Raw genomic sequence first — 59,729 nt, forward strand, 5'->3', positions numbered from 1 at the left:
AAATTGTGTGGGAGTAGTGTGTGTACGCTCTTGGTAGGGCACTCTTGGCACACGCCGCTCCGCCCTGTTTCCACGGCAAATACGGGAAGCGACGGCAAGAGATGATCCGCGAGCGCCTCGCTGGGTGTGTATCGTGAGACAATGCATTAATCAAACTACAAACCTACCAACACTGTGCGTGTGTGTTTGTGTGTGGTCAGTTAGAAGGAGAAAAGTTGTAAATGGCGCAGTGTTTTGCAATTTGTTTTTGGGCAGATTCAGGCTGAAGATTGGTAGAAAAGGGAGAAGAATCGTAGAGTGATGATGGTTATTAAAATTTCAAAGATAAAAGCTAGTTTTCAGGGTGAGAACGAAATGTGGAGATGAGATGCGAATGATTTCCTGGAGTTATTACTAAACGTCGTATAAACCGGTATAGAGTGAGTTAGAATTTAGGAAGGATCAACAAGAAGAACCAAGTAGAGATCCTGGAAATAATTCGTTCATTGGACTATTCAACGTCCTCTTTCGATTGTTCAACCATCCAATGTACTTTGATGATTCCTTTCGCTCAGTTATCAGTAATGCGTTTTGGCATCATTTTTGAAATTGTGAGTGTTGAGATCAAGTATAGTATACATAGGGAATCAAAAAATGTTATGATCTTTTTCAGGTTTAGATTTGCAAAGAATACGGTTAATGTCCTTCATGACTAATTCACACGCCGTCTATTTTCTCAGAATTTGTTATTTGAAGTGTCTAATCGATCCTTGGGCAGGCTTCAGATATATCCAGGATTACTTCAGACTGCCAATGATAACTCCATAATCAACGCATTCCAAGAACCGAGATGATCATATTGGGTCCTGAGGTGTCACATAGAAGAAAGAGAAACCTGCTCCATTGTTGGAGATCCTTACTGTTTGGCATCTTCAGATACATTATTGATGGAATCTAGACAAATTCTGATTTAATCTCCAAAACCTTGGGTGGTTTGTTTGAGGCATTCCAAAGTCATATTATTTTGACTTATTGAACATGTAGAATTGCTGGAATAGTTACATCACAACTCGATCAATTCATTCACATAAGATCTCTTCAAGGCTCCAATTCATTCTTCACCACCTCTACCACGAATACCAGGCGAAATTAAAGCAATGTATCCTAGAAAGTATTAACTTCCTATTAGAACTGTCACTCAAACGTCCCGCGAGCTTTCTCCAGCCACACCCAGCATGTCGTCGTCGGCGTCTTCCTCCCCATCCTCCTTACGGTGGCGTTTAGACGGGTGTTATTTTTAGCTGCAACGCTTTTTTCCTTCCCGCTCCGCTCTGCTGCCGCCCATTCTTCCTGACAGTCAATTTATTACGCCGAGCTGTTGTGCGTCTCTTGCAGAACAGATCCGGGAACGATTTGCGTGTGCGATTAAATCGGCCGTCTTCCTGCGAAGCGGAACTTTCCTCGCTGGTTTGGTTGTGCCCGATTTGATTTCCTTTGCCCGCGCCGGTGAACGATATGGTCCTCCGCTGGGCACTGCTGGGCACACGGCGGCGTCAGTCGCCGGACAGATAAATTATGCCATCTCCGGTTGCCGGGCGGGACGCTCTTTGGCCTTAGAAAGAGGTTTACAAGGCGGTTCTTTGCGCCCTCGGAAAGTGACCCCCCTCCGGTGTGGGTTAGGCGTTCGGTTGCGGGGGCAAAGTGCGTATGCCGGTGCGGGCGGGGTTATCATGATTGGAAAAGAGAGAAAATTAGTTGCATTTCACTGCGCTGTGCACCCAGCGGGGGAGGGCGCAATTCGTCCAGGGAAACACATTTGCAGCTTGGCTGCGCAATAAATTACTGCGTGTGTGTGCGCTAATCGTTGCATATGACCCTATGCGTGTGCGTGCGTGTGTGCGTGTGTTGAACGGCTAATCGTAACTACATCTGTCCATTAGCTGATCAAGTTCACCACAGGGAACTTCCCGACGCTTCCGAAGGAGATTATCCTCCCGCGAGCAGTGCAGTAGTGTGTGGTCAGCAGCATTTAATCGTGTTCGCTTCAAGGGTGGTTTGCGTAGATCCCTCGTGGCGACGACATACGATACGGTACTGGACCGGGAGGAAGGACCAATTGGCAAACGTGCCCACGTAATGCGCATTAGTGTAGAGAAGGGGGTGGGCTAAAAACATGTGTCCCTGCTACCGTTTACCATCCCCGCGCCGGAAGGCAGTCTAATCGATGCTAAAACGGTGCAATAATGTCGCATCAACCTTCCATCCTTCTGCCCTCCAAGGTGGGTTGTGCCTGTTCGATAACAGCTGCGTTCGTTTGCATTTAATCTTTCGCTTTTCACTTTCCATTGCGTATTGCGTGTTTTAGTTTTTCGATAGAATGAAATGTTTGGAGAAATTGCCAGAAGGCTGTACACCCCCTGCTGAGTGCGCTTATATGAGAGGGTGAGAGGGTGACACTTTTATTGCACACACACACACACGCCGGTAAATGCGATTATCCGAACCTCTATCTCATTCATGGTTCAGTTGCAAAAGCCAAATTGAACTTGTAAGGTTTACGCGCGATAGAGCAAAGGCGCACGTGACGAAGGCGAATATGGCCCGATTAGATTAGGTAGGCGGAGAAGGGAGAGAGAGGTCTGTGCGTATTACTTTTGGATTTATTATTTAGTTGTAAATCATTTGCCTCTGTCTAGTTGTAAGCCTAGCTAATGAAGAGGAGAGTGTTTCTGCTGTGTGACCCTGGGATGAGTTTTATGGGGCCTCCGTTTTTTTCCTTTTTCCCTGCAACAAATGACCGTCCAAAACAAACGACCGTCACACGCCGTGTCGGGGTTTTGTAACGGAGAAAGACACGTCCGACGATGTGTTGTTGTGTGCTATCGGTTCTGAAAGGTAGAGACAAAAACGATTGCCTTCAAAGACAAAAAAAAGAGATGCCTCCAAAAAGGCTCATCGTAAGCTTTATTATTGAAATGCGCACAAGAAAGCCATCATTGTAAACGCATTTGTGTGCATTTTCTTATGTTACATTCTCTCTTTACGGCCTCAGCTTACAACGGCTGGGAGTTCTCAAGTGGATGATCCTGTTGAAGAATATCCTTGCAGGCAATATTTTAGCGTAGGAAATGTCTTAAGCCAGCCTGCGTTTGTTTATTACACTTGAAAAGACCAAACAAAAAACAAAGTCATCAAAAACGATCTTTGAATATTCAGAAGACTGACGATCTCTGTCCGTTTTATTTTGACGTTGACTTCCCTTCCCCAAAAACGTTAAAGCGCATTGGCTGCATTCGCATCCAGAGTAGCAGCAGCGGCGGCGGCGCATTTAACATAGCACGATCGTTCATTCTCCCCCTGTTGTGTGGGTACGTGCAGCGCGTACATAAATCGACGCTGCTGTTGCTGCTGCTGATGATGACGATAATGATGATGCCAGATGATGGTGGCAAAAAAGCGTCAGTAGTGTGTGTGTGTGTGTGGTGGATGGTGAGAGAGTGTGTAGCTTTGTCAGTGGTGCTGCGCATAGCTTTGTTGAGCATAAAACTATGTTGAATGGACAATGGAAATATCATACTCATTGAGAGCAAAGGGTGTTGTTAGAGGACCCCCGATTACCATTACAGTAGGTGACCGCTAACTGGATGTGTTTTAACTGGAGTGCTTTTTAACTGGAGGTTCGCTAACTGGAGTTACTCTCAGTTAACGAACACTTAAACGTCAAAACATGAAACATCCGGAATCTCATGAAGAGAAATTTGTCGCAAATGTGCATTTTTCAAACAAATTTAGGGTCTTTTGCCTACGTTTGCTATTATTTAATGTTATTACACGAATTACTATACTTTATATCAACATAAATGAAAAAAAAGTTTGGTATGTTTATTCCAGTCAACGCCAATCAAAACAATCAATCCATAGAAACGTCACTCCAGTTAGCGAACATTGTTCGTTAACTGGAGCTTGTTTACCTCTCAGTTAGCGGTCACCTACTGTATTTGTAAAGCGTTCCATGTGCGTCTTAATGATGGAAAAGTTTTTCCGTACGAGGCTCGATCTCATGTACATCGTTGTGCGAGTCCCTGTGTCTAGCGATAGCACTATCGAGCTGGTCACCGTTAACCAATTAAAACTGCTACAAAAAGTGTGCTTTTTGTTACGGAGAACTTTTCTCCGCGGAAAAGCAATTACATTGCCAGTTACTTTTATGCTGTTAAAACACATTTTCGTTTTTTAGATGTACGAAAGAAAAAAATGTATATTTTATAAACCACTTCAAGTGCTGTTAAGCTTCATGCTTGAACCTAAATAATTTCAAAGCAAAACAAATGCGTAAGGTTGCTCTCCACTGGAAACGCATCAGCATATTCCCTCCATTCCCATGTGTGTGTGTGTGTTGGTGTGAGATCGCGCTCCTAGCATAGCACACACCCACCAACACAACCTAGCCGAAGCATCGCCGCACACTGCGTTCGCCCAGGGTGCGCGTTCAATTCGCGCTTGACTTTGCTCGTGTACGGTACGGTTGGTCGTGTCTCGTGTGTTGTATTTTTTTACGCAGCAGGCATCGCGATAGAGCCGTGGTCGTCGTAGCCAACAACGTGGGGGGAAACAAACCAGCAAAACGGAGCCCCACGGGGTATAGGAGGTTCCCCCGGTTTGCGCTCTCTAGTGCATGTGTGTATATTGTTTCGTTCGGGTTAATTTATCTGTGTGTTGTTGTTTTTTTGGCAATCTTTCTGTGAAGTGTTAGTTTTTAAGAAATATTTATCCAAAAAACAACGAACCCGGCACGACAAAATAAAAATAGTTGTTTTAGGAAGGGTGTGGGTGGATGGAGTGCAGTGTAGTGTAGGGGAGGGCTACAAACGATAGGGAAGTTTGAAACCCACCCAACCCACCTCTCCCCCATTTTACCGGTCTTTAAGTTCGCACACGTATTTCAAAACCACCGCATACAATCACCGCGCGGCGTTGCCTTGGCGATAGAGGAGCCTGCCCTTTTCGGGGGACGCAGAGCGTTTGTGTGCCATTTTGTGTGCCAAGAACCCTTCCCCCCGGATAACCCGGCCACTTAATCGCGCTCGCGTGTGTTCTAGTAGACGATTTTTCGGAAACATGCCTGCCCAAAAACACAAACCCCGCTACGAATGATAATGTGTGCGCCAGAATCTGGCGCAAGGTGTTTTTCTTCCGTTTGCTTGGTTTTTTTTTTAAGGTTCCTCCTAAAGTGATTGGCCGCAAACCCTTAACGGCAGGTGTGTCTGTGCTTCCCCCGTCTTGTTGCAGTGAGAAGAAGTGCGCTTTCTCGTCGTCATTCGGAATAGTTGCGTCGGGCGCGCGCGCGCGGCACGTTTAAGTCCTTCCCTTTTCCGTGGTGGTTTTTGTCTTTCGGGTTCGCTCTTCTCTCTCTCCACTGGTTCGGTTCTCTCCCTTTACACGTTTCGGGAAAGTAGGCCGCCTTGGAGTGCAGTTTACAGCCGGTGTTTGTATGTGTGTGTGTGTGTTGCGTTGTGCAGAGGCTTGTATGTATGTCAAGCACACGGTGGCGATGGCCCCAAAAAAACACGGTCCGACTCCCTAGTCCCTTTTCCGGGCGTGAAGATGGACCACCACCAGGTCCGGAAGATGACCAGAGGGAAGGGTATGCGAGATTGAAAGTGAGCTTGAAAGTGCGATGATGTCTGAATGTGAAGGTTCTATTCCCCCTTCAAAAACCTGTCCTCGTATGGCAGGCAGACCAGGTTGATCAATGGTGGTGTGTACAGTGCGTCACGTTGAGCAGTCGTCTTTGTGTGAATTGATATTGATATACCACCACCAGTTCTAAAATCCCGCTAAAACGTGCCCCTTCGCTTAACGAGCTTAGTCAGCTGCCTGCCAACGGGTACAACACAGCAAGTAACGAAACACGTCAGCCCAGGAACGCGCGGTACACCGCGGTGGGAGTTGATTGGAGGTCGTTTAGCGGGTGTTGCTGTGGAGTTTGTTGTGCGCGCGTTGGTCTAGTGATATGATGGGCATTAATGGTTATCGAGGTGTGATGAATGCTAACGAGCGGTAATTCTCTTCTCCCTTTAGTGTAGAGTGTGTGCATCGCAGAGTAACTTGATCGTAACTCACGTACGTGTTCAGCTGTGTTAGCGGAGTGAATCATGTGATCTATCTACCAAGTTGTGCGCGATCGGGTATACACGTGTAAAGTGAAATAATTCATAGTTTGTGTGTGTGTGTGTTAAAGAATAGAGCAAATAGAGGCGAATATTGAATCAAAACAGGTCGTAAAAGTGTGTCCCTAAGCAAGTGGAGCATGTTGGGGATAAGCAAGAAGCCGGGTCCTCCGGTGCCGCCGCGCCCGAGTGCGGCGGCCGTTGCAACGGCCCTTGCAAAACAGCGCGAAAACTCGCCCTCTCCAAATGGGGCCCCAAGACCATGCAATCCGACCGGGATGATGACCGGCATGGCCACCTTAAAGCCGCCGCATCCGGGCCGCACCGTCGTGTACAAGTCGCCCGACTTTGATCCTCCCCCGCAGGCAAGAAATCGAACGCACCAGCTGCAGGAGTCGTTGCAAGGATCGCCCAACCTAAGCACGAAACGGAACGCGATCTATCACGAAAGTCCGGCCCAAAGCCCGAAAGCGGCCGAGCGACATCTACCGTCCGGCGGGGTGATGTATCGATCCACCTGCAGCATCGTGGAGATCAACACCAGCCCGAGCACGTCCGGGTCGAGTTCGGTGTCGACCTCGCCGGTTGCTACCCTTCAGAAGCCGCCCACCGATCCGCAGAAAGGCTCCACGGGCATTGCTCCGGTGGCGCGAAGGCGCATGCGAAATGGTGACTCCCACTCGAGCGAAGGATCGGCCGACACGACGAAGTCGTCGTCGTCGTCCGAGGTGATCATCATCAATGGTGGATCGCACGGGAGCAGCATCAGTCTGCGCAGCGGTGCACCACCACCATTGTCGTCCCACGAGGATGGCCACGGCAAGGCGTCACTGGGCGGCAGCGAGTGTGACAGTGGAACGGAGCGGGGCGATAGCTCCGGATCGTGTGCCTCGGCCGGCAGTACGCTTGAGCGCGAGAACAATATGAAGAATCTCGAGGGCGGCAAGAGCAGCAGTCACTTTACGGAAATCATTATCGGCTCGAACCAGAGCAGTACGGTGGTGCGCAGTGGCAGCAAGCCGAATATTGCGGGCCCCGCGACCAGCAGCAACAGTACTGTGATACGATCGAGCTCGATCCGTTTGCCAATCACGGCGTCGGCGGCCGTGCCACCGTACCATCGTCCCGAGCCGGAGGGCGGAGAGCATGTACAACCGTCGAGTGATAGCCGTGGAACTGGAGCCTCGAGTGCAGCAACGGCGGGTAACATTGCCAAGTCTCAATCAACCACAACGCTCGATCCGGCCACGCTCGACTCGAAGCTGAGCGAGAAGAAGTTTGCCTTCCACGAGCTGCTCATATCGGAGCTGACGGCGATGCGGCAGAAGCAGCAGGAACAGGAGCAGACAAAGCTGCAGTCCAAGACACAGGAGAAGAGCGTCGTGAAGGGTGCGGATGACGACTGCCCGACGGCGAACGGGGTCGATCTGGCGAAGATTAATCGCCGGCAGCGGTGTCCTTCCGAGCGCCGCTCGTCCGGCAGCGAGACGGAAACGACGACCCCGAACGGGACGACGGGCCGGCAGGCGAAGATACGCACCGCCGACTGGATCGAGGTGGGCGATAACGGCAAGCAGGTGGTGCTGTCCAGCTGCCAGATCAGCCTGGAAGACTCGGGCATGGAGGACGAGGAGAAGCTGGACGATGCGTCGTCCGGGGTGGGCGACTCGTGGGACAGCGTCAAGGAAGATGCAGAGGAACGGTGAGTCAAGGTTATATGTTGCTGCTGTTGCAGTGGTGTCGTTGTCGTTTGATAAGAGTACACCCGGGAACGTGACCCCCGGGACTCGGGGGAATGAGACGGTGGTGATTCAGAGGGTGTTTTGGAGTTCCACCCCTAAGGGGCTTATCGGGGGTTTTGTGTGTGTGTTTGGAAATGGTGATAGATGCCTTCGGGGGGAGGAGGGAGTTTGGAAAGGATGTTCCAACAGAGTGATGATATACCCCGGCCGTGGGTCGTGGGTATCATCTGTTTGTTTGCCGCTTATCTTTGCGTTTATGGCAGTGATAGGGAAGTTGTGATTTTTGTGAACGGTGGGCGATAGAATCGGCGGGAAAGGGTGCTTTATTAGCTACTTGAGATAAAGTTTTATGGACGCACGGGGGGCGCACACTTTTATGAGCTCTATGAGCTTTTCGGCGCTTGGTGCGATAGTAAATACAGCTCTATTAAAGTAAGTAGCAAAGTTGCTGTTTGTCACTGGGGCCTTCACTTGTTGAGGGTTTAGGTTGGAAGAGTGAGGAATTGGATTGTGTCCAATGTTACTCTCTAGAATTCAAGCCAATCTTCTGAACAGTCAATATTCAATGTCGTCCAATGTCTTCAGAATATTGCTTCAACAATCTTGGAGTATGGAATGGCATTGAATTCTTAAATTCTATACGACCCTCTAGAATTCAACAACTTCTGAACACCCAATGTCCAATGTCTCGAAAGTCATGTTCCAGCCATTTCAAGGTCCAATATCTTCCATTGGAGCACGAAATATGATAAAGAATGGAAAGTTTTATATCGCAAACCCGTCGTTGGAAACATCAATTCTGAAAAAAACTCGCCACAGAGTTGTTGTCCATCGTAAGTAGAGCATCGATTTCCCCGTTTTTTTTGCGTGATGTTGGCCTGTGGTGTCCTGACCCTTCGGAAAAGTAAAGTCGAACATGAGAGTCACTGGTTTTGCTGTTTATATGCCCACGTTGTCCATGTAGACTCCCAGAGCGGCTGTCAGCTCAGCGTTGGAGCGCTCGATCGGACAAAGTACGCACACCTTTTTTGGGCCCATAAATTACAACCTTGCTTGTAATAAGTTGGCGTCGATCGTCGTTTTGATCAGAACGAACATGTGGAGCAGCAGCAGCAGCACACACACACCTGAAGTGGCCGAACCGTTGGTGAATGTATTTATTTTATAGATTATCTGCATGCATGTTGTGGCGTGGTGTGCGTATGTGTGTTGGGGGAAGGGCCTAGATTACTTTGGTGACCTCCGAAAGCTCTGGGGCTTGGGCAAGAACGAGCGGAGCGTGAGTGAAATGCGTCGGATATGCACGAAAGACCCACACGGGACGGTGGTGGTGGTGACGGTTATTTCCGCCGCCATTAATTTCCCCCACTGTTTGTGCGGTCATTTGGTCGGTGTGTGTCTGTGTGTGTTAGTGTCTGTTTGATGGTAGATGCGGCATGATCATGCAAACCTACAATGGGCCACCACATACACACACTGGCTTGTGAGCGGTGGCTAATTGTGTGCGAGACTTGATCGATTGTGTTTTCTGCCATAGCAGCGTATGACATTGAACTGCGATCGTCGATTGTGCCTCTCTGGCTGCGGGCGGTGTATTGCAAGGTCTTGTCCAAATTGTTGGAACGCTTGTTAAGGCCCCCCTCCCTGGGATGCACAACGGAATGTAGAACGTGACAAAGCGACAATTCTACCCAACACAGACTCCTCGCCCAAAACGAGCGCCGAATAGTGTTTGGTTCGTTATGTTGTTTGTTGCTGGCGCATCTGACCGTTACATCGTGCTGCTGCATACTGCACCGGAAACAGATACACACACTCACGCGGTAATGATGTCGCGGCCTGATGCCGATGCTCATCTTGGAGGCGGGGCGCGCGCATTGTGTTTCGCTGTGCACGACCGTTCCGTTAGAAAGAACCCGGCAAAAGCATAACCGCGGCGTCTGCAGAAAGAAAGTCACGGCACGGCGTGAAGATGTAGTTACAGCGCTCGATCGGAGGGGAGGGGGGGCGGTGGTTGAGAGTGTTGTTGCTCTAGCGCAGCACCATTAGCAAACACCCCGGATGTACATGCGCGCGACGACCTGCTGTCATTCAACCCAGTTCTCAGGTACCTACCACCACCACCACCACCACCACGCCGCGATTATGTGCTGCAGCAAACCGTGGTTGCATAATGCACCACTGCGCCTTAATGCAAATGTAACTGTGAGTGCCATTTCTGTGCGGCGCACACTTGTTCAAATGGAACGCCAAACCCTTCCCCGTGTTCGCGGTACTTCTGGAGGTCCCGAAGGTTTTGTGTGTGTGTTTGCGACCAGAAAGATCTGGTTAGCGGTCGTGCAAAACCCGCTAACGAGCGCTTGTTTTCTGTGGTGTATCTGGAATGTGAACAGATGGGGGAGGAGAGGTTTATGTGTCGTCGTGTTGCCGGTTGACTGTCATGTGTCCGATGGTGGTTCCAATAATTCTACACACCGTGAAAGCCGCAATGGCATGGAATGTTAACAAATCCAGCAAGTTCTCAATGGTCGCAGCCGCGGCAGCATCTTCGCCCGGTGATAGATACACGTTCCAAATTGTCCAAAATGATGCCCACGGAAAGAGGTCGTCTCGGTTTTTATTTATCTCGTTCCACAATTTCTCGATTCCGCCTTCTTCCCAGGTGTTGTGTTGTGTGTGTTGGGTGGTTAAGGTTCTGTTGTAACTTTGGTGATTTATGGATAATCACCATCACCAAACGGCATTGCCATCTGGCAGCTGGGATTTCTCTTCTTGTCTGAGCTGCTCTGCTGCTTCTTGCCGGCGATGTTGTAATTCAGAGCAGTGCAGAGTCTGTGGTCCCAGTTTTCTTCATCGCTTCAAATCGCTTCCAGATATTAACATTCTGCAAAATACGACTCTACGTGGCTACTACATGATCTGCTGCTTGATGATCATACACCCAGTGGGTCCCAATTGGAAGACGAACGTGAGACAAACACACAACCGTGTCGAAAACGGCCGGACGTCACATCCGGTATGCTTCGAAACGTCGTCGATTCTGGAGATATGAACGCCATGAAAACTGGACGGTGTTAATTTACGCAAAAAAGCAGCTTCAAAAACACCTCTCAGGCCGTGTGCGCGTTACACAGGAAATCAAACAAGTTTTTCGACGAAGGGAGGAGAGATGCGTGTGAGAGATCGGAACATCTTTGACCTAGATTTGTTTGTGGACGACAAGCTAGTTAAAAGATTGGACTGTTTATTGAGGCATTCCGGTGAGGCCTAGCAGTTGATCGAACACGTTAAGATATTTGTCCGGACATCCGGCAGAGGCCTCTCCATTGCAGGTACGACACTTCAAACATCATCAGCTGTTCTTGATCGGTACAGATGACGCGCAAACAAACCTGTTGGCAAGTGTCCTTTCTGGTCCAGTTTTTGGGGGAAAACCGTTGGTCATTAGCAATGCATTAAGAGCACAACAAACACGCAAACCAACCAACTTCCCTGGGTGTCTGGGAATGCGAACGACCACAGTGCAGAGAAGCGGCGTGACGATCAAGATCGTTTGAACTTGAAGTGGAGTAGATTAGATCGGACATTAAGAGGACCACCGCGCGTACTGTCTCACAACCGGTGGTGCACTGGTTTGGGGTGTGGACCGTTACACCGTGGTGCTGTGAGCCGTTGTGCGAAAGCCTGCCATGGTGTCAGACCAGCCCAGACGAAGAACCGGAAGATGTATGGAAATTTGATCATCTTGAAGGTACGGGTTTCCGTTAAGCTATTTTTGCGCGTGCGTGTGACGCTTTTGGAGATAACGATCGCACGATGGGAAGAACGGGGGGAGGAACCTGCCATGCCGTGTACAGCGGAAGAAGCTGATGGGCTAATCTTGGACGTTTTTTAGTGCGGAATTGAGGTCAGCGAAAAAAGGGGAACAGAATATTCAGGAAAAAGAGTCGATTTGTGGTGAAGATGTTTCGATAATGAATATCTGGCTGTTCTTGTGTGTGTGTTCCATAATTTTCTCCATCGGCATATTCTCGGCCTTAATTACAGGTCTTCTTCAGAAATGGTAACTCCAAAGGAAGCATCTTGTGCGGGCAGCAGAGGGTGGTGCTCTCGCTATCTTTTGCATAATAGTGTCTGCTCCCTTTCTACATTTTTTCACTCTTCACAGTTCGCTTTTGCGTGCTGCTGCAAACGCTTTTCTCTGTAGGTCCTCCCTCGCACACACACACACACACGGTCTGTTTGTTAATCGTTTGCATAACGTACGTTTAGAGGGTGGAGGCGTCTTCTTAAAACTAAAGTCTAATTTAACTGCCGCTCCGCGGCGAGTTAAGCTACAAAATATGGTTTGCGTGAGCGTGTGCGGGCCCGCGCAAACGTGTAAAGCTCAGTGCGCGACGACCCTATTACCGCCGGTCTCCGTGCAGTGCGGCGCTTCAGCAATAATATTGCGCACGTTATATATCGGCCCGGACGGGGGTTAGTTGGGTGAAAATAATAAATTTCCTAAACTGTTCGGTGCGCTCTTGCGTCTTGTCTCGGGCTGGTTGCGTGCAGTGCCGACTTTTACTCTGCTTACGCTTTTGAGCTGGTGCCGGCGCAGCGCGCCACAGCTACCTCGGCGATTAGCGATAATGACCCGGAAATTGGTGCGTTTCGATTAGCAGCACAGAGCAGCACCGATCGCTTGCTTGGGCAGCTTCGTCCCGAAAAGTCTAGATAAGACCCTTTCTGCAGACGCAAGAGTAATCGATGGGGGGCCGGCCAAGCCGCCGTCGCCGCCGCCATAGTTGCGTGGCACGATTAGAGCAAACAGGATGAGAAATTGGCCAGCTTAACAGGCGATCAATCGATCGTGTGTGTGTGTGTGCGTGCACTGGGGTTCGGGTTTCACTTGCACCGCATGTTGCACGCATCCCTTGGAATGGTTTGTCGATGTCTGGAAGGAGGGCCCGTGAAGCACTACACACTGCACTGCACTTGGCGTTGGATCATAACGTGCTAATATCGGTCCCATTAGCGCACGAACGATTGGCCTAAAGAAGGGGGGAGGTGAACGAGAGACGAGTGCCTAGTTTGCATAAGACAATTTGTCCAGTGTCAACAGCGTAATCGTCGCCATCTCTCGCCCGACAGTTTCGATATGGAGGTCCGCTAGGTTGTCCACCATCCACACTGCCGTCGTCGTCGTCGTCGTCGCAATCGCGCGATGCTTGTCAGCTCAAGGCAACAAGAGACACAGACACTCCAGCCAGCAACCTGCATTGCATTCCCATTCATTGGGCGTTGGGGGCAGGGAAAGGGAAGTGGTAGAAGGTATCTGTATCTAATCCCGGTTGGTAGTTGGTAGCGCCTGCCAATTCACCGAAAATTCCGCCCGCAGGCAAAAGTGTGAAGTGTGTGTTGTGTTGGTGAAGCCACATAGCCGTAGTCACAACCGTGGCTAATCGTAGGCACGCTTTTAGGTTACGATGAGATTCGATCGCCATGTTAGTCTGTGCTTATTTTTGGCACCGATCTGTATCTGTATCGCCCGACACACTGCGTCCTCTCCCCAGCTCCATAGACGCACCCGGTGGAGCTAATTGATTTCGAGCGGTTTTTTCTTTCTCTCCTTCGGCTGCATTGGAATCTAGATTTGGTGATTGAGATCAGGAATCTAGGCAGGCTAGGACGTAAATGGTCCTAGTTTTTCGGAGCTGGCGCTCCGGCAGTAGCCCGTAACGGGCTCTCGGGAAGTTGTAAATCGTTTGGTAAGATTACTTCGGTAGAAGGGGGATGGGGGAAGGGTGTCCATAACGATGGAGCTTTCGGCACGCACGCTGCTCGGAGCAATGTTTCAACACCTCTGGAGGCTTGGGGACACAGCGCTGCCGCGCCCCGTCCGTCGTTATGGTTCGATGATCGCTCGTTAGGAGGTGCGCGATTGGGTACGCTTGAGACAGGAAAACAATCGTTGTTTGCTCCCTGGCGGTAAATGATGTAATAATATGTGCAGAACGGAGCTACCAGTGCCTGTCTGGACCCACTCCAACCACTCCAAAAAATGTAGGCCGGAATCGAAAGGCCGGAGGAGAAAGGTGACCTCAAGAAGTTGGTTTTGTGGGCGATAGGACGATCCCAGGCGGGAGGGCGGACTAGCTGATCGTCAGCGGAAAAGAAGGAGGATGAATGGATGATCTTCGGCACCATCTCTTTGGGATAAATTGCGGGGCAGAGACGACGACGACCCCAGGGCCTGAATGCTCCAATCGCGGTACTCTACACGCCAACAGACATTCACAAAGCTCTCTTCCCTCCGGAAACGATCGCGGGCTTTCTTCTGGTTTGCCTCCAACCCCCGAAGTCCCCCGCACGCGGGTGTACGGTGGCATTTCGATTGCTTTGTGTGGTCGTTTTGGGTGGATGAGCATAGCGGAGAGGGCGTCTATTACGCGGTTCAACGCCGAGGTCGCCGTGTGCGTTCCTGGTGCGCTCCGGGTGTCATCTGCTTTTTCTGGTCGGGAAAGGAGACATAGGCGGGAATGTGGAACGCACGGGCGGGTAATGAGCGTTCTTTTCTAGGTCGCCACCGAGTAATTGGGTACACGATGGGCTTTCCTTTGTTTGTTCGCATTGTTGGAATTCGAATTGCTGGAAAATTGAAGTGTCTGTCAGAGCAGAAGGAAGGATGAAAGGGCAGAAGCTTCGATGCTTCGAATATGGGGGGAAAAACTGGGATTGGAGGAGTAGTGACCTGGTCTGGCTAAATTGCGTGTTTTCTGTTGTAAGTGCAGATTTGTATCGCCACGATGAGAATTTCGGTTGTGACGAATTTTTTCGGGGTTAGCTCTGGGAGTTAGTGGAACGTCGAACTCTAGATCTGGCATGGGATTGTTTTCCGTCAACCGAAACCAAAGTGTGTGGGTGGTGGGGATAGTTGTCGAGGAGTTTGACACATTTAGTTGGGGGAGGTCGAACTGTTAATTTTGGCATGTTTGATGAACTTGGAAGTGGGAGAGAAGCTACTTGACCTACCGAACAAGACTTGAGGGGAGGTTTCTAATTGTTTCGGTCGTTTCCTTTGTTGGGAATGTGGCGAGAAATGTTAAACTAAATGGAAGAGGAATGGAAACATTAATGAAGTAAATTAGATCATTCCGATGAGAATGGTGATGGATCGCGAGATAAAGCATTGATGAGTTCTGGAATCGTTGTGTCTGCAAATGGTTCAATTATTGGAGACATTTTCATATTTTTTCCACCTTAAGTGAGACATTTCTCAGACAAAATTCCTTCGTACTGTTATCTATATTGTCTTCTTCTTCCTTTCCTCTTTGCAGCATCATAATGTCGCTACCCGGACTGCCGCCGCTGCCCAAGAGCCTCAGCGGCTTCGATCTCGCCGGCATGCAGTTCCAGTCCCAGCACCACCACCACCAACACCATCACCAGCAGCAGCACCATCACCAACATCAGCAACATCCAGCCCAGCATAATCCACACTATCCTCCAACGCACCACCAGTCCGCCCATCACGCGCATCCGATGCAGCAGCCGTCCTACCACGGGACGTCACCGCACCCGTCCAGCAATCTGCCACCGTCCTCCCAGTCGCCCGCCCTCAACCACCATCACACGAACCCGTTCATACCGATGGTCGGGCCGGCCGGACTGCTGCACGGCGGGGACAGTTTGGCATCGCTCGAAAGCGCCCAGCAGCGGGGACACTCGCCGGTCAGCAGCACGTTGTCGGGGGGAAGCAGCAGCGGGCGGAAGGCATCACCCCAGCCGGGCGTGGGACCGGCGTCAGCGTCAACGTTGGACACCCAGTTGGCGATTCTGCGACGTGAAATGGTAAGTTTCCAAGAGGAGTTGTCCTTGCAACTGGCTTTGAATTTTGCGCTTTATTTTGTGATTTTAGATGCAATGTATTTAAAAAACAATCTTTTTGGAGGAGAACACATGAATCGATGGGACTGAATGGATATTGAATGTTTTGCTAACGTTCGCTTGAATGGTGGTCACCGTTTGCCGCCAGCGAATCGAACCCAACAAATACCCCTGGACACGGTCCAATTTTAATCGGGGTCAGTACAACGGGGTTTGAATGTGGATCGTCGTCGATCGAAAACTGCATGCGTCATGATGGAGTAATTTACGAACCCTCCCCATCCCCCTCGATGATGGCTCAGCACAAAACTGAAGGTTCGTCGTGTTGGGCTATTGTTGGGCGGTCGGTTGGAATGAATGGAGCGAACCTGCGGATGTCCTTGAGCGGTTAAGTTTTTGCACCCCGATCTATGGGAATGAATTTCTACACAGAGCTTCAGACAAGACCAGAAAATGCCATTCTTGGGCCCTCTAGTAATGTGTGATATACTTTGTTTCATTGCATTAGACGCTTCTCTTGGACGCCGGTTTATGAAGCTGAATTTCGCACGAAACCCATCGAACTCAGCGTGTCGATGCCAGGCGTTTGCAGCAAATCCCGCCTGAGCAGTTGCAGCAATTGCTTTCGAATGGGAAAGTTGTCCACGGCGCACGGTTCATCTTGTCAGGTGGTGAGGAAAAATGTGCCACAAACGCCAAGGGGAAAAGTGTGATGTCCGTGGTGGCACACTAATGTCTTCGCAGGCAGCCAGGCACGGGTCGAATTGGTTAGATACTTTCTTTTAGTTTTGTGCACCACCGCCGGATTGATTTGTCCGGATCGGGATGGACCGCGGGAAGGATTGACACGGAGTAGAGGAGGCTCCACGGTCGCGGGGGTGGTAGATCGATCGATCCGTTACGGAAGCTTTCGGTGCGAATTGATTTAACGTTAATGTTTGTTTTAGATTTATACGGTATGTGGGACTTTTCATTTTCGATCGCATTTAATGTTGGTTTTTGATCAAATTTCGTCGTCGGTTTAATTGATTACGCACACACACACACTGTGTAGCTTCCCCGGTGCAAGTAAGCGAAAGAGAATGGTTCGATCGTTAGCGTCGTAAGTCGTTTTGCAATATGAAAGGCGAAAAGAAAAGCGCGTGTGCTTCGCTAATGGGGCTGGAATTTGATGAAAATATTGTTTTGCGACATCTTCGCCGTACAAAAGAGAGAGAGAGATAAATAGGGCAAATGGTTATTGCGATGATTTGCTGCCTTTAGTTGTGATTTTGTGTTGAGTGCACAGGCAGCTTCTAACGATCCTCCCGTGCGAGCTGGTCAAGCGGCAACACATTTACGGCCCCGCTAGATGATTGGTTGCTGGCAGAACGCTAAACTCCTCTGCCCCGCTTGGTTTTATGAGACATCCGGAGCGAGCACAAGCTTGGCAGACATAAAATGCACATAAAACAATGATTGAACGGTCGCTCGCAGCACAACGCAGTAGTGACAGCGTCGTTACATGGGACTGCATCCGGTCGGACGGAAGAAAGCGGCTGATGTTTTCCACTTTACGACCTGCCAACGCCGTCCCAAAAGGCGCTGAAGAAGTCATACTCCTCCCCCTCTCCGGTGTAGTTGGGACGGAAAAGTTCATGTCCTTTGTGATTTGTTTTACGAGGGGACATGAAGCGAATTTTGCGTAATTTTCATCCCACACCACCGATGCGTCGTCATCATTAATGCGAATAAAATTGTACAATTGGACATTATTGTGGTCCATCGAGCACAGGAGAGGCATGTATGTAACAGTTCGCTTACGCGTGCTTCTTGCAGTGCGCCGGAAATGAGTTTTAATTTCCGATCATGATGGTCGGATCGATTCCGCACCACACTCTACTCTCTTCCATGCAGCCTTCTGGTATTTTGCCCGTTGGCAACGCGAGGCCTCGCGCGAGTTCGACATTTTTGACCTAATTTTGTTTGAACTGACAGCAGGGAAAGGGAAACTCCTTAGCTCTTTGTCTCTCTGTCTCCCTTGCGTACTGGCATTGATGAGAAAAAACGGCTGACGAAGCAGCTGGACTGTGTACGCGGCAGCGGCCAAGATGCGCTCCGAACGGCGGATGGGACGTCGTCGCGCAGGGAAAATAAATAAACTTGACCATCGGTTCAGCTTCCGGTCCGGATTCTTCCGTGGCAGCAGGCAGCATGAGTGCAATGGAGCGAATGCACATTCGGCTGCACATTTGTATCGTGTTTGCTGGTTAGCTGCTGGCGTATTGGCTGTGCGTTGCTGTTGTGTTTGTAAACTGATCTCGTTTGCGCGGGAAGTAAACAGTCGCGAACCAAGCGTGTGTGTTTATTTAGTTTTGCGAGTGCGTTTTGATGTGGTTGGGCAATCCGTTTTGGGGGTGGAATTCGTGAACAACATTCTGTCTGTGATTGATGATTGTTTATCAGTGTTATGAAAGCATAAAAAGGTGACAATTGTTTTGATCGCTTTTTTAACAAAACATTTATATTTGGGTTATGTAAACATTCCGTACGAATTGAGCGCAATATTTTGATTGTTTTTTAAATAGCAATTTCTTTAAGATTGTTCAACCAACCAACACAATTCAAAAAGCACGCTTAATCTATTATAATAAAATCACTCAAAACATTTAAGCACCATTTATGTTGGCGTTAGCGAACGCAAAAGTATCACTGTAAAGAGAGGATAATTCGCGCCTGCCCAAAAAGCACCGAAATGATCGAAATCAATCGCAACAATCCTACCCCGACCTGTGTCAGCTCTACCTCCAGAGGCTAAACGATCGGTGTGAGAAAGCAATCGCATCTACCACGGGGTAGCAATTCCAGGGGCCTCCTGCCATATTTATTATCGATTATTATTGCCAATTTTGCTTCGGCGCACCGATGATTTTTCACGCACGCGATCGCGAATTCGTCTCGAAGCAGCACTCCTCCCCTTCCCTTCGAGACTGCTGGTGCTGCTGCTGCTGTTGAAATCGGAAAAATGCACAAAGGTAAAGGTGTAACATTTTACAACACAAAAATCGCTCACAGAGGAGGAAAGCCGATTGAAAAAAGGAGAAAAAGAGCAAAGATCACGCAATGCCATTGGAACTGTGTGGTGGGGGCTTATGATCGCAGACTTCTTGGAATGAGATTGAACGAGATGGAATAAATGCACCCGTGCTCGGTAGCTAATGGTTCCACTTTGGTGGGTTAAGTTGGTGCAGGGCTTAAGGGGGGGAGGAAGAAAACATAACACAGAATGCTCTGATCTCTCTCTTCTGAGGTACGATCGGGATTGGGTTCTGTGGAAAGCAGTACGCCGGGGGGGAGGAGATGACTATTAGCAGGTGCACTCGAGCGCAACCGAGAAGGAGGAGGAGGAGAAGAGGAAATACGGCCACTTTTTCTTCACAATTTAGAACACCGAAACCGAAGGGGGAGAGTTTTCCGCCATGAAAATTCCTTCATCCTACACGCCACGCTGGGGCCCCTTTTCGTAAGGCAATTCAATCGTGGAGTGAAGCAAAACAGTCAGTTTGGCTGCTCTGGAAACGAGGGAACAAAACCGGGGGAGTGTAAAGAAATAAAGGGGTTTCCCTGCTTTCGATCTCACTCTCTCCACCGGCAACGTAACTTAATACTAACAGCGCACAGGCTTAGTTCGTTGAATTACATTTTCATAAAATTATCATTAAAAAAGAAAACGTAATCGACAGGAAGTCAGCCACTGGAACGGAAAAAAGCGGACGTTGTGGTGGGGGGGGGGGGGGTGAGGTGAGGCGGTTCTAAATGGAAAAAGCCGAAGCCGTTGTTGTTTTTGTTGGTGGCGCGGTGGAGCATATTATTCTACCCATCATCGGGTAGAATGAGAATGACGTTTGGAGGCCTTTTTTTCTGTTCGCTTCAGTCGTCGGAAGACCACACAATGTTGTACGATGTCGCGCAGTCAATGCCCTTTTTGTGCGCGCTGTGTAGGAGGGTGTGTGTGTGCGTGTTGCTGTCTTTTTCAGTTTGTACCTTTTTGCGGCTACGACCTTAGAACAATCGCGGGAAACAAAAGAAACTGACTGATGACTGGTGAGAAAGTTGTTGCTCATTGATTTATGATTCGTGTGTCATAAAAAAACACACACAACAGAGCATGATTATGTTTTCCTATTGCATATGAAATGAAAACGTGAGTAGAACGTGTGCTGCGAGTGCCTATTCTCTTTTTTATTATTTACAAAACAATCGCTCGAATTGTTTAAGTTTTACGACTTAATTAAAGAGGGCTATGTGACGCTTACGAGCAAGACCAGAATGGGAATCGTTTGTAGAGAAGTTCTGAAGAGCTAGAAGTACATTTTGAAGTTCCTTCCTCTGTGTTCTTCACGCGCTGTGGAGGTCATTTAGAAGACGTTCTTTAGCTGGTTTCCAATCGTGTACACTCAAACTAATTGAAGAGTCTAGTTGTTTGGCACAAACAAACGCAAAAAAGAAGAAGCTCTAAAGCTTATTTTCTTCTGCTTGCCAGAAACTGCTTGAGCAAATCTCTCTCGCTCTCTTCGCATCGTTAATGTTCTTCAACCTGCGCACTTTTTGTTTTTGAAGGCTATCGAAGCGGAAACGGCTCTTGAAACGACTCGTGCAATCTCCTCGTGTGGATGAATGCCACAGCCTCTCCAGCCAAAGTGAGTCACTTTCGCGCATGACTCATGTGCTGTTCGACCTGCTGGCTGTGCGTGCGTGTGTATCTTGTTGAGCCTTTCAATTCGCACATTTTTTTCAAGTTTATGAGAAGGAAGAGGTAAAGTGTTGAAGATAAAAAAAACGAGCCAATGATGTGTCGTCTTGCGCGCTTGCCGCTGTGTAGATCGTTCCATTTGAGGGTAGATAGTGATTTTGCAAAAATGCATAACACATCTCCAGAACGCGCGCACAAACCTGTTGAGCGAGGAAGGGTTGTGCACATTCCTGAACGAACATGAAGCCGGCCGACGAGCCCACGATCTGAACAGTCTGGTTGCGTTGAAGTGTGACTCACGTTAGGGAGGTGTACGTGTCCAAGTTCATTGCTGATCATCATCATCGTACTGGGAAGAGATCAATCGAGCCTATCTGAGCGTATCGTGGTTTCGAGCCTTCTTGTAGAACCAGACGTACGTACGTACCAACAAACGCTCGTGACTCATCATTTACTGTGGTCGCGTTGTTTGGGTTCTTCAAACTCAGCAACGGAACCTCTTTTCCCCCTCGTTGCCGATGCACGAACCGGAAGAAATCGGACACTGAAGGTTGTAGAGAAGGAGAAAGAGATCAGCGCTGCAGGTGCGCCTGCAAGATCTCCAATGAACGGAGTTGGTCACGGAATTGGACCACAAAATCCGGACCTCAGCACGAATCTCAATAATCTGATTCGATATTCTTTGCCCCCCCCCCCCCCCGCATCGTGCGGCCTTGAGTGTGGAAAGAAGGGGGGATGGGGCTGTTTGAAGCTTTCACGTCGTGGTTCGGTTGGCGCTTTTCAAACGGGGCTCAAGATATTACGTATGCAACGAGTGTGAAACATTTGATACACCTCTCAGAGCGTTTCAGTGTTCAATTTCTTGGAGGTGATCATTCTCCAGCTTTGGAGAAGTATTGTGTACGATCGGCACGACGCTTTCCGGAAGGGCGAAACGGAAGAGGCATTGGATGTTCTTGCCTGCTTGCTTTTGGTGCATGAAATGTTCATATTCTCTATTGTAATCATGGCTTTACATCGGTGGTTAGAATTTGACACGTTCCGTGCAGCCAGCAAATCGAGCGTCTAAACAGCTCGTCGACGATCGTGACGCACAGGGAAGGCAGGTTGTAATACCTGCGTGCTAATGAGACTGACTTGGTTTGCCCCTATTGTGGGTGATTCCAGAGCGACGGTGTTACTTTTACACCTTTTCTCGGCATTGAAATTAGCATCAAGTCACGATGTTCTTGGAGGGACGTGTTTCTTTTGGGTTGTTATTACACGCCTTTCAATGTAACGGGACATTGGACAACTCACGAAACTTCTATAAGCTATCTTTGAAGCATTTTTTGTTGATGTAAGAAGTTATTTTTTTGTAAGGCTCACATCAGTAACACATTCTTGCATAGTAACTGGTTGTGTTTATCTTCTTCCCTGGACAAATAGAGACTGCTAAACGGGAAGATTAGATGTTCAGATGAGAGGTAATGTGTACGACACACGTGTGGTACCGTTACCGTCCGCCCAGTACCTCATCCGTCCATCAATCAGGCCGTTGAATGTAAACCACACCGGAGAAACTGCTGGACCCTGCCCGATAGTGGTGATGGAATAACGGAATGATGCTGTCCTGAAAGGATAGCAATCAAATGGGGCCCCTTAATGAGGTGTAGCGAGTAATGATGCTGATAAGACATCGACGATACACGGAAGTACTTACGAAGATCAAGTGTCTTGGCTCTTGTTTGTTGGAAAGGGGGCATCAGTTCAAGATGTCTAGAAGTTGTTCTAGAGTAAGATCTCGCTAGATCGCTCTTGCGGAGGTTGAAGTCTTCAACAACTCTTCAATAACTCCCTACCTTCATCATCATTGTTAAAGAGGTTATCATTAGTGTCTGATGATGCAAAAGCTGTTCGCTTCGTGTTTGATGTAACCCGCAGCGGGCATGAGTCTCCGAAGCTTTCGATACCAAAACAAACACGTTGAAGAGCTTGTTTGTGTTTAACGCAAGCATCCTAGAACTGTTTGGAGCATTGATTATTTAATCTCATTTTGAACGATCACGCTTTGGATCTGTATTGAAGTAAAAGCGATTGAAGAAGAGCTCGCGTTCACCCATGCTGTTCAGTTCAGCCGCACCGCAAACTTGGTCAATTATCATCGCCATCTTTATTCATCAGGCTTTCGTCATTTTTAACCTCCAGTGAGCGTCGTGTGTGTTGATGGACGATGGATATGAATGAAAACAATCGTAAAAAAAGCAAAAATGTTTTGAAGATGCTTTTGTTTTTGTTACAGTAGGGGTTAGCAGTGGTTAGACGACGCAAGTAGTGAAAACAGCTTTTAGACGTTTTCGTTTTGTTAGTGTCTAATGTTAAAACCTCCCCCATTTAGGCATGTGCGCAAAGGGGCCAGATGCGATACTTAACCTACTACGGCAAAGAATAAGTAATTCGCCGCCGATAAACATCGGCATGTTTTGTGTTAGGAGCATTTTGCTCGCCCAAATTGCCGGAGACGCTTTTATCGGCCAAGGCACGAGACCACTGCGGTCGCGGACATCGCATGCACACGGTCACGGTTTGGTGCATCCGTAGGTGTGTGTTTTCACCTGATGCCACGATGCCACACCGACACGTGAGTGCATCTTCCTGGGGAAGAAAGTGGTTTTAATTTAATGCTAGGCGTAGGGTTGCAAAACCCGCCGAAAACTACTACCGAAAACAAAAAAGCGCACAAGTTTGCAGGCGTTCGTGAGGGTTTGTTTTCCACATCCGCCTCCGGACTTTGCACGAGATAGATGGTTCGACATGATGATGAGATGCCGGTGAGATCCTAACGCTGCCGAGCGGGTTTTAAGTCTATCTGGTCTAATTAGGAATGTCTTGATTGAACGCTCGCCACAGCCCCGTCCTATTTAATTACTTCTTTGCGTGGTGCAGGCTTAGGATGGGCGTAGAAGAGAGGGTGAGGAATCATCTCCCGGCTGGCCTGATGCACTGCTTATCCATCACGGCGCAAACTTCACGGCGTTGATGAATTGCCCTGCATGGTATGGGGTTTTGTGTATGGGAATGGCACTTGGGGGAAGGTGTTTACACACGCTGACGGAGAGCAATTGGAAGCTGATAGCATGATCCGTAGCTGTACTATCAGCGCCAGCGGTGAAGGTGGCCCACACGAACGAGTTCAGTAGGAAGCCAGCTGTGCTTCCATGCCCATTTCCCTTCCTATTAAGCTCCAAGCGGGGCGTGATGGAGCAGCAAAGCTCCCCAAGACAGGTGGGAAATAAAGGAGGCCACGGACGATGGAAGTGCATTTTGGTGATTAACACTTCGCAGCGCCGAAGCGGCTCCCAAGTATTTGTGGTCTGCCTTAAAGATAAATTCCATGTACGAAATCTTCACACCTTGCCAGCAAAAGCTGACTCGAAAGATCGAGTAGTAGAGGTGTAGTGGCCGTCGGTTTCGAATTCGTTACTAAATAGGGTACTTGAACCTTTGACTTTTGGTTGGTGTGGTGCAGTGGTTGGAAATACATCGGCTTAAATATGTACGCAAATAGCTCCCACATCAATTTTCCACCCGCGTGCGTTGTCTTAGTTTCCGCAGTCCCTGGCAAAGCCGCAAAAAAACAAAATGGGCGCACGAAAGCGCGATCGATTGGCACGAACACACTGAAGGGAGGGAGAGAAAGAGTGTGCGCACAACGCTAACGAGTGCTAGTTGCAGTTAACTAACCTTAAAAAACAAGACCCTGTGTTCCGAGTTGGTTGGTTGGGAAATAATAGTACTACAACGGTGGTAAATACTGGCGAATTGTAGTTTGCATTTGAGTGGATTAAATACAGGCGAGAAACGGCCATTCCGGGATCTAAAAGACGACGTGTGGTGCACATTTGGTTGGTTGTTCGCTTCCCCAAACACAATCGATCGGTGTAGATCGTGATCGTACTTTGATTTTATTAGGTTTCGGGCCTTTCGGGAAGATGCAAGCGATGCAATTTGCAGTCAGCCAGAGAGCTGTTGTTGTTGCCAAGGCAGGGAGATGGAGATCATTCGTGAAAGTCCTCTGCTGTGCAGTCCATTAGCAAAGCTACAAGTACGACTGTGTGCGCATTGGCATCTCTCAGGGTGCACTCTCGATCACGTACCCCGGATCACCGTGGCGAGTTTTGGAGTGGCGAAAAAGCGGCAAAACGGCCAGAACGTGATCGGGATTTGTAAGCAAAATAGCACTGCAGGGGACCTAGGGCACGTGCGATACTCTCATCTTCATGATTTGGATCCCTAAGTACCGCCGGTGTTTGTCCGGGTTCGATGCACTCCTCATTGGTTGGTGCGCCCGCCTTGTGTGCGTCTTCACTGCTAATTGAATGAACTTGATCCAGTTCCGGTACGGTCACAGGGAGCTCGCAACACCACCCCGCACACGCGCTAGTGAAAGTGTGTTGGACATTGGTTGGCTGTCCGTGGCAGAGGTGTCTAAAATATGGTTTCATACACAAATCGCGCTTATAACGCGCCACCACCACGAGCAGCCTTACAAGTGTGTAAAAGGGATTAAAACGCCAACCCGCAAACGGCAGTTCTCACGGGTTGTTGAGGTTAAATGGCGTACATCCGCCCGCCGCTGCCCATCCAGAGTCGCGCTGGACAAACGGCGGGGCCAGTGGGACGTGTCACTAAATCGTGTCATATGTCATGTCGCTTTAGGCAGCTAATGGCGTCACTCGGTGGTCGTAATGCATGTAGACACTTTTCCGGTGGCCAGCCAATGCTGGTGGAAATCAAATTAAGCAAACATGGGTGTTGTATGCATCGAAATGTCACTTCGGCGTTCGGCATTAATCACTGGCATTCGGTGAACGGAGGAGCACTATTTTTAACACCCACCACCGGCTCTGGCTGTCTGCGGAGGAAAAATGTATCAATGCACATGCCGATGAAGTCATAAATTAACGGCCACAGACGACGGTCTCAGGTGTCGGCGTGGTTAAGTAACGCAAAATTATCGCATTTGTTAGGATGCGTTAAAAATATCGCCTCATCGCCGTTAGCCAGTGGTGTTGGGGTGTGTGTGTGTGTTTGAGCTTATTAGGAGGAAGATTTAGATAAATTTAGCATCACCAATGGGTGGTATATGTGGGGACGCCCATTAGACGCACCTGATGAGATGATATATTCGAATGCCGGTGGCATATAAAGCGTGAAGTGTTTGACTTTTGAGCAGGTCGATTTTAATTTCGATGCACAAAATGAAGCTAAAGGTAAGGAGAAGCAAAAATAGAAAGAGCAGCAAAAAGCTCACAAATTGGAAGTAAACCATTTTGGGGTGATAGACGCACGCATGTGATGCAATCGTCTTAAACGAACCGTGTCGTCATTTGGTTGAGGGATTAGTGTACCATTTCGATGCAGAAATTAATTCCCAGCTCTCTATGTGCGCTTAATCGCCTAAACCGAGCCCGACAGGATTTTGCACTCTCATTAGGCCGACTGTCGAGAGCGCAATACCAGATCGTGCGAGGAGGGAAGACGGAGACCCATTCGTGGATTCGTGAAGAAATCTAGTGTCAAGTTTTCTCCACCTTCTACCTTGGAACAGAGAACGAAATTGTTGTAGGCCCTGCAACGGATTTGCTAATCCTTTCTTTCCCTTCTCGTCAGGTTTTTCTCGTCTTTTACGTGGAAGAAATCAACCGAACAAAGAACATGAGTCGATGGCAAAAAAGTGGGCACCAAAAACGGGGAAGAAACGGACAGCTGCTGCCACAGCTGCTGCTGATGTTGTGTTGAATTGAATATGCAAATCCGCTCGCTCTCTCTCCCCGTGCCCGGTTGAAAGACGAAATCAAACATCGAATCAGAAGCGAGTAGTAAATGATCAGATCGGTGTCCGATTCGGTGGGAAGGGTCACACTGATTGTAAGCTTGTTGGCGGTTGTACCGCACAGCAGCAGCAGCAGCAGCATTACCACCTTGCGCAATGCCTTCAACTGGCAACAGCAACTCCTGCTGCACACGTCTGCACGACTTGACTCTTGTCTTCATCTGTGTTTTTTTTTGCTATCTCCCTGTCCTGTCAAGATCATTAGTTGGCCAGTGCGCAGTAGATCGCAGCCGGATCGGTATGGTCTAATTTTGTAGCAGAAAAATATCTAATTGCACAATTTCGCGTTCCGTGTTTGCGACGAAAGGCCCCGGTGTTGGTGGTGATGGTATTGCCCACGAATTCTGTTGGGTTTCGAGCAGCGTTACAGCCGCAACGGAGGCCCACTCTGGACACCAAGTTGCGTTGAAGTGTGACCGACGAGATCGAAAGAAAAAAAAAACCCTTCCCTCGTCTCGAGTACTATTGAGGTTAGGTACAGGTTCGATTGCTCCATATTTAGAGCGTGTGGTGGACGCGTGGACTTCTCCTTTCGGTAGAGCCGTATCGGATTCAGCGGAGGAAAAGGAAACCAACGCCGCCACCACTACCGGCAAGGTTTTCTGGTGGCATCCGGTTGCTCATCGCAACTGGATCCGGGCTGGATAGTATGTGGGTCTGCCGTGGTGGAACACTTTGCCGGGTTCCCTCACGTACAGCGGAAGCTTCCGCATGTTTTTCTCTCTTCTGCGGTGGTCCAATTTTGGATAGAGGAGGGACCAGTTTTTCACTTTCCATCCCCACGTTCATGCTGGGGATGATATCGAAACCGGGAAGACGGTGGATGAGCGATGATCAATATGTGTGTGTGCACACGATTGATTTCCGGGGAGTTGGAGAGGAACCACACAGAGCGGACCATAAGCGGATGGAAGACGACCTTGATGCAATGAGATATTTCATTTACTACTACTGCTTCTTGATTGCAGGAAGAGACGGTTAACGGCTACTACCCGCTGGCAAGATATCTGTGGTGGCTGGCTGGAACGTTCATCTCTCTCGCTGACGGGGTAGAATAAATTAATGCCACAACAGCTCTCTTGGCAGTTGTGTGGAGGTGTGGAGTTTAATTGTGTGAAACAAAGGGTTTGTTTGGCGGCGTGGCGGCCAACCTTGAACCTTGGGCCCCGTTGGGCGTGCTAGAAAAGCTCAGCCTCTGTTGGGTGTGGAGACGGATTAGAACGCGTTGCGATCTTTTGAATGCCCCCGTTGGCGTGGCGGGCTTTCGTGTACGCTAGACCATAAAACTGGAACCTCTCTGTCGACGGCTGTGGGTTTGCGGGTTGATTGTGTCACTGACATCCGTCTTAACGGTGTCTACCAGGGTAGATTCGTTCGATTTAGTTCTTTCGACGTCATAACACCCAGCACCGAACGTACAATATAAATCTCATTAGCGCACACGGTTACATGTTATGTGGTCCTCCTTCGTCCGGATATCTAATATTGCATTATGGAAGAGGTGGGAAGTGTGTATTCTAGTTTCAAAAAAAAATCACCTCATCGTTAGCTCATTGTGTTACGTGCTGTGTTGGTGCGGGCAAATTTGCACACAAAGTAAGGATACATTAAGGCCCAGTTGGTGGAGTTCCCACAGCTATTGTCTGTCCGCGGAAGTGGTTTTGTAAGTAATCGAGCTTCTCTGACCCTGGAAGTGAGTCGTCATCCATTCTTGGATGCTTTCAGATCGCTCCGATAGCTCACAGAGATGGAATCCCATAGATTAGGCAAGTGAATTATGTGCTCGTATAAATATCAGGTAGAGACAGTAGAAGACACTTTGCAAGACTACCTAATTGAGAGTAATTTATTTCTCTTCCTCTATGTGTTAGTGTTTTTGGTTCGCATGGTTCAATGTGAATTTGGCACGCATTTGATGGCAACAACTTTGAGGCAAGCTTGTTGTGTTGCAAACAGAGTCCCTCTGTGCTTCACTACAAGCCTAACAAGTTGATCCTCCGGCTATCGTAAATCTTGCCTTATGAGGCACCAGTAATCAAAAACGGAATCGGTTTCTTGAGAGATAGGCTTCAATGTTTGATGGGGCATCCCCTTTCATACCGGTATCGGGTACGGAGGTTCGCACCTAACAACCCAAGGGCTGTGCGGGGCAGCGTGTATCCAATAACGTCTTGGAGAGTTGTTGGTGCATGGTATGGAAACACGCACACACATAGCTACAGCGGTGTGTTGTTGTTGATCGATGATCGCGACCAGCTCGTGTTGCAGTTTCATATGCATCGAAGTTTGCGGAACTCTCTTGGCGTGGTGGTGGAACGTTAAAAACACGTTCCATTTCCAGCGATCATAATGCCGGTCGGCATAAAACCATTCCCAGCGTACGGCGAGGTCCAAAAACGGAGCCACTGCGACCTCTGCTGGGAGCCGCCTCTCTCAAGCAACCTTTGGCCGATGGCAAATCAAAATCTCAACCCATTTGTAGACGGATGATGGAGAAGAAGAAGTTTTGGAGTTCGAAGCGAGGAGAGGAATGCGAATGCTGCGTGCAAGGGTGTAAAGGGCGCGCCGCGACTTGGCAAAACTGGTTTGACCAGAAATTGTTTGTTGGATGCCTGGCGGTGGCCCCAAGGGAGGGTGACCGACAAGACATTCCATAGCCGCACGAGGCTGCGATGGTGGTGGTGGTGGTTCTGAGCGTGGCAAATTTGCGCAAAACACGGCGGCTTAGAAGCGGAGGCCCTCGAGCAGGCAGGCAACACACGGTGTGTGTAACAAGGAAGAGGAAACGAAGGCAGCAACACTAGAACGCCTCACACATGCCGTCACAGAGCCATCGTCCTTGACGGTCTTTGTCGGTTGTGGTGGTAGTGGACGTACAAAATGAGGTAGAAATTAAAGAAAACACCACGACGGGAGGGCACAGAACAGCAGAACTGTCAATCATGTTGTCATAGGGGAGGCCGGGTCAGTCGGTGAATGTGGGCCGTCGTTCGCTGTGCAGATGATTTCTTCATTGCAAGAGGGCTAAACTCCCCGCAGGTCACAAACGCTCTCAGTGTAAATGCGCCGCCGATACTGATCACTGACGGAGTTGGAGGGATGGAATATTTCACCTGCAGTTGGTGCTACTGTCGCCGGGCTTTCGGAGGATGAGCGACTGTAAGCGCTACGGATACGTGACATTTGCCGCTTTCGTGCCAACGCTCAATGCTTGTCCAATAAACTACCGATTGATGGATGAATCGGTGTGGGTCGCCTTTTCGCTACCGGATGTCATCCTTATGTGCAGGCCTCCCCTCAGTACTTCGATGGGCTGAGGTAAACGGTTTTGGAAGTAGGGGGAAACCACTATCGTAAACAAGCAAGTCTCTCGGCACTACAATGTATGGAGTAACGCGAAGCATCATTGCCGTTAACTGTTGAATTTTACGATCTGTACACGCGGGGAAGGATTTTTGTATCACGAGCTTTACGGCCTTATTGGGACTGGTTTGATGATAATTCAGTTTTTTTGTTTGCCAACCGTGGTAGTTGCAGAGATGATCGTTTTTTATCTCGTTTAATGTAGTTCTTGGTTGCGGATAAGTAAACAGTCGATTTTATATGGTCACAGAGCTCACTGTATAAAGCTATCGCGAGCTATGGGGAGTTGTTGATTTAGAGCCGAGATGTTGTTGATTAGCTCGAGGATATCAAGAACATTAAGTTTCTATGTGCTCTTGAGTATCTCCGAGATGTCTATAAATGGAAAAGCCGTTGTAAATCAGACATTGAAGTTTCGAAGTCCAAACAATGTCTAAAAAAGCCTACCAAGCTGTTGAAACTCCAGACATTAGTGTCTCAAAAGTTGAAGAAGACATGCAAAGCGTATGCTAAATAGAGAAATGGGTCAACCAAATCGTGTCTAATTGTCTACACAACACACCCCCGTCGGTGTGGTTCCTCGAAAAATATGAATGATAAGTACAGAAACTCTATCACCTTTACCCTAGAGAGAGGTGAGACCACGTACGGCGAATGTTCCATTCTTTGGTGCAACGAACGCACGAGCTCCCCATTTGTTGGTGCACAATCGCCGGCTGCCTACCATTTCGCTACGCCACGCACGTACCGTCACACGTCCGGTTGGTGTGTGTGCGCGCGCGCTCGATCGCTTTCGTTTTGTGGCATTTGTGGAGCGCTGTGGAGCAGCAGAAGGCCGCCAATGGGGCCGGACCAGGGTTGAGGAGTCGTCTCCGCAGTGTGCAAAAGTTGGTCACTCGCGCACCCGGGCCCAAAAGAAGTGTTGTGTGTGTGGACCGGAGATTAAGCGTACAAGGACCGGGTGAGACCTCACCTCCACCACCACCACCATCAGTTCGATAAGATGGCCAAAACCCCACCTCGGGTGCAGTACACGCATTTATATTGCCGCAGTTTGATGCCGCTTTCCGGTGTGCCCTGTGTAGCGTCAGTGCGTGTGTGCGATTGTGGATGTCGTCGCCAACACCGGGGGAGTAGGTTTTTTATGCCCCCCCCCCTGTTGGCCGATGTGTCGATTTGTGAGTGTCTCATCATGTCTACGTTTTCGGAGTGCGTACGATCGCACGCGGGCGTTTTGCCGGTTGCACCGCCGAGGCAGATGTGCGTATGTGGGTCTCATTGGTTGGTTCCGAACATCACACCACGACGATCGTGGGTGGTTGCGGGATAGGAGTGAAACTGAGTTTTTGTTTTTTTGGGAAAGTGGACTCTACCGGACGCGCAATGTTTACTTTCGAAAGGGAAAGAGTCACCGTCGATGGCGACGGCAGCACTCCTGTCAGCACGTTTCTCAGCGCCAGATTAAAGCGAGGGGAAGCAGGGGAGAGTCTCTGGATAAAGCATCAAAATATATATATATATATCAACAAGTATATTTTCCATACTCTCCCTCCCCAATTTGCAACTAAATGCTCCGTAAATGCGTCGTTTTCTGTTCGTCGTAGTGCCGTGAACCTTGTTTTGCATCTGTCATCCGACAATCCGGCTGGAAATGGCCATAAATTGTATTGCTGCAACATTGTTGCGCGCCCTATCACACGCTACAACATCCTGGTAGTGGAATAATGTATTAATTCGAACTTTTTTCTTTCTCTATTTTTATTTTTCAGGTGAGTAAACGCGACCGGGGGACGCTAAATACAGCCGAGGAGGGATCTGTTACGTGATCGTGCACTTTTTTGAGGCCATATGAACCGATTTCATGAATAGAATGCAACGCTGTCGAGGCGCAATTAGTTCAGGATAGCAGTGGAAAGGTGGATTATTCGGCGTATTATTGGTTGCGCCAAATATGGGAAGTAGTACAGTACCATGTCAAACACAGCGAGAGTGGTAAAAAAACACTACTCCCGATTCTCACACCGAGCGATGATGGTCCGATAGTACTAACGACGGTGAGATGGAGAGGAAATACGCATTTCGTAACCGGCACTTCCCCAACGACCCAATGGGGACAGAAACAGCGCCGGGCGCTGTAGATCGTTCCCCGATTGGTCTCGCATCGTGTTTAAGTAAGGACACCCACCCTCAGTCTGTGGAGTGTGTCATGGGGCTTTATGATTGTTTTCCTTCCGCATTTCTACTCGCTCGCCGTTAGGAGCTACCGATCTGGCGATAGAAGCGAGGCGCGATCGCGATAAGCGGAGAAACAATAAAATCATTATCCTATCCGTATCAGCGATGGAGCGATCGGTGATCGAGCAGGCATCAGCTTAAACGTTTGTGGCCGTGTTTTACAGCAACCGATCCTGTACCGTTTCACCCCATCTCATACCCCAGCCTCATACGGGCTCAACTAGTTTGTGACGCTTAATTCTACCATGTTCGATCACATTGCACATACTTCCAGCCCCGGGGAGAGTTTTGTTTCTGGTGTGTTGTAGAAAACCCGGGAGCGATCAATATCGTAACATTAAATGCATCACCAGCGAAACCGATTGTTGTCGCTAACGAACGCCACATCGTACCCTCCATGGGACGAGACCCCCCCTACTATCCTGTAGGTGCTTTCCAGTGCGCACCATTCAATTTCGCTCCGTGCGGAGTCACACCGGCACTGCAAAACTGCATACACACTTTCACCCGTCGCGGACGCGCGAAAGCATAGCGTGAATTGAAGAAAAATCGAACAAAAAAACACAAACGAATATAGAATTGAAACACAAAAAAAACAGCACATCAACACTCCTCCACACAGTGATATGATGTCAGCGGGTGGCCCTCTTCGCAAAGGGATTGTTGGCGCGTGCAAAATAATAATAAACGTGTGCGCTCTGCCGCGCACACTAACATGGGTTGGTCGTGGTGGTGTTTGGCACTGCAAATCCGTCTCTCCCCATTGCATTGCCGGTGAACCGGATTAGAAACATCACGAACAGCGGAGCGCGCGCCACCACTTGTGTTTCGTAGTGCTTTGCGCGGATGTTTTTATTTAAATACCCGCCGGATGGGAAAGAGGGACTATTTTCTCTCTATACCCGTGGCGGGGAGGAACCGGGAATCGCCCGCAGCAGGTGTGTGTGTGTGTGTGGACCCGCAGAAGAAAGTTCAAGGGAAAGGAAACGGGCGGCTATTTGTGTATGATGATCATTGTGTTTTTGCATGGAGGCCAGGAATTCAGGGCCAGATTGCAACATGACCCGGCTTGACTCATCGTATGCAAATGTGCGGCATGCATGGTTTGTTTTATTATTGATGGGTGTAGAAGAGGATGTAAAGCGCATGAGTAATGCAATTGGCTCTCAACCAGTGAAGCTCCATCGTAGTGCGGCTAGAATTACTACACTTTTCGCTTTAATTTCAGTACTTTTGAACCGAAGCTTGGAAACATCTTTGCTCCCGTAATTGTATGGCCGTTATCTGACAGCGCGTTTGTGTCGAACACGATGATGTAAGGGCCTTGTTGCGACTGTACCGGGATGCAAATCGGTCATCCGTGTGCGGCTTTCCATGGCAAATATCGTTTGAGAAGCGGTGACACTACTATCGGTGAGCAAATCTCGGTGTTGTGCCCTTAACGACCCCTCGGATGGATATTTCTCTATGTGTGGTGCGGTGGTGCTGGGTGTGTTGGTGCACTCACTCAGGTTGTTTATGTCATCACAGCTTAGGCTCCCGCTCGCCTCGTCTCGCTGGTCGCGCGCTATCAATTAGCATCCGAGGGGAGGGAAGGGAGGGAGGGCGAAGGGAGCGCAAAAAAGGCAGCAGGTGAAACAACAGCAACAAAAAAGCACTTTTACACGAAGAAGTCGGGCTTGGTAATTAACTTACCTTCACGGATAAAATGGTAGGGACAGACCGCCCAGCGTTACGAGTGCCACAACTACCATCAACGTGTAATTGATGGAAAGCTGTTAACTGTACACTTGGGGTGTGTGTGTGTGTGTGTGTGTGTGTGTGTGTGTGTGTGTGTGTGTGTGTGTGTGTGTGTGTGTGTGTGTGTGTGTGTGTGTGTGTGTGTGTGTGTGTGGTGTGTGTGTGTGTGTGTGTGTGTGTGTGTGTGTGTGTGTGTGTGTGTGTGTGTGTGTGTGTGTGTGGTGTGTGTGTGTGTGTGTGTGTGTGTGTGTGTGTGTGTGTGTGTGTGTGTGTGTGTGTGTGTGTGTGTGTGTGTGTGTGTGTGTGTGTGTGTGTGTGTGTGTGTGTGTGTGTGTGTGTGTGTGTGTGTGTGTGTGTGTGTGTGTTGTGTGTGTGTGTTTGTGTGTGTGTGTGTGTGTGTGTGTGTGTAACGCTGATTGATTTCTGAACCAGCGGTGGTGACCAGCGGGTCATCATGATGAGCTTGGGTAACTTGGCTCGGTTTCGTTTTGCATTTGCACCTTAAAGATGGGCTGCACAGCTGACCTGTGGAGCGAGCTGCACTGTGTGGATCCTTTCGTGCGCTAAACGAGGAAAAATGATTCCATATGGAGGTAGAATTTAGGTCAGTGTAATACGCAGGCGCCGTGATGCACTGGTGGAGTGGTCGGCTGTGATGTGACCCAGAAAGAACGGATGGAGCGCGATTGTGGTGGCGCAGGTCTCAGGTTTTCTGGAGCAGCTTGGTCTGAAGATCGCCATCGCATCGTAATCCCAGAAGTTCAAATGTCTGTGTGTGTGTGTTGTGGGTTCTATAAGTACGTGATCGTCGTCCCGTAGACGCCAGCTCTAGCAGTAGTCACGTCTGACAAGGTGACAAGATTAATGTGCAGAATTACCGACATTGATGCCCTCCCCTAGGGGTAGGGGTGAGAGGATTTGGCAAATGTAGCAGAAAATTATGCCGAATGATGGATGGGCCTCGTATAATCGTTGATGTTTGTTATGTATGGATTTACGAGTGAGGGAGAGAGACGCGATCGTATAACATTATATGCGTGTTTGTAATTGATTACCATGCCGACCTTTTGTACCAGTGAGCCATTAGCCATTTCACAATTCTTGTTCTATGTGCGCACGATTTGCGTACCCGGCACCTTCAGTAGCAACGCCAAGTGATCATGATGTTGATACGACGTCTGCTTCTGTATTGATCGTTTAGTCAGTCGGCCGTGGCTAACCGATAATAAATCCGTTCCCGCATGATGTCATGCACAGTGTGTAGTGGTGGTGGTCGTCTGTCTGGCGCTACTGACGGATATGGATCGACCTAGAATCGGACATGAACGAAACGGTGCGATGCATTTCAATACGCTCAAAGTCAATGAGACGAAAGCAACTGCGAGCGTTTACAACTCTGTGTGTGTGTACTTTCGATGATTGGATTGCAGGTACGCCGCCTACTCAATCGCCAATCGTCGTCAGGTGCGTCAGGTGAGGATGTCAAAATCCATCCATCTGTTTGCGGAGGGGTGCATACGGTTTAGTATCTCTGCTTACCACCGGGATGACCTTTTCCACCAGCGCGACAGTGTGTGATGACATCGATGGGACGACGAGAAGACGACAATCTGACGAACGAGTTGGATTGGAGTTGCAAAATCAAGACTCGGAGAAGGGAGGTCATGTCATCGAAGAAGACAGTTGACAGACCCGCAGTGGGGAAGGGGAGGCTCGTACCGAGTAGTAGTAGTAACACGGGTCTGATTGAATCGGATAAGGAGATACGAGGTGTCCCATTTCGATGACAGTGCATTAACTCTTCTCGCTGCATCGTGGGTACTCTGGCAGTAGTAGTGTGCGTAGGAGCGACCAGAGATAAATAATAAAAATAAAGCAAAAGCACTTCAACTCCAGTGTCTGAGGAGGGTTAGCGCACAAACAATGGGTTCCATCATCCCAAGAACACTAATGTGTATGTGGCTTTTATTGCTTCATTAGAGAGTCGTAACTGTGGTTGAATGGTGCAGTGTAGTGTGTGCCTGTGTGTGTTTGGGTGCACTTTTAGCGAACGCACTGTTGCTGCCGTTGTGCCGCCGATGAGAGTTTTGCGTACGCGGGGGATTTTGCAAGACTCCGGAGAGAAAGAAAAACGTGGTGCATATCGCTTGTTGATGAGCCGATTAGGCTGAACTTTGTGTACATGATGTGTGTGTGTGTGTGTGTGTGTGTGTGGGCCAGGGTGAAGAGTAGGTTTTTTCCCTCTTCTTGCTGCTTCTTTGTCTGTTGGCCGATTGCGCAACGAAAGCGATATTAATGCAATGGAGATCTTCTGCGCAGTGTGGTTGGCGCTGGGATATGGTAACCCGAAACCACCCCTCATAAAGCGTCTCTGTGCGGGTTATTTGTCAGATGGGTGAGGATTTGTGTACAATTTTTCCTTCTGAGCAGTCGGGGCAGGGGTTTTCCATTGTGTGTACTATACGCGCGTTGGAGAAAGAGCGATGAGATGCTCCGTCTCCTTTCTCCACATTTAGCGCCACACGCTGCACTGTAAACTGGAGTAATTAAGGTTCTGCAGAGTTTCCCTCTGCGTAAATCTTGCTGGAAATTGCTGTCCATGCAACCAGACCCGTGTGCGTGTCCCCTGCGTTTATGTTTGATACACGCGTAAAAAGCATGTTATGGTCGGGTTTGGAAACGTGTCCAGTGCACTGCCTGGGAACTAATTGCGAACATTATCAACCTGATCATCATCGGACCGTCGGTACGGTTGTGGATCGGGTCGGCAGCGGGATGGCGGGGCGGGTATGATTTTGTGGTCTTGAGTGGAAAAAGGCAGTCCAAACCAGCCCAACCAACCGTCGGTTTGTCTCGAGAGGAGAGGCTTCGGGTATTTGCGTACGCAGACAGCTGATTGCCGTCGCCGCAGCACAAGCCACCATTGGGGCCCATTACGCTAATTAGTTTATTGACTTCGACGCGACAACATCATCGTGTCGCATTTGTGTGTATGTTGCGGGATGAGTGCATTTCACTCGCTTTTCCTTTTTATTTTCTTGTGGTGACTATTGAGAGAGAGAGTGAAACCATTTGCGAGCGAAAACTGTCCTCCAAAGGTTAAACCATTTGCATATCGGGGAAAGAGAGCCTCGGAGGCGGTTTTTTTTTTAAATGCATGATCTTCCTTCGATATTAATGTAATAATCGAGCTGTCGCTTAACTAACCCTTCAACTCAATTAACTTGCGATCTGGAATTTTCTAACCGCAACGACAACACTCCTGTGACACTCTTTACGAGCAATCCAGCGCTTGTGGACAAGCTTTTTTTTTTTTACTAGACGCCTTAATCCCCTACCCTTAGACGAATGTACTTTCATTTTTCGGTGCCAGCATTAACTCACTGGCTCCGCATGTTCCCTGGGACGCTTGCCAGCAGCATGCAAGACAAGTGTCAACTTCAATTAAAACCTTCCGTTTTTGGCCTTATCCGATTACGGAGTGCGTGTGCGCTTGGTGCGTCAAGTTGCGCTCCTGGACCGTTCCGTCAAGTCCCGGTGAATTCCGGTAGCTGTGTCCTCTCGTATGTAAGAAAGGCGCGTTGAAGAGGGCTGAAAGCTAAACTCTCTATCGTTGCACACGCTTTTTATCCACAATCTCGCCCCGATGCCCGTGGGTATTACATGAAATTTATGAAAATCTTGGCTGGACGCTTCCTTAGGTGGAGGGGGAGAGAGATGTTGTCATATTACGATCTCTAATTAAATTTACGTTTCCAGTGACAGATTGTGGGCCCTCGCATCGGTTGCTCGGTCTCGTTTCCCTTGTGCTGGTGCTCCACTACCTGATCATGTCAGCTCACACCCACCCAGGACAGAGGCAGAAACCAGATTTCTTCTCCGAAATGACTTATTTTGCATACGGAAACGAGTCGAGCAGAAGGCGTCCTCCTCCTTTTCCCTTCTGGTTTACGCTGTGTCGTTATTTATCGATCATAGATGATATAAATAGATCGTTTGCACTATCGAAGAGCACTGGCGAAAGCGAAAACACGGGGATCTCCAGCTCCCAGTGCTGGTGTGTGGTGCGTTGGTCTCTAAATAGCAATCAAATTGTCTCAATTAATCATAGTTAATTGTTTTTGCGCCGCCTTCTCCCCACAGGTCTGGTGTGTGTGTGAGAGTATGTCCATTTTCCGGCAGTTCCAGTTTTTCCATTTCGGACTGCCCGCGGCAGCAACACGATTTCCTTCGGTATGAAATCATCAAGGAAGCGAACGCCTGGCACTGGCTGACCGTTTGCAACAGCGCCCAAGCCTGATTTATCGTTCAAAGTCGCTGTCGTCTTTTGGGGCTGGTGGCTGCTCGCGGGATAGTGGAAGGAGACTAACAGATCAGTCGTATTTGGCTCCTGTGGCCGTTTTTATTGCATATCATTGCACGGTAGATGTGGCACGTGGACGTGAACCACCAACCACCGCACGACGATTGGAACGCTTTTCCACACCCCAATGACGCACACACACACACACAGTGAGGTGTGTACTGCGGGGTCGGTTTATTTATTTTTCATAATTATATGTGTCTCTGTCTCTGTTTGCAACCGCAAATTGAAAGGTTTGCGGTGCGGTGCCTAGTGGTCGCCAAACCCCCTCCGGATCGCTCGATCGCTCTCCTCCGGATGCTGCAATTGCGTGTTTTTCGCAATATCGCTAACTCGCAGTTTCACCTTCCAGAGAGTGTCCAAAGGGGTTGGGGGGAGGGAGATTGTAAGCGAAATGCGTACCACAGCACGGAAGATGTCGATCAAATGGCACACAGACACGGCGCAGAATGCAGAAATGGGTGCCATTGTGTGTATCGGCAAAAAAAACCGCATCGTTGGGAGGAGATTACAAGGGGAGCACGTGTTGTTGGCCCGTGGCCAACGGAAAGTCTCTTGGCGCGAGGTGTCTTTGTTTGTGATTGGTGGCGACCGGAGCCGGAAATGTGCCAAGTAATCGGATACATACACACACACACACACTGCGGCCTGTTTGCATATCGGTTGGAGTTTGTGTCGCCATCGTCGTCACGGGAGAAGCATAAGGCGGATTGAAAAGTGTGTCAAAAATGAAATTGCACTGCCACAGAAAACGTCGGTGTGTGTTGCGATACGCGCGTCTCCTTCTAGCCACAAAGGGGCACATGGCAACGGGATCAAAGCGATGCCTAATCTAATGCAATTGAAATTGAAGTCGAACACGTCGCGAGAGATTTTTATGAGACGATGTCGTAAGTAATATTTATAAGCAAAGCGAAGAAGCTGAATGTAGCTCACCCGTTCCATTTCGTTCATTTCAGCTCGTTTAACTCGTGTCGATAGGAAGATCTCTCGCCGCCCTTACCAACCATAACAGAGCAACGCGTTTTGTGGCCGATTACGGGCTGAAGCGAGCAAGATCCGTTTGAAGCGAGCCACATTTGGACATGGTTTTGGACCGGCGTTTGTGTGTGCCGATTTGCGGAAATGTTACACCCGGCTAAGCACAGGGCAGCAGCAGCAGCAGGTGGAGTAATTGTAAATGGGTTGTAATGCAATGCCATGAAACCATGCAATGCTGCTGCTGCTGCTGGTGGTGCTTAAACTGAGGCGCTAAGAGGCGCACGCCCTCTAGAGCACGACGACGAGACAACTGGTCAGCGAAGTAGCGAAAGTGACATAACCTTTCGTTTTTTTAAGGTGGCTGCTGCTGCTACAACATTCAAAGCACAACATCCTCTCTGATATGATTCGCAATCATCTCGATGTGCGTTGTTCGAGCTGAGCCGACTGAAGCCGTCTTAAGGGATGCGCCTCATCAGCAGGAGGACTCTTCTTGGAGGCTAGTGGAGAATAGAGAGAAATAGGTCAAAACACACCAAGATCATGCAGCTTCATGCTCCCCACCGCCTTGCGTTATTCAACGCAATTGTTTGGTTTGCAACGAGCCACGATCAATTACTCGCTAGCGAATATCGCCTACCCTCCGCGACCAATTATGTTTGCAATCTCCATGCCTCTACCCTTAACGATCGGTTATCGGTTATGAGGTGAAGAAGCAAGATGCAAAAGATCCCCCCCAACGTTGCTTGAAAATTGATTTTGAATCGTTTCGTTGGTGGGTTTTTGGGGGGCCCCCAAGAGGCCCTCTCTTTTACCATAGGAACCTAGATATGTGAAGCTTTGGAGTTGAAAATTACCTACTGACCTAACCCGGTAGAGAAGGACCCAGAAGGGGCCCAACTTTATTGCTTGAATAACAACAGACCGAAGCGCAGACCGATGTGTGGTGTTCGCTCCAGCCTCTCCAGCTCCTTTCCAAACTGGGAGGGCTGCCTATGGGATAATTGTAATAGGCTAATGATTTTGAACATTTATAATCATTGGGGCCAATTTAGAGCTTGCGTGCTTGCGTTGCCTCCTGTAGAAGGTGAACCTCGCGCTACGTGTGTACTGTCGATGTGGATGGTCGGTGGAAAACCATGTGAACTGATGAAGGCGTACGCGAGATAGGTTCGTTCCGGCTGACCGTGCGCACCGAATCGTCACCAAGGTGTCTCGTTGTTCGTTCTTCGGCCGTTGGGTCGTGCATTTGCATACCTTTTGTTCGTTCATCCGAGAAAGAAAGAGAGAGAGAGAGAGCCCTTCCAACGCAAAGATCTCCGAAGAAGGTGCTTCGGTACTGGTGCCTTGGTTCAATTTCAATTTGCTTTGCGTTATGTAAACAAACGACGCAGGCACATGGTGGTCGTCCGAGTGTGGTGCGTTTAATTTAGTTTTCCGTTCCGTTTCATTGCCGGCTTCTTGGGCCGCTATCGGTGGGAACGGAGAGCAACAACAACAAAAAAGGTCCACTCTCGATGGTGGTGATCCACACGAGAGGATACCGTTACGTTAATTAAACATTCACAAACCGATCAATGAGATCGGGGTGACTTCAACGACGGGTTGTGGAGAGATCAGGGTACAAACAGTAACTGTAGCCAGGATTTGGTTGTTTTTCTTTGTTTTTTTTATGTTTGTTATGCTTGCCGGATGACCTTTTTCGTCGGTGCAGAGTGTAACTAATGGAGCGGACGTTCTTTGTTTCGGTTGTCCAAAAAAGACCATTTGGAGAGGGCAACTGCGTTGCAATTAGACGACGAACTTCAGGTAGTTGTATCAGGCTGGTAGTTAACCCGTATCAGGCTGAGACTGATGCAACAAACTTGTGACACTGCCAACATATTGTAATCTTTAAATTGCAATTTTTTTAAAACCAAAACACACAGAAGCAAAAAAGCGAAGCCAGCGAACCACTTTCAATGCCAAAAAGAGCAGGAGTTAGGAAAATTTATGACGTGTTATGATTGGTAAGCCGCCCGTCACCCTTCGCAAAGCGCGCCACATTAGCTCACAGTGTGCGCCTCCACGCGCGCAGAGGTGGGGGCCTGCACCGTGAAGACACACCGGCTCGTTCCACGAGGCTTAGCACGCGAACGTTTTCGGGCGGGAGTTAGCAACAATAAAAGAAAAGGTAGCGCACCACAACGCAGCAATCAGGAGGGAGGGAGTCTTTAGGGCGTCGTTTTCTTGAAGTTGCACACCGGGCACGGAAGCGCCCATATATTGACCTCACTCTCTCGAGCATAAGATTGCATAAGGGTCGGAGCAATTGTTGGCTTTTGTTTTCGAAATGTGTGTGTGTGTGTGTGTGTGTGTGTGTGCGTGTAGTGTCATGATGGCGTAGTAGTACGCACACAAATGCACTTGCGCATTGGGGCTCGATACATCGATACATGAGGACATCGGTCGGTATCAGTTCGATCGAGTTCGATTGTGTTTTGAGGTTGTTGTTATTGTAGTTTTGTTATTGCCCACCACCCTCGCTAAAGCTTGTTTGAAACTCGTTTTGGGAGGTGGGGCATTTGGGAGGGTAATAGCCCTGTGCGCTGTGTTACACTCTGAAGTTATCAAGCTGGAAAAGTGAGCTCTAAACCACTGATATTGCCCACTCTGGGGTGGTGTTGTTAATTTGGAAATGGCTCATTGAACTGCTTTATGATATGGGTTCGTTTATTGCCGGGCCGGGTTGCATTTATTGAAACGTATGAACAATTTCCGGCTCTCGGTGGTGCGTACTGCTCTGACGACAAAATGATTTATTGCTAGTTCGATCCGCTAGCTTTTGGGTCCGATCGGGAAGGGGGAAACAAGTGCGTGGGAAAAACTTGGACACAGAAATAGAAACAAGGCCTGTGCGTTTGGCTGTCGCCCTCCAAGCATAATTGCGATCATTAGGGAAAAATCTATTTAAGGAACTCGTGGATAAAAGAGCCCGTTAAAGCATACGATTGTCATCATATTTCATCCGATCGGCACACAGGGGCTTTAGAGCAGTAGATTATTGCTCATACCTCATAATTTATGTCCCAAAGGCGCACGGCATCATCGGCACAAGGAGCTGAAAATAATCACAATTTAATGATGGTGTACCCCATTAATGTCCACGGCGTGATAGGCAGCTGTTCTTGTTTGCTAAACACACTGATTATGTCGCTGGTGGAGCAGCAGCTCCCTTCCAATCAAATTTCCATTACAAACGGGAAACCGTTGCTGTTGGACAACGCTTCGTTGCGCCGGGGAGGTGGAAGAACAGAAAATTGATGATGGTTGGTTCTGGTGGACACCGACGACAGCGTGCTTGCGATGACAAACGAGAGACACACAAGCGATACCGCCGTTCTTGTGCGAGATGTGCAAGATCCGGGAAGGAAGCTATCGCGTTACGACGATGATCCGGTAATCCGGTGCCGGATCGAGAAGGATACCACCCGCGCGGCGGCTGCTTTCTTAATCGTGTCCTATTAGCCATATTATAGTAGCAGCTGAAGAGGGGCCCTCCGGGACACAATATCGCGTCGTCGTTAGCTGTGTCCGCACTCAGCAGTCTTTGTGCACGATCCCCAGGGGAGAGAAGCGAACAACGACCCGCGTTGATAGTGGTCTAGACATGTTGCGTTAATCCCACGATCATTACAGAGAGAAGAGTGGAGTTCGTTCTGATGCGGGAAATACTGGACCCTTCTCCTCTGGAACGCATAATCAGCTTTGGCTAGGCATTCCAGTGGCAATTAGGATGAGTTGGGAGAGCCTCTTCCTGCCACCAGGAAGCCCTTACTGCTACATCGGCGTTAATTAAATACGAACAAATAGGCTGCTGTGCGTAAAATTGGAAGTTATCGTGCGGTGGTGAAAATGCGCTTTTCGGTAGAATGAGGGTGTGCCAGACGGCAAGAACTCGAAATTAGTGTTTATTTAATTAAATCATTCCGAGGGATGAACGTATCCGTCATGTGAGATCTTCATGCTGCGATATGGTTTCAACGGTCCACACCACGATCATAATTTGTATGGGGGATTGGATTGGAATGGCTTCTTTATGGCTTCCACACGTAGTGGTGGATCTTTATGGATAATGTTTCAATCGGTTCTCTCTCTCTCTCCCCCCGCGCTTTCAACGCGCTACTGTACTGCGTCGATCAATGTCGAGTGAAAGTCAGATCGCTGCCGCAGCGAAGAAAACAAGGGAAGGTGTTTAACGTGATGATGTCTCATTCTTCACACTACAATTGAAGGTTCGCCTTTTGAAGGTTGAACTTCTCGTTGATCTAACGATCGGTAAGGAAGCACAATCAATACATGATACAGTAAGTGGTAAGCAGAAAAAATGAAAGGTCTCAAACAGTCTGATTGATGATTGGTTCGTTTGACCGCTGCTAATAGACGGTGCGTGCCATCCGACGACGACTCTGTATGCTGAGAGGCTGCCATAACGGTGCCCCGGGAGCGTTCTCTGGGACATTGAACTACATGTCAGCTCGATGATGTTGCACAGGTTGTGGTGATACTGTATTAGCACGCTATTGAACTCGCCACCCGGACCCGGAGTGGAAATTAGCCATTCAAATGTATGCTAATCATGCTCGACATTCATTCCCGACCGACCGATCGACTGACGTGTGGGGCTTTGTTAGAGATGCAAGGTGCGCCGGCATGGTGGCGTTGCGTGTTCTGTACGTGCCTGGAGAAATTAACAACGGTTGCTCCCAGTGGGACGCGGCGATGAGTCAAATCAACTTCTGTGCAAATTGTGTGTGTTTTTCCCCCGAGGCAAATCAGCCCGGATATCGGTACAAGGTTTTCAAGGTTGATGAGCAATGATAGGGCAGGCGTAGATGCGTTGCTTGAGGTTGGGTTTTGCCTATCCAATTAATGATGGTGATACCTTGGAAATGCGTATCTATGAGTACGAGTTTTTGCATAAAACTGGGACTTTTGGGTTTTCATTTTCATTGCGATCAGCTTCGGGCTCTACTTGTCCAATTTTATTGTTTGAATTTTGCATTTGAGCGCGAATTAATTAAGGGCACTTGTAAACAATTTAGAACTTTCCCTTTTTTCTGTCTCTCTCTCTCTCCCACTTGCGGGGAGAGCCGCTCGATGTCACTTTCAATTTAAATGCACTGGAACGGCGGAGACAGAGCTGCTGCTGGGGTGGCGTTAGGTATGCATTAACTGCACATACCAAATGAAAACACCTTCACGCGGCTCTGTACAAATGAAGCTTTATAATTACCCCATGCGCGCTCCGTTCCGTTTGACTTCTTCCAACCGGTTGGTTGGTGCGGGCTATCGCGTGGTGTGTGTGTGTGTATTTTCAAAAGAAATAAACACAACGATCGCAAAGACGACGGTGCGCGCGCGACACAACGACGACGGTGATATGCCATTTCTACTTGGACGACCTACCTGGTACCTAGTAGGCCCACCCCGGCGACTCAACTCCTTACCGATTAGAAAAGAGGTGCGGCAAGGAAAACGCCATTCTAAAACATTCCTTTCCATTGGAGTTGGCTGCCTGCCCTTTGCGCGCTCTGTTTGTGTAGGTACGTTAGTCGCCTCAGTGTGTGATGTGTTGGGGGCGCGACACATTCGGTGCGCGTGGTGGCGCTATGACTTGGACGTTGTGTGGTATGATTTTCAACCAACATCAGAGGAATCACCACTTCTAGATCAGGCCCACCGGCATTTAGTTCTCGCGGGCGGGAGGCTATTTTTATCGTCGGTAAAGGCTGTGCTGCTGCTTGAGGATTTTCGTGGGACGTGTTTGGAGTTTGGAGTTGGAAATGAATTTATGATCCGCACGGAGGTTTTCCTTTTGCTCTGGACCTTTGGTACGTGAGAGCGCCTAGATGAACGATCGTGAGCTGAAGTGACGTTTATGTTACGGCTGTCCCGTTTCGTATGTCATTTTTATAGCGCCATAAACCGTTGGTGCGATCATGTGGAGGGATCAACACGAAACCAGGGGACCGGGGACAGATAACAGGCAGTTCCATAGAATGTGTTCTTAAAATATAACTTTATAACGTTTGGCAGCGTATTAAATAGACACAGTGTTGGAAAGGAAACCGCCCCGAAAATCGAACTCCAAAAGATATGTCGTAAGATCTCCTCCGAAAAACAAACTGAACGTGCAAGACAATAAGCGTCTCGCAAGCGACCTCGCCAAAGCCCGCGCCAACTCCTTAAAGCAGATGCTAATCTCACGGTGGTGGTGTTTTGGGTCTGGAGCATTATTGCATGGGTGAGCAAATTAGGAGAAGCTACATTTCAGAAATGGTCAGCAGGCACCGGTCGAAAATTGGTACCAAACACTCTCGTCTCGTGCGTGCGTCGTCATCGTCGGAGTTACGAAAACACGCTCGCTAACTCGACACTAACCTAATTAGGGGCGGTTGTGGCGGCAAACGCAAACTGTCACCTCCGTTTGCTTTTGCAAAACAGAAATCATATTTTCGGGGTCGATTGGTCAGCAGCTCTAGCTGATGACCGTATTTGGTTTTGGAGGAGAAAGAACCGATTAGCATCTCTCCACTCTCTGTGGAGCGCTGGGTTTTTCGTAATGGAACAAAGCGGCAACCGTGGATAAAATGGTAATGTCCACTTGTCTCCAAGTTGGTGTTGTGTTTCTGGTGAAATTTACAAGATCGTAGGAAGAGTGTGTCGAACGATCGATGTATGCTTTTGCTCGGTTTAGCCCGAAAATAGAGCCGCCAGCTCTAGCGCTATAGTGACGGTACGTTGATCTTTCCGTTGCATCTTGTTGGCGCCTGCCTTCACTGCCTTGGCGATTTAAAAGGTTGAACGACAACTCCGACAACCGTTTGTTGCTATTTCGGTTTGTTGCGGTGCGATTGTGCGAAGAATTAGATATGCAGCAAGCATTCCACTTCAACCTGAAATGCCATTTCTATTCGTTTCGTTCTGATTTTGAGGGGTGAATTTTCGCGTACGCGTACGCGGCGTGAGTCATGATGCTACATGTGTGGAATTAGTTGTTCTCGATTTTTCCCGTTGTGTAACGTCCGAAAAGAAGGGGCTAGATTGAGAAGCAGCAATTAGGTAGAACAATTGCAAAGGCAAAAAGAGAACGCACTTTTTTTTTGTTGCTTCTTGCGAAGAGTAAGGCCTTCTTAAAAGCCGCTAAAAGGCTGTTATTACGCAAATCATACACACACGCCGCCACGGGATGGGAAAACGGGCTCTCCGAGGGCTTGAGCTTGCCTTTGTTAGAAATGGCGGTTGAAAAAAGAAGCATTTTTCGCCTCATTTTACTGTGTAGGGTTGAGCACTCCCCTTTCATGGGGATGATGGGGGCTTTCGTGCTCGATCGGTCAAATCTCTGAAGATGAGTCGCCACTTTGCGGCGCTTAAATGGCTGCATAATTGTCGATCAAATCGCCATTTAACGCCACACGTCAAGTCGACGGTGGATGATGCCCCTGACAACCATATTGTTCAACCTCAAAGTCACCCCCCGTTTCGGATACAGAGGGGGAGAACTGGCGATAGTTCACGGCGAAGCTATTCGAAGCGTTCGTGCTTGGAGACATGAGGACCGGGGGAGAGTAAAAATGGTAAATAATAATAAGCCTTTGCCGTGTAACGAACGATCGCTGGCGCAGATTCTTCGGTGGCTCGTCCTCGGGCGGGTCGTCCTTCTTGGCGGGCAACCGCTCTCGGGGCAGCCAATTGTCGTGTGGGTAGCGGACAATTTTTGCAGCATTTTTCGTAGAAAAAAAAAACGTAAATGCGTAACTCCCACACTCACCAGTTCCAGTCGGTTTGGTCGATTACCTTCAGCCACAGCGACACAGAGAGAGATAGAGAGGACGTTTCTCCTTGACTGGTTAAATTGCGCTGAAAGTCAGAATCTTCTCAGCGCTTGTAAATATTCTAGCAAATGCGTACAATTAGGTGTTGCTGCGGCTGCTTTTTTCTGTCGCTCTTTAATGCTGATGGAATGATGAATTACAAGACAATGTGTTCAGTATGAAGCTGGTGGGGTCTTCCTTTCGTCGAGGTCGTTCGTGTAAAGGTGAGCCGCGCGCCAAACCAGTACCAAAAGAAGTCGAAACAAACAAACCGGCGGCCCCGATTAAACGGTACAAATTATTCACTAATAACTGGCCGATTGCGTCATTGCGGTTGTACCTTTCCCCGCCGCTAGACAGCAAGAGTTTCCTTTCTTTGGGTGGAATTACTTTATATCGTGTGTGTGAAAGAGGTTGGCACAATGTGAAAGGCTTTCGGTGAGGTCAAAGTTGGAGCGGAAGTAGCAAAAGGCGATGCTGTGATGTGCGTAGAGAGTAGGAAGTCCACCGTCTGCTCCAACAATCCATCTTACTGTCAAGCCATTGTTTGTTTCGCATACAACAGAAAGAAGATTGAAGAAGAAGAAAAAAAGACCGACGAGCATCTCATCTTGTTTTGTGTCCCATCTTCTCGTTTCTTTACCTTCTTCCGAACGCTGGCAATAGCTCAAAATTAATGAATCATTTTCGCGGCATTGACCTTGAAGCCGTTAGCTTGCCCCCCTCGATGCTTTGCCACTTTAGGCTGATGAGCGGCGGGGTGGAACATTGGGAGAGGGAAGCTTGGATGAACCGGAGAAAATGGAAATGAAGCGTGGCTGAGGCTGGGAAAGGAAGGTGAGAGCGGACGCTCAAATGGAATAATTGAGTTTGAGGTTATCGTAATATTTACCTACCCGAAGCAGCAGCGCTAAGTGCCTTATGGGCATTTGTGTTGGTTAGCTTTAAACGCTGCTCCTTAAGTATATTCAGCTTTACAATGCTGGCAGAGTGGTGTTGAAAACCTTAGCTTTAAAGAAGTTTGTGCAATGTCTATTCATATTTGAAGAAAATGAACCTTTTTAGCTGTTTTAAGGTCTAAAAACATATTAAAAGGATTTACTTGTAATGTGAATTGCATACTTCTAGGCGGATTGTGATTATAGCAGAACAAAAACTTGAACCAATCAAACGAATTGGAATAGTTTGCAACTAAATGCGATCATTTAAGGCACAAAATGGAAATCTCTCTTTAAGCCTCAAAACGTTACCGTAATCGAGAGTGAACGAGTGTGTAGAGGTGTGCTGATCCTCTTACCCGAACCTCAACAACAACAACAACCTACGAATGATCGCAATGAAGCATATAGACAAATAATCAAACGATCTTCATTCGCGCACTGAATGTGTTGAAAATTGCTCTTAATTTTCCGGGCAGGGAAACCCATTTTTTCTCTCTCCTTTGCCTTGCCGAACACACTCCAATTTGGCAGCAAAAAAGAAGCAAGCAACGAAAATATCATTCTGTGCATGATGTTTCACCCTCCGTCTTCTGCTTGCTCTCCTTCACCTTGGCACTATTAAATTTTGTAAAAAAACTGCTTACGCAATACTGTAGCATGCCCATTTTCTTAGCAATTGCAACCGTTTATGCTACCCCTTTGCCGCCCGATTTAAAGCCAATGGGGATGGATAGTGTGGTGGTCGAGGTGGAAACCGAAAGGACGAAAAGGGGCAGTTGGGCATGGGTGTGTGCTCTTTGCAATTTGCTTTCATTGCTATGCTGCGGACATAGTTGTGAGTACACGGCGCAAAGGCTCATCATCATTCCGTTCCTGGCTGCCGGCTGGCTGTGTGTGTGACGCGATTCCGTTTTAATGGTCAGTCACGGTCGAGCCTCATCGGTTCTGTGGAGTATCGTTCGCTCGCTCGTTTTCGATCCCGTTAGCTACAGAACAGAACAGAAAAAAAACATGCTATAATGTTGTATGCTTGCGCGCAGCACTGCTTTTCATCCTCCGGCTCCCCTCCGCAGTGCAAGGTCAATGTACGCTTTACTGCGCCACCCGAGAGAACGCCACCAAGAACGGCGGCGAATGTCGTCGATCGATGTGTTTGTGGCGGTACTGATTTTATGCTAAATTGTGGCTCTCCCCGCTGTGCGTGTCCGCGGTACAAATGAAAGTGTAGCGCGCTGGGTGGAATAAGGAAGAGAACGAACCTGTTACTGCCGCCTGCGAGAACAACTACCGTTTTAGGGTGCTCACAGCTCCCTGTCTGTGGCGGAGACGTGGCCTTGGGCTGGCAAGGGATATAGAGTGCACGACGACGACGACGCATTGCATAATTATGCTGCAAAGAGTGCGAGCGGTAGCGGGGAACCACTATTAACTCATCGATGCGATCGGAAGAATGTCGTTTTTCGTTTTTATCATCACAATTAGGAGCGATTTTAGCCTCAGCGAGCGAAGGAGAAGGAGAAGGCCGTTGTACAGTTAGGCTGACGTGTTTATGTTCCATCACACCAGAGGCGAGCATAACAGTTAAATTCTTTTCAATAACGATTTTAAGAGAGCGGCGCAAGAATGCGTGTGGTGCGTACTACTGGGCACGCAAAGGGAGGTGAGAGGTGCTGGTACTAAAATAAATGATTAAAAATAGAAGCCGGTGCAATAGTAGTTGGTACACAGGGTGCAGTGGCGGAGTTGCACTCTGAATCATGCACAATTATCGGATGGTCTTACGGATGAGTAATTGAATGCACACGCCGCTCGCCACCCGGCCGCCGGCAGGTTCAATTACGCCAATAAACCCAACACAAACTTGGGTACGGGGAGTGCTAATCCTTATTACCGCCTAACTGGCCTCATCGTCCATCGGGGGGGGTGGGGGGGGGGACGATCGTTCCGCTGTGTTATGTAAACCCCGCTTGGAAGGGCGCGCGCACTACGCTGAGCTGGTTTGCATTTTATAGTAAACGATCGTTTGGCGGTAGGATGTGGACGTGTTTTCTTCTAAAATGCATTAATAATTGTTTCCTTTAGGCGGCAGCGGCACACGCGGGGCCATCCGGTCGCGATTAAGTTGCATCAGTTTTACGTTACGTCTTTTTGTCGCTGAACGCGCGAATATCATTAGCGCAATTTCAGCCGTATTTGCATGCTTTTCTCGATCGTTCAAAACGGGTTTAATTGGAGTGTTTTTTTTTGTTGTTGCTTTTTATGGGAAATTAAATATGAAAGCTGGATGCAATTGCTTGTAGTGTGTGGTATTAAATCTTACTTTGTGGGTAGATTTCTTTTTGCAACGATTTGAAGACGCAAAACAAGCTCGTTTAGGTAGTAATCATAAAGGGCTGCTATATGCCCCTAAAGTTATGCAATACACTTAATAAAACTGTACGAATAAGGTGTCCGTTCGATGTGACAAATAATTATTTGCCTCTATTGGGTGATTTAATCCTCAATTTGTTTTACTTACTGACCAACCAACGCGCGCGAATGTGTCACTCGCTGGCGATCTTTAGCTCTCGCTCTCGGTCAATAAAAATCACAAGGAAAAGGCTCGTTCGCTTCCTGCAGTGCCGCGTGCGCCTGGAAGAGTGCGCCTTGCTGCACACCCTGCTAAAGTGTCCAAACACAGCGGCAATAATATAGCTTTCACCGTTTCGCAAATAAAACACAACCGTCCTACCGCCGCCGACACACGCTCCTCAAGATCAACTGGTTGCGCACACCGCCGTCCCGTAGTCCCCCTGGTAAGCGACGGATTGCATTGGTTCTATAATTATAATATGGAGCAAAGCGAAATGGAAGCGCGGCAAAAAATGGGTTTGCAATTGAAATAGATAGAAAAAAGAGAGTCAGCGTAAGGGGCAAAACAGAAAAACGATCACTCAATAGTAGCGAACGGCACAAACAGCCGCAGCAGCAGCAGCAGCAGCAGCAGCAGCAGCCCTGCTGTGTGAGGTGGTTGAGTGGGATTTCAATCGCGATATCACATTTAAGCTGCCGGTAGCTGTCAAGTGCAGTTTACCGCGGGCTGCTGGGTTAGGTGCAGGTGTGTTTCATCCCCCCCTAGAGGGGAGCCCCCGAAGTACAGCGATTGACTGACGACGGGTGATGCCGGTCAAATGGTGTCAGCTCAAGTACACACTACGCAAGCGCACACCTTTTAATGGTGGTTGGTAATGGACGGGGAAGGTTTTGGGGTTGCGTTGTGACCGAGCACGATAATTTCGTTCGGCCGGACAAGACACGCTTTGACCCCAAAAATCGACGCTGTTAGGGTGATGATGACGCGCTTGGTGTCTTAAATAAAGGTTTCTCGGGTCGAGAGAGGATGCCTCCAATGATCCATTTAATAGCTGGCAAAAGTGTTAATGATAGAGCGAGGTATGATTGTGTCTGCGGCTGATTTTGGGTCTCCGTTTTCTTGTGCGCCCCTTAAATTGGATGCGTTTTTGGTGCAAAGTTGGGTGAAATCGATCTGACATTGAGATGGCGCGCGCGCGTGAGCCCATCAATTTCTCTGCCTTTGCGGGTACAAAACGATCCTATTTCCAATCGCCACTCTCTAATTGCTCTATTTTTTTCTTCTCATTTTACATCTACAGTACGGCCTTCGGCAACTCGATCTGTCCTTGCTGTCGCAGCTGTGGGCGCTGAACGAATCCATCCAAGAGTTCCGCACGATGCTGCAGGAGCAGGAAACGCTTTCGCCGCCCTCGCCGTCACCGTCCAACTCGGACGCGAACTCCGTGTCCTCGGACGACGATCTCGACGAGGACGACTCGTCCACCACGAACAACAGCACCAATCGGCTGCTGCAGCAGCATCAGCAGCAGCAACACCACCTGCTACTGTCATCAGCCCATCATCAGCTCCAGTCGTCCACGAACAGTATTGTCGGTGCGGCGGGGAGTGGTGGTAGCAGCGGCGGCGGCGGCGGCGGTAACCTAACGCCCGGCGGCGGTCCTAATCCGAACGAATCGGGCGGCTCATCCTCGACCACCCTCTCGTCGTCTGCATCGTCCCGCATGAGAGCGCCACCACCACCGCCTCCCAACAGAAAGGCACCGTCCCGGCCCGTCTAGAGAGGGACGGGACTCCTGGACTAGAGTAGTTGAACTTCAACGTTAAAACCGCTAAACAGAAAAGTCAGTGATCGTTGCCAATTAGTGTGTGTGCCGGTGCCGGTGAAACTAGCTTAATCGGGTTGCGCGGATCGGAGGATGGAGGGAGGGATGATTTCACGACGACTGTGAGAGCATGTCGGGGGCTGTAAAGTATAGGGCAGGCGGCAGGTACAGGAACGGCAGGAGCTAGCGAGCTAGGCGATCTAAATACCAAAAGAGTCACGTTAAAAGAATTAAATCTTAAGCTGATGAAGAAGACTATAGTGGAGAAGGATTTGAAAAGGGGGCGGCCGAGAACGAAGGCGACCAACCCCCCCCCACCCCGCTGTCGAAGGAAAAGGGGAAACCATATGAGCAGAATCCGCGTTTGTCAAGCAAAGCTACCTACGAGTATTTTACTCTCTACAATACAATTTTCACAATTACGTTGTTCTTTTTTGGCAAAAAACCAATCGTTCAATTCACTCGCGTGCGCGCATACTGTCTTAAGAGCCATTTGGAGGTTGGTTAGTAGCAAAATGCATGCTATCGAGTTGGTTTTCGAAGGTGGAAAGGACGGCTAGGGCGCGACGTGAAGGTTTGTGTTAGGAGGGAAAGAACCAGCAAACGGTTCGTCCCGCATGGATGATGGTGTAGGTGAAGTGTTACGAACAGAGAAATTCTATAGAACAAACCCAACAGGCAGGCAAGGCAGAAAAAGGGAAAGGGGGGCACACGCGCCTCTTCTTCACCCCTGTATATACTAATGTGCGACTAAATAATATGTTCCCAAGCGTAGCGTTTAAATGAAAATGATGAAATAAAATATGGAATTCAAATGAACAAGGCAGTTTTTTTTATCATATTTTAATGAAAAATACATTCAAAATGTACAAATGACTAAAATTATAACATAAAATGCGTTAATGTGTACTCGTTATGCATAGAAGCAGTCTAAAATGAAGTCTAAAATAACAGAACGGAAGAAACGGGACTGCTCAAAAGTTAACATCAAATTGCATACATTTAGGGGCAGCCGTGCGCCTGAAAGTATGCAATGTGGTGTAGAAGGAATGTGACTTTCCGACAAACATTCCGACAAACGCTCAAGGTGCTTGTAGACGACGGCGACATCCACATCGCAAGCCATTTAAAATAATATTGACTCCTTCGCGTCTTTTTTGCCTTAGTTCGTGTCTTCTTGCTCGTTAACCTTTCCCATACATCAGAATTAATCCTACGCACGTGCTTGAGCCCGCGCACACGCACAGCAATTAGCATAGATCGGTCATATTTCACACCTCATTCCGCACCTTCTTTTGTTCCTCCCTTTCTTTCGAGTACTCTCCGCCGCTTTTCACGAATTACGTTCCGCTGCCGCCACATGCTCGCGATCGTGGAATTTGCAATGGCAATCGGCGGGCGATGAAAATGTGACTGTTTGATGAACGTTTTGCGCGAGATCGCATTTTCGTGTACGGGGGTAGGGGAGTAGTATGTGGCAGAGGTTTGAATAAATCTAGCCGCACTGTCGTGTAGTTCGTCAGTTGGTGTGTTGGCGATGACGATGTTCTACCAATGCTGGATGTAAATGGCGAGGAACGAAAGGGAACCCCTGAAGCACGGAGCCACGTGAACGTGCAGAAACAATTACCCTTTGTCGTCCGGTATGGAGAGCCGTAGATTCGTTATAGATTCGCTTGCTTGGAGTAGAGGTAGGTCGAGCAGGAGGAGGAGGTGGATTTGAAGGGCGGAACGCTTTTGAATCGTTTGAATGAGCAAGATCGCTGGGCGGACTGGCGGAACAATTTCCATAATGTGCAAACCCCCATCCATCCCCCGGTCAATGTACCGGCGAATTCTTCTTCACGACGGTGTCTTCAGTGACGTCTGTTTTTTTTTTTGCCTGTGAGTTTGTTTCTTGTCTGTCAGTGTGTTCTGGGCCGTTCTAGTGCTCTAGTCGTAAATCACAATTTTAAGCTGGCCTCCCACCCCCCCGGCTTTTGCTATTTAGAGTTTGTGTGCGCTTAAGAGGGCTGTGATGTGATTCCGGTCGTAATGGCAACCTACGGAGTTGACAGTATATGGTAAGCTTAAGAAGTAAAGTAAGGTTCAGGATAGGTTGCCAGTCTGCTTGATGAGCTCTTGTGGTAAAAATCTGGTAAAATAGTAAGAGCAATAATAAAATTTAAAAGACCTCAGATATTCATATTTCTTAGATACAGATCCCCTTAAAGTAAATTGTCCAGAAAAGAAACCCTTTCTCCGAATGCTACAATTTAAACAAATCTCACACTTTCCACGTTTCCGGTGTCGTTTTCATTCCATTGCACAATTGTTACAATTGTTGTGCTCCCTTTGCCACAATTGAACGTAAAAGGTAAAGCGGCTTTATGCGTTTCCCTAACTTCCCGTTTCCATCGATTGTCTTCAGGTCGGCAGGTTCGGTTTCGGCCGTTTCAAAACGATCATTTTATCTTCTTAAACACTTCCGAACCATTCTTCCATGCGTCTCTTTGTCGCTGGTAGCTCACACTGTCAGCTCACTAATTCCAATTTCCTTTCAAATGCGGGAGAGGGAGCCTTCCTACTATTGAATGCGTGCGTGGATTTAGTTAAACGGCGAAAAGTGAAACAAACAATACACGACTTTCAACGACGTTCGTCAATTTTTCAGTGTTAAGTGCGCACAAGCTGTTACGCACCACGATGAGGATGAGGATGATGATGGTGATGGTGAGGCTGAAGAAGGTGGCTAGAGATTCAATTTCATTTGTGGCACTTTTCCCAACTGGTAATGGGACCTCGTTTAAGCGACTTAGGGGAGCGTTGAGTACGGAAGAAAAAAGAGTCTACGAAAAGGAAATATTGAAAACGGAAATGACGATCATGTTTGGAAGGTTTCAATGTGCCTTTACTCACCAATATGTCACTTTGAGGCTTAAAAAATGTTTGCAATTGCCTTAAAGATGTATATTTGAGAAACAGATTGCATACTTTAAGGCTTATTTATAGTGTAGCTAATAAAATATGCAATTTGAGTGACATTTATCAAACGTTCAGCCAAGAAAGTGGTTGTATCTTTTCAACAGACAAACAACAGTTTTCCGGATATCATTCCATAAACAACAAACATCCAAAACACGCGAGCGTCAGAAACATGAATAATTGAGCTCTTCCTTTGACACCTAATCTCTGTTTGTCTCGTTAAGCCTGTCTCTTGACCTTTTTCCGCCCTATTCCATCACCCCTTTTCTAGATATACGATTCTAGCTCTCTTCCACACGCACACACCCATTTTGAGTTGCCTTTCTACGCCGTCCAGCCCGCTCAGCTTATTAACCGGTTCATTACTGGAAAGGAAAACAAACCCACCAATTCAACCCGACCGTGCTACTGTCGCCGCATGCCGCCGTTAGTTATCATGTTACTAGCAAAACACACTGAACTGCACTCTAAGCAACTTCATCCAGCGTGTCAGAGCCGGCCGAAGGGGTCAAAGGATCGAATGATCCCAGGGGTGCTGGGTCTCTTCCGATTGAGTTACCCGTCAGCGAGAAAGGCCCACTGGCGCCTAGTATTGGTGATCGCTCTTTTTTTTGTGTGCCGGTCCCTTTTTTCCACCCCATTGGACTGGTTTCTGTCAAATCCAGGGCTCGGCAGTTGAACGAAGCGTTGAGTCACATTCGAGGTGTCGCATTTCATAAATCATATCGTACAGAGGGAGATTGGACCAAAAAAACAACACAGAACATTGGAGGACGTGCTCCAGTTCCGCATTGAACCAGCCTGACAGACGTTGACGACAGTTGAAGGCGTTCGGTAAAGGCCACAACGCAGCAAAGCGCCGTCTAACTCTCGAATGGTGTCTCGAGAGAATGATTTACACCGTGCTTCTAACGCCAGGAAGGAGTGGTTGCCGGGCTTTGTTTCAGTGACGCCAATTGAAAGGAACGTGTCAAATTGACAGACACGGAAACAGTGTTGCGTGTAGCGTACGCAGAACGATCTCGTTCGTCAGAGAAATTTGCTCTCGACCATGACGGGTGGTTGCGTGGAGCGCAAAGGGGGGGTGAAAGAATGTGTGTTCTGTACCGTCGGTCTGGTTTGCGGGTGCATGATCGGACGAATCGGTCATTAATCGATGAAATTGTGCATGAAATTGTGTGCCCAGCATGGTTACGAGGTTCTTGGAGAGTGCGCTGTTAGTTTGTTGTACCAATAATGTAAGCAAACAAATGGCAGAATGCACTCGAGAGGATGCGTGGCGTGTGAAAAGGAATGTCTTTGAAGCAGCTACACAACGGTTCTGTTGTCTTTGAGTGAATCACGCCAGATGATGTTTATTGGAAAGTGTTGAAGACGATCGGCTGTGTTTGAGACGTTCAATATTGGTTGTTCTTTGCTTACTTGGTTGTCTTTAGATGGATCCGTTTAGAGAGTATGCTTATAGTCTTCATTTCCATCTACTTGTTTCATATCATTAAAAAAATTGTCATTTAAAAATGATTGATGATCACTATAATGCATGAAGAAGTTCAAAATATATCACTGAAACTTTTAAGACTAATTTGTCATGCAAATTGCATACATTAAGGCGCAATTTAATATAAATTGACTCAAGATTGCCACAGTATGACAAAACCTCATGACAAATGCCCTTAATGCGCATGTCTTTGCCAAATCTCGAGCCCATTCTCAATTGACATGTTCTGCTTTTGATGATCTTTAGACATTTCACTTCAAAATGGACACATGGAAGCATATTTGTCTTTCCGGTGCAATTTATTCATGCAAAATTACGCTTTCTCTCCTGCGCAAGCCGTGATCTGGGCATCTTCAATTCGAATAAATCACGCATATAAATAAACCCCCTTTACTGGTGGTACGTGTGGTTTGCATAAGGTCAGCAACGTACGATTCAGCTGGCCGAGATCTGGGACAAGATTGAACGACCATCCATCATCCGAAACGCACAGACACACAAATACAAGCTGCTCCTGCTCCCGAGGACCACCTGGAAGCCTACGCGCATGCCGGTTTAACTCCGAATATTTGCACACCGCTTTTTTTTTGTCTGTCTCTCCCCACCAAATCTGAGATCTCGTTACGCACAGCTACTTGCAAAGACGGGAACAATAATGCACGTCCATTATTTCGACCGGTAAGTAAACCAACCAGTAGGCACACACACAGTCAATGAGTCACACCGCGCTGAATTTCTCCAAAAACAAATACTTCCGCAAGGGCTGGAACAGTCAGTCAAAGCTGGAGGTTGTTTGGTTGAGTGTGCACGCAACGCGCGACGGATGTAAGATTTCCGCGCATTACTTCCGTCGTTGAGGGAGAGGAAGCTGCTGAAACACCTCTCCGGGGCATATCCGTTTGGCGAAATGGAGAATCACATCAGCAGCAGCAGCTTCAGCAGTTGAGATGGAGAGGAAAGAGCAGAATTACCGGTTTCAGATTACGCCCGGCTTTGGGAAAGGTATCGCTTCGTCCCGTACTCGAACTCAAACACGAAGCAGAAGTCAGATGTCAGATCTTCCGGGATGGGCACTTGACGGAAGTCGTGCGCTGGGTTTCGACTGTTAGCGGAAGGTTTATTTGATCATCTGTAGTGCTGCAGAGCTTGAGATCTTGCAGTAGAGAGCAAGCGAGAGAGAGAGTTAGGCACACAACCAGAGCTTCAGGAATCTAGTCAGATCAGAACTGTGGGGCACAAAAACTCTTACACACACACACGCGGGCAACTGGAGGATAGAACCCGGCTCCAAGGTCTCACGATGACGACGACCCCCGATTGGGACCTTTGCTGGTGCACTCTCCTGCAAGCGTTTGCCATGGGATTGTCCTTATAAATTATTTATACGCATTCCAAGGCGCTCGGAGCAAGCGCAAACGTGCGCTTGCAAACGCCAGACCGATGGATGGAATGGCAGCGGAAAAGAATGCCATTACGAGCTGTTAGAATTCGATACAGTGAGCGCTTTGAAGATCGCCCCGTACTAAGAGTTGAGGAGGTTTCTGTCCTCTCGGGAATCGCATCCCGAAAAAGAAAATCAGGAAACCCCTTGATGCAAGTGATCATTTTTCACTGTTTACAAGATTGTTTGATCGTATTTGATTTGCAACGAGCAGGGCGAAGAAAGCGGACAACTTTATACAGAAGGTAGAAGAGCGCAACCCGGGTTCGATCGCGAGTATCATAAACAAAACGCACCAGATACGGTGCGCGCTTGCATGCGGAAATAAATCTTGCACCCCCTTTTCTACTGTAAACAGTGAATGATGGAAACCAACTCCAACGAGCGCTCGAGCGTCGTATAAGGGTTTTTATTTTGTGGGTTGCACGGAGCTCTCTTTTTGCCCCAACACCCTCCCCCCCATTCCTACTCGTAAGCGCTCGTAGGCGTTGTTGGCATAATTTTTGTTCGCTTTTTCTTTTTCTCTAAAATCGTGAAGGCGAAAGCGAAATCAATCAGCTTTAGGAGTTGAAGCGCCCCGTGCGCGATCGCGTCTCGTATTGCGCTGGTATCGAATGGCAAAGTGCTTCAGTAGTGGAGATTTGTGTCGATCAATGACATCGCATGACATATGCGGGGTGGGGGAGTCTTCGATGGAGGACAATGTATTGGTGGGCGCAGGCGGCGTTGGTTTTGATTTGAAGCTCGGCCCATAATTGTCACCAGAAACCCGTGGGAGGGCGAGTGAGTGAGTGTAGGAAAGATCCATGAATACCCTTTCTCTCTGCATCTCTCTCTCTCTCGTACAAGCCGGCAAGAAATGAATGTTTACATGAAAAGAAATGGCAAACAGAGAGACGCACACGGAAGCAAAAGGTCTTGTCTAGATCGAGCTGAAACCAGCGCCATACGTCTTCAAATCGGCAAACCGTAGGAAAGGGAGCTCCCTCCCGAACAAAGAGAATGAGATCATGAACCGGCAAGATGGGCCGCTGGGCGAATGGTCCCGGCAGCGGCCAAAACACACCGGTGGCAAGTGAGTCGATTATCAACGTCATAAACATATCAAAGCACTGGATGGGGGGAGGAACGACGATGCTTAGGGCTTAACGGGGTAGCAAAGGGTGCAGCGTAATCTGGTTTTGGAAGCTGGCGGGTAAATAAGCTGGGTGAAGCGGCATCTCAGCACCACTACGACAAGCAGCGCGATCGAGCTGGATCGACCAGTTGGATGTGCAGTTTTGCTCCAGTTTGTTGTACCGTGGAAGTGGATCAAGAGAAGAGGATTTGGTGTGGATCCAAGAAGGCGCAGGAAGGGTTTTGTTTGAAGTAGGCATGCAAAGCGCCATCTGGTGGTCGCTAGTGTGTAGCAAATTTTGAAGTAAGAGTAAGTTAAACCAGTTTTTAGAACGGAAGTATTTATATTGTTGATTTAAAATGATAAATTAAGCTAAAATGATACAACACAATGTAGGATATTTAGTATTGGATTTAACATTACCTATCTGTATATCTTTTTGGAGTTACAGGTCCCCATCAATACCCAGAAAAGATTCCATTACCCTTTTTTCGTTGAATGTTGAAGGTTAAACTAACCCAAAAACAGTCTCATAACGGCTTCTCATCTACCTCAACAAGCTCCACCAAGCTCCTGGTGACCATTTGATCTTCACATCCCTTTGAAAGCCGCCTCTAATAAATTCACTTTTTACCAATCTTCCATCCCAAAGCTGGCCAGAGCACGTCGTACTGCAACGGAG

At 48.4% G+C, this 59,729-nt stretch overlaps 1 protein-coding gene across 2 annotated transcripts; it reads left to right on the forward strand.

The window, feature by feature from the left end:
• The first annotated feature begins 4,475 nt into the window (after nt 1–4,475).
• LOC121595404 (lateral signaling target protein 2 homolog) lies at nt 4,476–52,235 on the forward strand. Of its 2 annotated transcripts, none has more exons than XM_041919349.1 (4): nt 4,476–4,690; nt 6,061–7,851; nt 15,214–15,727; nt 51,503–52,235. In XM_041919349.1, exons 2-4 carry the CDS (start codon nt 6,290–6,292, stop codon nt 51,980–51,982), a joined length of 2,556 nt encoding a protein of 851 aa, XP_041775283.1. In that variant the 5' UTR covers nt 4,476–4,690; nt 6,061–6,289; the 3' UTR covers nt 51,983–52,235. The 2 variants fall into 2 exon arrangements, with proteins under 2 accessions (XP_041775283.1, XP_041775282.1); XM_041919348.1 differs by having other exon boundaries at nt 4,476–4,656.
• Nucleotides 52,236–59,729: the final 7,494 nt, after the last annotated feature.

This window comes from Anopheles merus, chromosome 3R (genome assembly GCF_017562075.2).
Source record: "Anopheles merus strain MAF chromosome 3R, AmerM5.1, whole genome shotgun sequence".
Taxonomy (NCBI): Eukaryota; Metazoa; Arthropoda; class Insecta; order Diptera; family Culicidae; genus Anopheles; species Anopheles merus.

What these genes read in the sequence shown, in the direction of transcription:
- LOC121595404 (XM_041919349.1), top strand. Translation starts at nt 6,290, where the DNA reads ATGTTGGGGATAAGCAAGAAGCCGGGTCCTCCGGTGCCGCCGCGCCCG. An exon ending in AAGGAAGATGCAGAGGAACG is followed by an intron (nt 7,852 to 15,213) that starts GTGAGTCAAGGT and finishes TCCTCTTTGCAG; the next exon opens with CATCATAATGTCGCTACCCG. An exon ending in CGATTCTGCGACGTGAAATG is followed by an intron (nt 15,728 to 51,502) that starts GTAAGTTTCCAA and finishes TTACATCTACAG; the next exon opens with TACGGCCTTCGGCAACTCGA.